The following is a 72089-nucleotide window of genomic DNA, read 5'->3' on the forward strand; positions in this document are numbered from 1 at the left end:
AAGTCTCTGAGAATGCTAACTCACTGATATCACAAATTCACTATGGTGACAGGGTGACAGAGGAGTCTGCATTGCATTGGCTTCTTAAATAATCAGCTGAAGTGAGCGCTGATGAGTACGATGGGGTAGTGCTGAGCTCCTGCCTAGCCAGATCACTTATTTTTGATGTAAACTAAATGTAACTTGCCTCCAAGTATGAGCAGCATGCTAGTCAGAAAAAATGTTAGCATTGTAGAACACAAACGCAATAATATAGTTAATACTCACTGAGCCCCGGACTCTCTAAGTCTAGCAGGTTGAGCAGGTCCTGCTTACAGTCGATCCTATCCACCCAGTGGTGCATCAGCTGCTGGGTGGTGTGCTGTACCTGGCTGGAGCTCTGTACATATTGGCGCTCCCTTCCCCAATGCAGTGGACGCTCCCTCAGGGGGTACCCACTGCCAGGCTAGCCGCCTGCTGCCATCATGGAGGGGAGGTGTCACTGCACATAAAAAACAAGTGCTGCTACCTCCACCTCGCAAAAGATGTGCTGGGGCTGCACCCCTTGGCAGTGCCACCACCCAGAATGTCAGCAGCTGCAGCTGTCGGCTGCTTGGGAGGGACTGGTGGCGCCACTCCCCTGCTCATCGACTTGCTCTGCCGAGGCACAGCCATGGGTGTGGTAAAGAAAACAAAAACAAAGAGGGGTAGGAAGGAAGGAAGGAAGGAAGGAAGGAAGGAAGGAAGGAAGGAAGGAAGGAAGGAAGGAAGGAAGGAAGGAAGGAAATGAAATAAGGAAGTAAAGGGCATAATAAGAAACAAAAATAAAAAGTCATGAAAACACTATTTAAAAAAAAAAATAAGATACACAGACACAAAAACACACACTGATTCAATAAATACAATTAAGGTGTAGATTAATTAAGAGATGGATGATTGAAAAGATAACAGAAGAATTCATACTAGGCCCACCACCATGAACAGAGTATGAATAACAAGATGTCTGCGCCTATGTGAACCACGTAGTGCCATTCGCGCATGATTTTGAATGCAAGAATGTACTCCACATTGTGTTTGATGGAAAAAGCAAATTGAATAGGCTCGATGGGGGAACTCTGCCTGTCAGCAGAACTCCGCTTTACATGGCAGAATTTTTGGGTGACTTCACAACTTTGTAATGTATGACATGTATGTCCAGCAGTATGGGATCTGTACTGAAAATGGATGGCATACATGCTCTTTATTTTTTAGTATGACTGGCACAGTACTACACATACAGACATACTGACCTGTGTGACACACTCACTATTTGGAACACTCTTTCTTGCCAATAGCATGAACATAGTGATTCTTTACTGATATGGAGAGTGAGTACGCCATTAAGGATACACTTCTTTCAGACTTCTGCATGGGTTTAGATTGGGATTACTCTTGGAATTTCTGGACTATTACATGAATTGACTTAAGACTCACTAAGTGCAGATGATGTGATCCCTTTCATCCACGCAGATTTGATGTGACAGTAGTAGTCAATGTTGTTCAGTAGGTACTGCATGAATGTATTGGAGCGTGCATGGCAATGTGTGAGGTGATTGTTTACACATGGCAGTACATTGTGTCCCCTATGTTGCCAGGATACATGGGCACAGACATATAGGAATCTTGCACTGTACAGTGCAACTAGTAAGTTGAAAGCACTGCCTAACTAAAAAGAGGACCTACATTAAGCCACACAGCGCACAGAGCTGCAGGCTGCACTGGTATAAAATATCTGCAAGACAGGCACAACTGCAACATGGTGAATGTGTGGCTGTATTTCTGATGAGAGTAGTTTGTGCATGAGGGGCTTCCTTCCTGAACAGTCTGTACCTTTGAAGGCCTGATAGTGTATGTCTGTGTGCACCAGAAAGAACACACATAGGTGGCATGAGTGTTTGGGATAACAGAGGTCAAATGTTCATGGTACAGGGCAATTTGTGTGAGACATTTCACAGTTTAGCTGGTGTTGGATACATGATATGCCTCATGGCCATGGGAGTTGCTTGTGGACCAACAGTCAACTGAAATGGAAGCACTTCCCTGAACACAGTGTTTCAGCACAGCATTTTTCAAAACATTGCATTGCTCAGGATCTTCCCACCATTGCAAGGGCACACAGTGGATTAGTGAATCTTAACATGTGTGACATGCGTGGTTGCATTGGACATGTGCCATGGTGGATGCTTTAATTATGAGGCACACCCGTCCTACATGTGCACTGTCTCATTCACCACACACAGAGGAGAATATATTATCATAATTTATTTACTGTTTTTGCATCTGTCATTTACTTCAGGTGTACTTGCCAACCAGTAGCCCATTCCCACATATCCCATTCTGGAAGCACTCCTTGATGATGGAGTTGCTGAAAATGTAAGCATCATGGGCACTCCCAGGGCACTTTGCCAGCACATTGATGAACATCGCCAGATGGTCCACTGTTCCCTGTATGCTGATGGAATATGTGTGCTTTCTATTGCGGTACAGATGCAATGTAGCAGCAGGAGGCATCAGTTGCACATGGGAACAGTCCATTGCCCCCAACACATGAGGGCATCCAGCAATGCAATAGAAGCTCTGCTTGGTGTCCAGTCGTTGCTGCTGTTTGTTGGGGAACATGATGTACTGGGGTGTCAAGCTGATGCTGGCATCCAGGACAGAGTGTAGGAATGCCAAAAGGATGGTTGTGATATTCCTGCCACTCTGGCTGTGGTGGTCTGAAATGACCCAGATGCCAGCGTGTGGAGGACTGCCATAAGCTTGACCTGCGGAGGGATGTTGGTCCACCGGTGTGATTTAGTCCACAGCCTTGGTGCAATCAGCTTCAGGAGCTTTAAGATGGAATCCCCCCTGAGCCTGGAGTAGGTGATGACCTCCTCCTACCTGAGGCCAATTAGTGTAGGTCTTTCACATTACACACGCATCCTTCTCCTGCCCTGTCTCTTTGGTGGTGGTGGTATTCTCACTGCTCCTAGATGCAGTATAACACCTCTATGGCATTGTTGAGCTTGGCAAAGTGCTTGGTTATTCTCTGCTTATATCCTGGTGTCAATGTATAATATCTTACACCTGGGTTGCAGATGCAAACAAATTATGATGCCTTTTCTTCTATGCAAGTTGCTTGTCAACAATGTGTCACTTTCCCTTTTGCTTCAAAATTTCAATGTATTGGTTCAGCATTGGATTTTACAAGGGAACACCTGTCTTGCATATGTTTAACGTTACATGACGCAACCAGTTAATGCACAGGAAAAAACAAAAAGAGGCCAGCAGAAATTGGCACATCGTGCCTAATGCATCAATTTGTAAATATATAGTACAAATTGCGCTACTGCTGCGTTAAAAAAAAATGATGCAGTGCTGGCGAAGCTCCTTGTAAATATGCCCCTTAGTGTTTTCAAAAAAAGTTCACAAGCACTGCCAGCACATTGGTGAACATCTGCAGATCATCCGCCATTCCCTGTTCGCTGATGGAACATCTGTGCTTCATGTTCCGGTACAGGTGGGATGTAGCAGCAGGAGGCATCAGTTGCACATGGGTACAATCCATTAACCCCAAGTAATTAGGACATCCATCAATGGAATAGAAGTCCTGCTTGTTGATCAGTTGTTGCTGCTGTGTGTTGGAGAACATGATGTACTTGGGTGGCAAGCTGATGATGGCATCCAGGATGGAGGGTATGGACCCCAAAAATGATGGTTGCGATATTCCTGCCACTTTGGCTGTGGTGGTCTGAATGACCCAGATGCCAGCATGTGAATGGATGTTGGTTCACTGCTGTGATTGTGTCTGCAGTCTTGGTGCAATCAGGTTCAGGAGCTGTAAGAAGGACTCCCTCCTGTGCCTGAAGTAGGTGATAACCTCTTCCTCTTTGAGGCCAATGAGGATAGTTCTCTGGCTGTACACACGCTCCTTTATCCTGTGCTGCCTCAGTGGTGGTGGTGGTAATGGTTGTGGTGATCTTCTCGCTGCTCGTAGCTGCAGTATAAACACCTCCCTGGAATTGTTGAGCTTGCAAAAGTGCTTGGTTATGCCCTCCTTATATCTCAGTGCCAATGTCTCATTTGTTATGCCTGGGTTGCCGATGCAAAGGAATTATGGTGCTATGCACACTGCTTCCCAACAATGTGACACTTTCCCTTTGAATGTCAATGCATCGGTTCAGCACAGGATGTTACGAGGTAACACCTCCTTTGCATATTTTTAATGTTACATGACACAGCCGGTTCAGGAGCAGAACAAAACAAAGCAGGACAGCGGAAAGTGACAAATTGTGCCTGATGCTTGAATTTGTAAATATAGAGCACAGAATGCATTGCTGCTGCAGCAATAAAAATGATGCAGCACTGGCGCAAGCTCCTTGTGAATATGTCCCTTAGGCCCATATTTATACTTTTTAGTGCCGCATTTGTGTCATTTTTTGACACAAAAGCAGCACAAACTTACAAAATACATGTAGGAAAGTCCTCCTTTTTGCCCGGGTCACGCCCACTCTTTTTGGACTGGTACTGGTGGTTACTGACTCTTGGCTGTGCCCTGGGTACTGCTTACCAGTCCCAGGGCCAGTGCTCTGTGTAAAATGGATATGCAAATTAGGCTAATTATAATTGGCTAAATTAACCTACCTATAAGTCCCTAGTATATGGTAGGGCATGTAGGTTTAGGGACCACAGCATAGGTAGTGCACCCATAGCACTGATGAGGTGCCCAGTGTCATTTTAAAGGCAGGCCTGCCTTGCTGGCTGCTTTTAAATTAAAGTTATATGCAAATTCAACTTTGGAATTAAAAGTAGTTCCAAAGTCTTAAACTACCTTATTTTTACATATAAGTCACCCCTAAGGTGTGCCCTATGTGCCCCTAGGGCTGGGTGTCATGTAACTATAAGCAGGGACCTTATAAAAATTGTTTTATAAGCCCTGGTGAGGTAAAAACAGCCAAATTAATTTTTCCCTCATTGTAGTAAATGGCCTTCATAGGCTAGAATGGGGAGACTTTATTTTAATTTTTAAAGTCTCCTTAAATTATGGATAGCAAGAGTTTGGTATCAAATTAATTGTTGTAAGAAATCCCACAACTTCCAGTTGTTGGATTTAATATAACTTGTTCAGGTAAAGAGTTTTAAACTTTACCTGAAAAGTTGCCAATTTCAGCCCTGCATTGTTTTTGCTGCTGTGCTCTGATTGGCCAGCCTCTAGCAGCCTGGCCAGGCTGACTTGATGAGGTGTGAAGTGGCCTGGCTTCACACAAAGGAATGTGCCTGTGGGAGGGAATATCCCCTCAGCAGATGGTGAGGCAGGAAGGGGGAGGGCTGCCAAACTGGTCTTCAAAGGCAGAGAAGGACGTTTGGAGCAACCAGCAACACCCCCACATCCTGCAACCCCAAACAACTAGGTGCCCCCTTTATTAGATTAGGAGAGGGCAGGAGAGGGGTGTGTTTATGATTTTTAGCCACACCAGTGGGTGGGCTCAGCCAGGTGTAACCTCCAAAAATCAGATTCAGCCATGATGGATTTTTGGAGAATGTTGCCTCCTGGGATTGATATTTACCACACTTCCCAGGAAGTGGTCATCACAGGGGGAAGGACCCTGCACCTGATTGGAGAACCAGGACCCCACTGCTTTTCACCCAGGAGCAAGGATAAAACTGGCAGACCTGCACCCACACCTCAGATCCCCATCTGATTCCAACAAGTAAGAACCAAAGGAGAAGAAGGACTGCCCTGCTGGACCCCTGGCCTGCACCTGGAACCTGCACTCAGAAGGACTGCACCAGCTGCACACTTGGGCTTCACCACAAGAAGGACTTTGCCTGGCTTCAAATGGTTCAAGGAGGGACTCCCTGTTTGCTACAGGTGAAAAATTGCTAACCAGAGTCCCCTGCACCAACTCCTGAAGAAATCAACCAGCTGACCACTGCCCAGTGGCCAAAAAAGAGTTTTCACCAGGTGCATTCTGGGAATTGTAGTTCGCAGCCCCAAGGACCATCTCGGAACTTCTGGACCCTTGAGGTGAGCTGTGGACCTCAAAAGAACCTTAAAAGGACATCTGGGAGAAGTTCCAGAAGTTTGGAGAATTTTTGAAAAAAAGCTCCATAGAGGGACCGACCCGCCGCGGCAACTCTAGCCGGCTTGCCTCAACCGCGACCCGGCCTGATTTGCTGGTTCGTCCCAGTAAAGAAAATCTCCAAAAAAGAGACTAAGTCCGAAGGTAAAAAGTTGACCGGGACCTCCCAGCCAGCGTATCCGAGGAGGGCTCCAGGGACGTTGGATCAAGATCCAGGTTTACCCCGGTCGAAGGATTTTCACCTCGAAAAAACGACTACGTCCGAAGGTAAAAATCTCCACCGAGGATTCCCACATCGCGTATCTGGAGAAGGGCTCCAGGAGGTCGGATAGGACTGGCAGGTTCGTCCCGCTGAAGAAAATCTTTGAAAAAGAGACAAAGGGGGTCATTCTGACCCTGGCGGTCCATGACCGCCATGGCAGAGGGCGGCGGAAGCACCGCCAACAGGCTGGCAGTGCTTCCTGGGCTATTCTGACCGCGGCAGTAAAGCCGCGGTCAGAAAAGGGGAACCAGTGGTTTCCCGTCGGTTTTCTCCTGGCCCAGGGAATCCGCCATGGCGGCGCTGCTTCCTAACAGGGCCCCACAAATATTTTCACTGTCTGCTTTGCAGACAGTGAGAATCGTGATGGGTGCCACTGCACCCGTCGCACCCCTGCATCTCCGCCGGCTCCATTCGGAGCCGGCTTCCTATTTGCAGGGGCTTTTCTGCTGGGCCGGCGGGCAGCCTTTTGGCGGTCGCCCGCCGGCCCAGCGGGAAAGTTGGAATGACCGCCGCGGTCATTTGACCGCAGTGCGGTCTTTCGGCGGTAACCGCATGGCGGGCGGCGACCACCGCCCGCCGCGGTCAGAATGACCGCCTAAGTGTGAAGGTAAACTTTTAACCGAGGCCTCCCGCGGCCTGTAGCCGAGCAGGGCTCCATCGTGGTCGGCCTTAAACTTTGACTTTGCCCCGGTCGAGGTGCAACCAGATGACCCGATTTGTGCTTTTTGTTTCTAGGCGCTAAAAAACAATAATTCTTTAAAAAATCATATCTCCGGTTCCCCTTATCCAATTTTCATCGTTTTTGTGTCATTTTAAAGATAAAAATATAGTAAATTTTTATGAATTGGTTTTGGATTTTTAAACTGTTTCCTGTGTTTTATTTAATTACTGTTTTGTGATATTTGAATGCTTTACACTCTGTCTCCTAAGTTAAGCCTTGACGCTCGTTGTCAAGCTACCAAGGGTTGAGCTGGGGTTAATTTACTGAGACTTAACTGGACCTTAGTGGAGGTTAGTGGCCTACTGCTAAGTGTAGGTACCTACCTGCCCTTACCAATAACCCATTTTCCAACATTTTTGGTGAGCAGTGGTGGGATCCTGTACTTGTGTTCAGTATCACGTTACAGTTTTAAGTAAAACAAATTACAAATCCTTTAAATTGTCCTAGTGCAAAAAAAATATATATATTTTAATTTGGATTAATTTCAATTAATGAATTTTTGTGATTTTTCTAAATTCTTGTTTCCAATTTTTGCAAAAAGTTTTTGTTGACACAAAACTAGGGAACCATGGAGCTTGATCTGGCTAGCCTACCCACACTGACAGTAGTCCAGCTTAGGGGGTTGTGTACTGAAAGAGGGTTGCCTGCAACCACTGACCTCAGGAAGCATGTCCTGATCAAATCCCTGACAGCATGGGCTGAGGCCCAAGAGGTAGACTCAGAAGAAGCTCAAGAGGAGGGAGAAGTAGGGGAGGATGCTAGCTCCAACCACTCAGAGGAGGGAGGGCATCTGAGCCTAAGTGAGGATGAGGAAGACCGGTCCTCATTACATACAGTCACTAGGGGCAGACCCAAAGCTAGTTGGGGGAAGGGGGTCCCTTCAGGAGGAGAGAACCTGTCCCTCAGGGAAAGAGAGCTGGAGGCCCAGTTAGCATTCATAGCTTTGGAGGCAGAGAAGCTGGCCCTAGAAAAGAAAAAGTGGGCAAGGGAAGATAAAAGAGATGGTGGCAGCGACAAAGAAGCTGAGGTGTCCATGGGTGGAGGGTTTTGCCCCAGATTACCCAAGGGGGTGGTTCCTGCCTATGTAGAGGGGGGTGATATAGATAAGTGGCTGGGGGCCTTTGAGAGGGCCCTCCAGATGAGGAGAGTCAAGCCTCAGAACTGGGGTTCACTTATTTGGGAGTTGGTTCCCAACTCTGGGAGGGATAGGCCCCTAACCTTGAGGGGGGAGGAGGCAGACTCATACCCCAGTATGAAGAGATGCTTGACTAAAAAGTTTGGTCTGACCCCAGAGCAGTATAGGCTCAAGTTTAGGGACACCCAAAAGACAAGCACCCAGTCCTGGGTGGACTTTGTGGACATTTCAGTAAAAGCACTAGAGGGCTGGATACAGGGCAACAAGGTAAATACCTTTGAGGGGCTGTACAATTTGATTATGAGGGAGAACCTTCTAACCAATTGTGTCCAAGAGAAGCTCCGCCAGTATCTAGTTGACTCTAAGTTGACCAACCCCAGAGAGCTGGGGGAGGCAGCAGATGACTGGTTAAGAACTAGGGTTAACCAGAAACCCCCAGGGGGTGATCAGAAAAAGGGAGGACATGGTTCTTCTCAGGGGAAGAACCAAGGGGAAGATGATAAAAAGCCCAAGGAGCCCTCACAAGAGTCCCCAAAAACGTATCAGGGTGGGGGAGCCCCGAGCCATTCCCCTTCTGAGGGGAAAGGGTATCAGGGAAAGAATTATGATCCTGCTAAAGCAGGAAAGTTTCAGGAGCTTGCTAAGGCCGGCAAGTGTTTTGAGTGTCACCAACCTGGACACAAAAGAGGAGATGCTATCTGCTCCAAGAAGCCCCCCACTGGTGGGCAATCCCAGGGGATTGCTAGTGTAGGGTTGGGGGTGGAAGTTGGCCCAGGGCTGGGATCAGGGTACACAGAGGTCACCTTAGTATCCGTGGGTGGGGTGGACATTGCAACTATGGCCACGTTACCTCCCAGCATGTAGAGGTATAGGCAGAGGCCTAAAGTCAATGGGACTGAGGTGGAAGCTCTGAGAGGTACAGGAGCCAGTGTGACAATGGTCACAGAGAAGCTGGTTTCTCCAGAACATGTCTTACCTGGTGTCTTCCACCAAGTGGCTTATGCAGATAGCAGAACCAAACTCCATCCCATGGCTATGGTGAGTCTGGAATGAGGAGGTGTGACTGGCCCTAAGAAGATAGCTGTAGCTCCTGCCCTCCCAGTAGAGTGTCTGCTGGGAAATTACCTTGAATCATCTGAATGGTCAGAGGTGGAGAGAAGGGTCCATGCACAGATGCTGGACCTCCCTGAATGGGTGTGTGCTGTGACCAGGTCACAGGCAGCACAACAGGGAAGTGCTGGACACTTGGACCCTGGAACAATGGGCCAAGCCTCCTAGAAGAAGAGAAAGGGCACTGGGTCTGGCTTGCCAGCCCCTACAAGTACAGAGGGTCAGGAGGAATCCAACCCTGAGGGGGAGGATCTGACCTCTGAGGGAGGGACACTTCCCCTGCAAGCTCTGCCTGACTTGTCAGAACTGTAAGGGGCAGGTGGGCCCACCAGAGAAGAGTTGTTCCAGGGACAAAGAGAGTGTCCCACTCTTGAGGACCTGAGGCAGACTGCTGCCAGGCAAGAACAAGGGGATACCAGTGGGACCCACAAGGTTTACTGGGAGGAAGGAGTTCTCTACACTGAGGCAAGGGCCCTCAGACCAGGGGCCACCAGGAGAGTAGTGGTCCCCCAGAAGTATAGAGAATTCCACCTTACCTTAAGCCATGATATCCCCTTAGCTGGACATTTGGGACAGACCAAGACCTGGAACAGGCTGGTCAACCATTTTTATTGGCCCCAAATGTCTGAAAAAGTCAAAGAGTTTTGCAGCTCCTGTGTCACGTGCCAAGCCAGTGGCAAGACAGGGGGCAAGCCAAAGGCTCCCTTGATACCACGGCCAGTAGTGGGGACTCCCTTTCAGCGGGTGGGGATTGACATTGTTGGTCCCCTAGACCCACCAACTGCCTCCGGTAACAGGTACATTTTGGTGGTTGTGGACCATGCCACCAGGTATCCTGAGGCAATACCCCTCCAGACAGTCACTGCTCCCACAGTGGCTAGGGCCCTACTCTGGTGTTCACCAGAGTGGGGTTCCCAAAGGAGGTGGTCTCAGATAGGGGCACAAACTTTATGTCAGCCTATCTGAAAGCCATGTGGGATGAGTGTGGTGTTACTTATAAGTTCACCACCCCCTATCATCCACAGACCAATGGTCTAGTGGAAAGATTTAATAAGACCCTGAAGGGCATGATCATGGGTTTGTCTGACAAACTCAGGAGGAGATGGGATGTTCTCCTCCCATGCCTGCTGGTTGCCTACAGAGAGGTGCCACAGAAGGGGGTTGGATTCAGCCCCTTTGAGTTACTGTTTGGGCACCCTGTAAGAGGCCCATTGTGCTTGGTGAGAGAGTCTTGGGAAAAGCCTCTCAGAGAGTCCAAGGAGAATGTGCTAGATTATGTGCTGGGCCTGCGGTCACGCATGGCTGAGTACATGAAGAAGGCAATCAGAAACCCGGAGGCCAGCCAGGAGCTCATGAAGCTCTGGCATAATCAGAAGGCTACCATGCCTGAGTATCACCCAGGACAGCCGGTGTGGGTTTTGGAGCCCATGGCTCCTAGGGCACTTCAGTCCAAATGGACTGGGCCCTATCTAATTCTGGAGAAAAAGGGTGAGGTCACCTACTTGGTGAACCTTGGCACCCCCAGGAATCCTCATAGGATCCTGCATGGTAACAGGCGGAAACCCCACCAGGACAGGGCAGACATGAACATGCTGATGGTCACTGATGAAGGGAAGGAGGAGGAGAGTGAACCTCTGCCAGACCTCCTGTTCTCAAATGCACAAGATGGGTCAGTGGAGGAAGTGGTGCTCTCTCCCAAGTTGACAGACCAGCAACAAAAAGACTGCAAACAGGTTTTGGAACAGTTTGCTAGTCTGTTCTCCCTGACCCCTGGACTCACCAATTTGTGTGTTCATGACGCTGACACTGGTGACAGCTTGCCTGGCAAAAACAAGCTGTACAGGCTGTCTGACCAGTTCAAGGCCGATATCAAAGCTGAAGTGGCTAAGATGTTGGAGCTCAAGGTAATTGAGCCCTCTGACTGTCCTTAGTCCAGTCCAGTGGTACTGGTGCCCAAACCTAATCCCCAAGGTGGAAAGAAGGAATTGAGATTTGTGTGGACTACAGAGGGCTAAACGCAGTCACTAGGACTGATGCTCACCCCATACCTAGAGCTGATGAGCTCATTAATAGGTTGGGGGCTGCCAAATTCAAGAGCACATTTGATACCTGACCTCAGGATACTGGCAGATTGCCTTAAGTCCAGGAGCTAAGGAGAGGTCAGCATTTTCCACACCAGAGGGCCACTTTCAGTTCAAGGTGATGCCCTTTGGCCTGAAAAATGCTCCTGCCACCTTCCAATGGTTGGTGAATAGAGTCCTGTCTGAGTTGGAATCTTTCAGTGCAGCTTATCTGGATGATATAGCTGTATTTAGTTCCACCTGGGAGGACCACCTGGTCCACATGAAGGAAGTGCTTCAGGCCCTGGTTCAAGCAGGCCTGACTATCAAGGCAAGCAAGTGCCAGATAGGGCAAAGCTCAGTTGTGTACCTGGGCCACCTTGTTGGTGGAGGCCATGTACAACCTCTTCAGCCCAAGATCCAGACTATTCTGGATTGGGAGGCTCCTAACACCCAGACTCAGGTCAGGGCCTTTCTTGGCCTGACTGGGTACTACAGGAGGTTTGTTCAGAATTATGGGACCATAGTGGCCCCTCTGACTGAGCTTACCTCCAAGAAACAACCCAAGAAGGTCAGTTGGACCCCAGAGTGTCAGAAAGATTTTGACACCCTAAAACAAGCTATGTGTTCAGCACCAGTGTTAATGGCCCCTGACTATAGCAAGGAGTTTATAGTGCAAACAGATTCTTCAGAGGAAGGGATTGGGGCAGTGTTAGCACAAGTTAATGAAGAGGCCCAAGATCAACCAGCTGCCTTCATCAGCAGGCGACTATTCCCCAGAGAGAAAAGATGGAGTGCCATTGAGAGGGAGGCCTTTGCTGTGGTCTGGTCCCTGAAGAAGTTGAGGCCGTACTTGTTTGGCACTCACTTCTGTGTACAAACTGATCACAGACCTCTCAGATGGTTGATGCAGATGAGGGGGGAGAACCCAAAACTGTTAAGGTGGTCCATTTCCCTACAGGGGATGGACTTCACAGTGGAGCACAGACCTGGGACTGCCCATGCCAATGCAGATGGCCTTTCCAGGTTTTTCCACTTAGCTGATGAGGACTACCAGGGTGTAGGTTAGTACCCATCACCTTTTATCTGGGGGGGGGGGCAGTGTAGGAAAGTCCTCCTTTTTGCCCGGGTCACTCCCATACTTTTTGGACAGGTACTGGTCGTTACTGACTCTTGGCTGTGCCCTAGGTACTACTTACCAGTCCCAGGGCCAGTGCTCTGTGTAAAATGGATATGCAAATTAGGCTAATTATAATTGGCCAAGTTAGACTACCTATAAGTCCCTAGTATATGGTAGGGCATGTAGGTTTAGGGACCACAGCATAGGTAGTGCACCCATCGGTGCACTGCTGAGGTGCCCAATGCCATTTTAAAGGCAGTCCTGCCTTGCTGGCTGCTTTTAAATTAAAGTTATATGCAAATTCGTCTTTGGAATTAAAAGTAGTTCCAAAGTCTTAAACTACCTTATTTTTACATATAAGTCATCCCTAAGGTGTGCCCTTTGTGCCCTAGGGCTGGGTGTCATGTAACTATGAGCAGGGACCTTATAAAAATTGTTTTATAAGCCCTGGTGAGGTAAAAACAGCCAAATTCATTTTTCCCTCATTGTAGTAAATGGTCTTCATAGGCTTGAATGGGGAGACTTTATTTAAATTTTTAAAGTCTCCTTAAATAATGGATAGCAAGAGTTTGGTATCAAATTAATTGTTGTAAGAAATCCCACAACTTCCAGTTGTTGGATTTAATATAACTTGTTCAGGTAAAGAGTTTTAAACTTTACCTGAAAAGTTGCCAATTTCAGCCCTGCATTGTTTTTGCTGCTGTGCTCTGATTGGCCAGCCTCTAGCAGCCTGGCCAGGCTGCCTTGATGAGGTGTGAAGTGGCCTTGCTTCACACAAAGGAATGTGCCTGTGGGAGGGAATCTCCCCTCAGCAGATGGTGAGGCAGGAAGGGGGAGGGCTGCCAAACTGGTCTTCAAAGGCAGAGAAGGACATTTGGAGCAACCAGCAACACCCCCACATCCTGCAACCCCAAACAACTAGGTGCTCGTTTGATTAGATTAGGAGAGGGCAGGAGAGGGATGTGTTTATGATTTTTAGCCACACCAGTGGTTGGGCTCAGACAGATGTAAACTCCAAAAATCAGAGTCAGCCAGGATGGATTTTTGGAGAATGCTGCCTCCTGGGATTGATTTTTGCCACACTTCCCAGGAAGTGGTCATAACAGGGGGAAGGACCCTGCACCTGATTGGAGAACCAGGACCCCCCTGCTTTTCACCCAGGAGCAAGGATAAAACTGGCAGACCTGCACCCACACCTCAGATCCCCATCAGATTCCAACAAGGAAGAACCAAAGGAGAAGAAGGACTGCTCTGCTGGACCCCTGGCCTGCACCTGGAACCTGCACTCAGAAGGACTGCACCAGCTGCACACTTGGGCTTCACCACAAGAAGGACTTTGCCTGGCTTCAACTGGTTCAAGCAGGGACTCCCTGTTTGCTACAGGTGAAAAATTGCTAACCAGAGTCCCCTGCACCAAATCCTGAAGAAATCAACCAGCTGGCCACTGCCCAGTGGCCTAAAAGGATTTTTCGCCGGGTGCATTCTGGGAGTTGTAGTTCGCACCCCCACGGACCATCTCAGAACTTCTGGACCCTTGGGGTGAGCTGTGGACCTCAAAAGAACCTTAAAAGGACATCTGGGAGAAGTCCCAGAAGTTTGGAGAACTTTTGAAAAAAAGCTCCATAGAGGGATGTCCCGCCGTGGCAACTCTAGCCGGCTTGCCTCAACCGCGACCCGGCCTGATTTGCTGGTTCGTCCCGGTAAAGAAAATCTCTGAAAAAGAGTCTAAGACCCTCATTACAACATTGGCGGTAAAAGCTGGAGGAATGGACTCTGGTAAGACAAATATTCATTATTACATCCCCCCCTACCTGCATGCCAAATACATACCCCAACCCCAACCCTCACCCCCAGCACCCCAACTCCTCTCATATGTCCCAACATCACAAACCACCCATCCCAGCACCAAGCCCTGCATGCAACAACAGAGCATGGACACCCATCACTAAAGCATGCACACTGCACATACCCATACAACCCCCTAAACCACCATCACACAAGCTCCCACACAGGAATGCAAGCACTGGAGTACACGCTCACCCACCCATTGCACACCATGACACATACAGATGTAATAACCATCCTTTTATACCCCTGCAGGACCCCTACCAAATGACACCGGACAAGAGGGTCCACACATGTCCACACCACCAACAGAAGAGGCCCACAGTGATGACAGCACCTCTGTCCAACTGGATTTAGATGACCAGCCCGGCCTGTCGGGGACCTCTGGACAGTCGGTTCCCCTCACACTGGCATAGGCCATCACAGACCTTCCCCCCTCGGGCCCAAAGTCCGTCCTCAGGACACGTCAATCAGCTGTGTGTCCACCACTACAGGGAACCCAGGCTAACCCACCACCCCAACAACAACAGGGACCTGGGGACAGTGGTAGTGGGCACACGGTCCAGGGGACGGAGGCCCAGGAACACAAGGGAACTGGGAGGGCTGCTGTGCGACAGGGGGCGGACAGGCCAAGGGAACCCACTCTCCACAAGGCCCTCTCCTACATCATGGGAGCCTACCACCACTCCCAGGAGATGATGGCAATGGTACTGGCCAAGTTTCAGGAGACCCAGCGCCTGCAGGAGGAACACTATATGTGCTTCAGGGAGGAACAGTATATGGGATTCCGGGAGGAACTCAGAACCATCAGCACCACCCTGGGCACTATCGTAGGGGTGCTGAAGGAACTTCTGAACACCAGGAGGGACACTGTGGCACTACAAGGGGCCCCTGACACTAGCATGGACGATGAACTGCCCACCACCTCCGCCGGTGCTAGTGGACAGGACGCCCCACCACAGGACCACCACACCAGCACCCCACCTCCTGCAGAGGGAGAAGCACCCCGCATACGGTCCCTGAGATCCAGGACAAAGACAGAGCACGATGCCAAGACCCCCACTAAGAAATTAGACCACCCTGATTGTCATCCTACTGTCCCACTTTGTCACCCTGTTCATACTTAAACTGCCCAACCTCCACTTCCTATGCCCATTTGGGCAATGCATCTGTGAGACTAATAGACTGGACTCTGCCATGGACATTCCTCCGCCATCACCCCTCACCATTTCACTACCCCCTCCAATATTGAGCACTTAAATAAATACACTTAAAACACAAAAAATCTGCAGTCTGTCTGTTATTTCGAAATAGTGTATTAGCAATTACAGTGAAAAAATGCTCTTTCAATTGTAATGTCAACATACCTATGTCACACAGCTCAAGTCCATGAGAAATCAAAGCAGATGTCACACAGTGGGACCCACATCTGTGAAATCGTAAGGGAAAGTGACAACTCAGTGACCATACACTGGGTGAAAACAACAGACAGTAGAGAGGTAGTAGTGTTTAAGTACATGTGGTAGGCGGGTCTGTACTCTTACCTGTGTCTCACTGGAAATAATGAAGGATCACTGAATCCCTGTTGTTCATGTCTTCTTTCTCTGCTTCCTCATCTTCACTATCCACAGGCTCCACAGCTGCAACAACACCGCCATCTGGACCATCCTCCTGCAGAAAAGGCCCCTGTCGTCGCAATGCCAAGTTATGAAGCATACCGCAGGCAACGATGATCTGGCACACCTTCTTTGGTGAGTAGAATAGGGATCCACCTGTCATATGGAGGCACCGGAACCTGGCCTTCAGGAGCCCGAAGGTCCGCTTGATCACCCTCCTAGTTCGCCCATGGGCCTCATTGTAGCGTTCCTCTGCCCTTGTCCTGGGATTCCTCACTGGGGTCAGTAGCCATGACAAGTTGGGGTAACCAGAGTTACCTGCAAATGGCGAGGGAAAAGTATTAGACACACACTAACCTGTATGGTAACCCCAGACAACCATTTCCACTGCCTTGCTTCCAGGTGCTCACCTAATAGCCACACACGGTGCCTCTGGAGTTGACCTATCACATAAGGGATGCTGCTATTCCGCAGGATGTAGGCGTCATGCACTGAGCCAGGGAACTTGGCATTCACATGGGAGATGTACTGGTCTGCCAAACATACCATCTGTACATTCATAGAATGATAACTCTTCCGGTTTCTGTACACCTGTTCACTCCTCTGGGGGGGGACCAAAGCCACATGGGGCCCATCAATGGCACCTATAATGTTCGGGATATGTCCCAGGGCATAGAAATCACCTTTCACTGTAGGCAAATCCTCCACCTGAGGGAACACGATGTAGCTCCGCATGTGTTTCAGAAGGGCAGACAACACTCTGGACAATACGTTGGAAAATATAGACTGGGACATCCCTGAGGCTATGGCCACTGTTGTTTGAAATGACCCACTTGCTAGGAAATGGAGCACTGACAGCACCTGCACTTGAAGGGGGATTCCTGTGGGATGGCGGATTGCTGACATCAGGTCAGGCTCCAACTGGGTACACAGTTCCTAGATTGTGGCACGGTCAAGCCTGTATGTGATTATGACATGTCGCTCCTCCATTGTCGACAGGTCCACCAACGGTCGGTACACCGGAGGATGCAGCCATCTCCTCACATGTCCCAGCGGACGGTGCCTATGAAGGACAACAGCGAGCACAGAGTCAAACAACTCAGAGGTACGTAAACACAGTTTACACAGAACACCAATCATACACAAAATATGTTTACACAGTTTACACAGAACACCAATCATACACAAAAGGTGGCCTGTATGTGTGTTAAGTCTAGGCCTAGGTATGTGTGACGCAGTTGGAAATGAAGCCATGTGGGCCCCTGAAATGGCAGCTGCCTGACCTCTAAAGTGGGACAATGGGATGTGAGGTAACTGCGCTGGCGTTGTACACCGTCGCGGTGTTGCATTGGTTAACATTGGCCCCTATGGGTCCCAGGAGCCAATGACGATGTGCGCCGGCGGTGACAGTACGCACCGCCGCGGACGTGACCGACATTTTCTATCTGTTCAATCACTCGATACCTGATCTTTGACAGGAGAGGACCTACACTGCAAGTTCTGCTGTAACCTCGGTCTGGAAGAGACAATGGCTCGAGTGTCTGGGGAAAGGGCCCCTGCCTTCACATCAGAGGAGTTGGAGAAGCTGGTGGATGGGGTCCTCCCCCAGTACATGCTACTCTACGGTCCTCCAGACAAACAGGTAAATACACTGTGAGCATGCTGTACGGGCTATGACTGTGTGGAGGGGGGTGGATGAAAGATGGGGGAAGATTGAGGCATGCATGAAACGACAGTGAGTGCATGTGCATCATGGCAAAGGTAGGAATGGGGGCCAATCACTTTGACTGTGCAGTTGGTAATAACTACTTTTTTTCCCATGTACATTTCATGTGGGTCAGCGCCCACCAGAAAAAAGATATTTGGCGTGCCATCGCCATGGACGTCCGGACCCTGGGGGTCTACCACAGATGGAGCACCCACTGCCGTAAAAGGTGGAAGGACATTCTCCGCTGGAGCAATAAGACGGCGGAGGCTCAGCTGGGGATGGCCTCCCAACGTGGGAGGGGTGCTCGTCGCACCATGACCCCCCTGATGTTCCGGATCCTGGCGGTGGCGTACCCGGAGTTGGATGGGCGCTTGAGGGCATCACAGCAGACACAAGGGGGTGAGTACACTCTCATTCGTCTGACTTTGCACGCAGTGGAGTTGTCTGGGTGGGGGAGGTGGGCTGTGGGTTTCCCTAGGCCAGGGCGAGTTCCGTAGGCAAGCCCCTCCATAAGGCAGGCCATGTGGCACCCCAGCCCACCTCTGTAGAGTGCCAAGTACAGCTATTCATGCACCTGTGTCATCTATGTGTGCAGATGTCGTCCATAGCCTTGTAGGCCATTTCCCATGAATTGAACAGTGGAGCCCAAGAGTGCGGCGTAGTGCAGGGGGCTTCTGTGTCTGTTGTGTCCGCCAACGGTAGGGGTAATGCATGCACTCAACATGTCTCTCTTCTGTCTTCCCCCCCTTTTTGTGGTCTCCCTGTTCTTGTGTGCATTAGCATCATCAGGTGGAGGAGCAGTGGCACCGGAGCAGGAGGGAGCTGCATCCCACATGGCCCTGGAGGGCGACCCTACGGAGTCTGAATTCACCAGTGGGACGGAGGGCGAGGGGAGCTCCACGGCGGGGACAGGAGCTGACACCAGCAACACGGACTCGTCCTCTGATGGGAACTCTCTTGTGGTGGTGGCAACATCTGTGCCCCCCGCACCTAAAGGTACAGCCGCCACCCCCCCTACCAGCACCGCCCTCCCAGCAGCCCCTCAGCCTTTGCCCCGTGCCCGCTCAGCCAGGAGGGTGGGCATCACCTTCGCCCCAGGAACCTCAGGCCCTGCCCCAGTCACCCCTGCTGCCCTCAGTGAGGAGGCCATTGACCTCGTCAGGTCCCTCACTGTTGGGCAGTCTACCATTTTGAATTCCATCAACGGTGTAGAAAGGCAGTTGCAACAAACCAATGCATTCCTGGAGGGCATTTATTCTGGTCAGGCGGCCCTTCAGTGAGCTTTTCAGACTCTGGCCTCAGCACTGATGGCAGCCATTGTCCCTGTGTCTAGCCTCCTCCCTCCAACATCCTCCACCCAGACCCAATCCCCTGTACCCCAGTCTATCCCAAGCACACCTTCAGACCAGCATGCACACATGTCAACACACAAGGGAAGCTAAGGCAGACATAAGCACCACACATCCCACAGGGACTTACGCAAGCATCACACACATGCAGACACACCAACATCCACTGCCTCCACTTTGACCCCCTCCTCCTCGTCTCCCTCCTCCCTCCCAGTCTCGTCTCCACTCACACCTGCATGCACTACATCTGCAGCCACTACTGCCATCACCAGCACACACACCACCACACCCCACTCATGTGCAGTCACCACCCCCACTACCATTCACACGTCCCGTGTCCTCTCCCAGTGTGTCTGTGACATCCCCTCCCAAGATACACAAACGCAGGCACACACCCACCTCACGACAGCCTCCAGCGCATGCATCTTCACCCAAAGTCACCAAACGTACACTTCCTACAACCACCACCTCTTCCTCCACTCCCAAACCCCCTCCAGCTACCCATTCCAGTGTGTCCCAAAAACTTTTCCTGTCCACCCTTGACCTCTTTCCCACACCTCCCCCACCCCGTCCATCTCATAGGTCCAAAACTAGCACCTCAGCCACAACATCTCAAGGACCAGTGGTGCCTGTAGTCACCGGAATCTGGAGTGCACTGGCCACGGAGCCACAGCACAGACAGTCCCCCACCTGTGAAGCATCAGAAGTTGGCCAGTGCCCGGCGGGAGAGGGGGAAGACTCCAGCCACCAAAGCCGCTCCCACGGGTCCCGGTGGGAGTGTGGAGTCAGCTGTGAAACCTTCCAAGGTGGGGAAGGGCCACAGGAAACCTGGCAAGTCTGGGAAGAGCAGCACGGCGGAGAAGACCGCCATCATCCCCGCTGCCCAGGAGGCCACCCACAGCACCAGCCCAGCTGCCCAGGAGGCCACCACTAGCACCAGCCTTGCTGCCCAGGAGGCCACCGGCAGCACCAGCCCAGCTGCCCAGGAGGCCACCGGCAGCACCAGCCCAGCTGCCCAGGAGGCCACCGCCAGCACCAGCCCAGCTGCTCAGGAGGCCACCGCCAGCACCAGCCCAGCTGCCCAGGAGGCCACCGCCAGCACCAGCCCTGCTGCCCAGGAGGCCACGGCCAGCACCAGTCCAGATGCCCAGGAAGCCACCGCCAGCACCAGCCCTGCTGCCCAGGACGCCACCGCCAGCACCAAGTCCAGCTGCCCAGGAGGCCACCGCCAGCACCAGCCCAGCTGCCCAGGAGGCCACTGCCAGCAAAAGCCCCATTGGGCCATGAAGGACCGCCAGCAAAAGCCCCGTTGGGCCATGAAGGACCGCCAGCAGCTGAGACCCTGCAATGGAGACCGCCACCTCAGGCACCACTGAACAGGGGACCACCATCTCAAGCACCGCTGCACAGGGCACCGCCATCTCAAGCACCGCTGAACAGGGCACCACCGTCTCAAGCACCGCTGAACAGGTCACCGCCATCTCAAGCACCGCTGAACTGGGCACCGCCGTCTCAAGCACCGCTGGCCCATGAGCGGCAAGGGCACTGATGCAACTGAGTCCATCACGGGGTGAATGATGCACTCTGGGCACCATGCCCCCTCCAGAACCAGTGGAGAGATCCATCCATGACCTCTGTCCTTAGCAGGATGAAGCACTCTGGGCACCATGCCCCCTCCAGAACCAGTGGAGAGATACATACACGACCTCTGTCCTTGGCAGGATGAAGCACTCTGGGCACCATGCCCCCTCCAGAACCAGTGGAGACATCCATCCACGACCTCTGTCCTTAGCAGGATGAAGCACTCTAGGCACCATGTCCCCTCTGGAACCAGTGGAGACTGTTATCCACTTGAGAGACTGTGGCTCTGCACTCCCCAGGATTGAACAGTGGGCAGCCCACCCACTGTAGAGACTTGCGAGACTGTGGCTTTGCACTCCCCAGGATTGAACAGTGGGCAGCCCACCCACTGTATAGACTTGTGAGACTGTGGCTTTGCACTCCCCAGGATTGAACAGTGGGCAGCCCACCCACTGTAGAGACTTGAGAGACTGTGGCTTTGCACTCCCCAGGATTGAACAGTGGGCAAGCCACCCACTGTAGAGACTTGAGAGACTGTAGCTTTGCACTCCCCAGGACTGAACAGCGGGCAGCCCACCCACTGAGGAGACTTGAGAGACTGTGGCTTTGCACTCCCCAGGATTGAACAGTGGGCAAGCCACCCACTGTAGAGACTTGAGAGACTGTGGCTTTGCACTCCCCAGGATTGAACAGTGGGCATGTGGCCCCCTCGTGGATTTGGCGTTGTGCACTCAAGCGGCTGAGGTGCCCCCCTGTCCCTCCCCCTGAGGTGCCTGTTTAGTTGCTGTCTGATGCCCCTGCAGTGTTCTCTCCGTCATGGTCGGGGATCTTGTGTGGGCCTTGCCCATACCGTGTGGTCCCGGTGTTCCACAGACTTTCTTAGAACACTACCTGGACTACTATGCCTGGTATATATTATGTACATGGTGTACATATCTATTTCTGCCTACTTGCTTTTAATATATTACAATGGTGACACTCATTTTCTATTGTCTTTGCATTCTTCCGGGGGGTTTGGAGGGTGTAACTGTGATGTATTGATACGCATTAGTGTGTGTGTTGTAGTGGGTGATGGTGTGGGTGGGGGTGTGTGTGTCCCTGTTTTTTCCCTCCCCCTCCCCTGTGTCATAGGTGCAATACTCACCGTGGTCTTCGCCGCCGGCGTTCGTGCTCCTGGTAGAGGAGCAAGAAGATGAGGGCTGGAAAAATGTGAAGCTCTGGTTCCATGGCGTCCTCATTCCTCGTGGCGTGTTTAGAGGTGAGCGTTTTTCCTTCGGGATTCCTGTTTCCGCCATGTTTTTATCCGTGGTAAATCCGCCCCGGAAAAGGTGGCGGATTGGCCTGTCATAATAGTGTGGGCGGTACATTGTCTCCCGTCTGTCTGTTGGGGATGACCGCTGCGCTGTTTGTTTGTACCGCCATGGCGGTCGGGGTGTTAAAGTGGCTGTCTTTGTTGGCGGTTTCCGCCACGGTCGTGATTCCAAATTTTTTACCGCCGGCCGGTTGGCGGTCTTACTGCTGCTTTAACACCGACTACCAGGGCTGTAATGACCACCTAAGTCCGAAGGTAAAAAGTTGACCGGGACCTCCCAGCCAGCGTATCCACTCCAGGGACGTCGGATCAAGATCCAGGTTTACCCGGTCGAAGGATTTTCACCTCAAAAAAACGACTAAGTCCGAAGGTAAAATTCGCCACCGAGGATTCCCGCATCGCTTATCCGGAGAAGGGCTCCAGGAGGTCGGATTGGACTGGCAGGTTCGTCCCGCTGAAGAAAATCTTCGAAAAAGAGACTAAGGCCCTCATTATGACCTTGGCGGGCGGCTACAGCCGCCCGCTAAGATCTGACCGCCGGGCGGCCGCCAATGCATCCCGCACCCACACCGCCGTCATTATGAGATCCCCGCTGGGCCGGCGGGGATCTCGGCCGCAACATAGGAGACGGCTGTGTTGCGGACGTGCGACGGGTGCAGTTGCACCCGTCGCGCTTTTCACTGTCTGCATAGCAGACAGTGAAAAGCTGCATGGGGCCCTGTCAGGGGGCCCCTGCACTGCCCATGACAGTGGCATGGGCAGTGCAGGGGCCCCCAGGGGCCCCGCAACTCCCCATACCGCCAGCTGGCTGGCGGTAGGGGGACTCGTAATCCCCTGGGCAGCGCTGCTAGCAGCGCTGCCCTGGCGGATTACTACCGCCGGGGCTATTGTGGAGGGAAACCGCCAGCCCCGGCGGTGCGACCGCGGTGCTTCCGCCGCAGTCGTAATGACCAGGGAAGCACCGCCAGCCTGTTGGCGGTGCTTCCGTCATTTCAGCCCTGGCGGTCCTGTACCGCCAGGGTTGTAATGACCCCCTAAGTGTGAAGGTAAACTTTTAACTGAGGCCTCCCGTGGCCTGTAGCCGAGCAGGGCTCCATCGCGGTCGGCCTTAAACTTTGACTTTGCCCCGGTCGAGGTGCAACCAAATGACCTGATTGGCGCTTTTTGTTTCTAGGAGCTAAAACACTATAATTCTTTAAAAATGTGGTTCCCATTTTCCAATTTTATTTGTTTTTGTTTCATTTTAAATATAAAAATATAATCTATTGTTATAAATTGGTTCTGGATTTTTAAACTGTTTCCTGTGTTTTATTTAATTACTGTTTTGTGATATTTTAATGCTTTACACTCTGTCTCCTAAGTTAAGCCTTGACGCTCGTTGCCAAGCTACCAAGGGTTGAGCTGGAGGTTAGTAGCCTATTGCTAAGTGTAGGTACCGACCTGCCCTTACCAATAACCCATTTTCCAACAATACTATTGTATTTTGTAAGTTTGCGCTGATTTTGCATCCAAAAATGACGCAAATGCGGCGCCAAAAAAGTATAAATATGGGCCTTATTGTTTTCAAAAACAGTTCACATGCGGCGACTAAAGGAGGCAGTGTTGCCAATAAAGTTAGTCTGTAACCTCACCAACCACCTGTCTCACAGTAATCTTCCCACACACCTGAAGTACATGTGCCAGATATATCACCCCCCAATCTTAATGCAAATATATTGCTGTTGAAAATGTATCTCTTGAAGTACCCTTTCAAAACGTACTTTTGGAAGTGCATCACCTTTTCATTGTGTGACAATTTCTGCAGCGAAGAGAGTGATCCAAACAGCAATCATCTACTCCAACACATGTTAATTTAGGTGTGGTAGGTGTACTACTCTCGGTCAGTACCACTACCACCTTTTCTTTAACATTAGATCACACTAGTGTCCACCATCTAAAGTTTCCTCAAGATACATTTGCCATCATTATATTGTTTCTCGTTTTAAAAATCTAGGCAAGGCCTCATGTCAACATCCTCAGGGCAATATTTCAGCAAAAATGTGTGAACTAGTTATGAACTTTCCCGTGACAAGTAACTACATTTATTTCAGTTTAACAACTTCTTAATTTTGCCTGTTTACGATTGTTAATTTAGCAATTTTATGCTCTCTCGAATTTCCATCAATACTTGACACATAGTTTCTCTCAACAGGTTTGGGAGGCTCTGTATACGTTTGAATTAAAGGCTGCTATTGTACCGAAATTAATAACCTACTCACATTCAATCCCCAACTGGCTTTGGCCACCAAATTTAACACAATCTCCCATCCATTCACATTTATCCATCAAGTTACTCAATCATCGATTTAGTCACACACAGAAACACACACACCTTGCTTCGCAAATGCTTGTTTTCAAAGTGGCACTAGGAGCCCCCACCGTAGATTATCAGTGGTTCACCTTCGTTGTCAAGGGTTCGTCTTAATGTGTGAAACTAGGGTTATTTCTATCTACCTCACTTGCAATCTGCTTCCAACTTACCATTAAATATTGAAGTGAGACTTATGTTCTAGTTCAGGGAATAATACTACAGAAATGTGCTACTTGGTTAGGAATAAGTGATTGAAAACTAAATATGGCTAACAGGGTTCATTGTCCTAAAACAAAACACATATGCTCATCTCGTTTACTATGTTCTGCCTGGTTAGCTTTGTGCCTCAAGTTCGAGTCAAAGGCAGTTTTTATAAAACTGGACATGAAACACAAACTAAATTTATATTGTGTCGCTTAGTAATGTGAATTCATGTCATGGCAACTCTGTGAAGTTCTCTGCTTCTTCCCTATGCACTTTCATAAAGTAGAAGCAAAGGCCCTCATTCAGTCCAGAGTAGGTTATCAAAATTGCTTGACTGCAAATAATTCAAAATAGAGAGCTGGTTTAATTTTTGACCTGCCCGAGTAGGACCAGGTCTCACATGATTTGAAGAGGACCATGTACCCTTTGTTGTCCTAACTGAAAACAGGTGTCTTCTGTGTTCATTACTGTTCCAATGACTGACACAGTAGAGTTTCTTACTACCAATAAAAGGACGGCCTAAGAAATGCACAATTTACATAAATATATATCGGAATCTTTAAATGTTAAAGTGGCATAAATGTAAGTGGCCAAAAACACGAGGGTTGTTCACAAAAGCATTTAGAGTGTGGGAAGTAGAACTAGAGGAGTTTTGTGAATCAGCCCTGAAATGTTAAACCTCCTCTTACTGAAGGGTCTCTGTCCTTTCCATTTATACTAACTGTGAATGAATATTCCCTGAATACATCAAACACACAAAAGTCAATGGGATAGAATTATTCTCAGAGTGATTTCCAGTAGCTTAGACCATTTGCAAGGACTCGTCCTGTTTTAAATGGGTCTCAAGTTGGCAGAGATATGCACCCTCTCCGAGTGAGAACCACAATTCAAGTCAGGGTAAGTCAGATACACACCCTAAGGAACCTGTTATCACCCTCTGGTAGCTCGACACAGAGCAGTCAGGCTAAGAAGCAATGCATGAAGTATTTGTGCAACACTTAATTGCATTAACACAGTGAAATACACCATGAAAAGACTCCACATCAGTTTGGAAAAATAGAGATTTTTTATCTGAGTAAAGCAAGACCAAAATGACAAAAATCCATAGGAATTTTTAGAGATTTAGGGCCTGATTTAGAGTTTGGCGGGAGCGTTACTCCGTCACAAATGTGAGGGATATCCCATCTGCCATATTATGATGTTCATAGGATATAATGGAATCGTAGTGTGGCGGACAAGATATCCGTCACGTTTGTGATGGAGTAACCTCATTCGCCAAACTCTAAATCAGGCCCTGAATGTAAAAACAGTGCTTAGAAGTCACTAGAGACCACAGGTTACTTGAGGGACCAGTACAAATCCAAACTTGAGATTGACCTCAAAGGAGGGTAGGCCAGCTACAGAACCCATGGGTGGCCCAACTAAATAGTAAGTTTGATGGGCCAAAAGCATTGATGTTGAGGACATGATGCATCATTTGCCATAAATCAGTTGCAGACCCACTTCTGAGGCCTGGGCTGGAGGGGCACCTCAGACAAGGGTAGGACTCACAGATGGCAGAGTCCAGCAGCACTAGGAAAGTCGCAGGCAATCTTTGATTTCTCTGACATTGTGAGAGAACAAGGGGCAAGCAAACAAACCCTTGGGGAATCTTGGGTTCAAGGATGTAGAGAACAGGTCCAGTCCTTCTCACTCCAGGTAAGGAACAGTAGGCAGCGGCCAACACAGCAAAGGAAGTAGCAAAGTGGCAGTCCTTTCTATAAACCAGCACAGAACAAGCAGTACGTGATAACAGCAATGCAGTGTAGAGTGGTAGTGCCTCCTGTAAAACAGCAGTCCTTCTTCCTGGCAGACTGTCCTTGTTTACAGTAGAGGTCTGAAGTGGTGGTGTCTGAGGTCTTGTATTTATACCCAAATGTACCTTTGAAATGGGGGAGACTTCAAAATAGGCCTTTGAAGATTGCAAAGTCCCTGCCCTTGATCTCTTGGCTCCAAGCACTCTACAGGGGTTATGCATCCCTTTGTGTGGGGAGAGGCTCAGCCCTATTCAGGTGTAAGTGAGGCAGTGCTAAGCTCCACCCCCATCAAGCCAGGTAATGGCCCATTAAGGCCCATAAAGTAACACCTAAGCTCCCATAGTGTGTGCCTGTCTTGCAGCAGTATACAATGCCCTGCTGCCACCAACCCCAGACGTGTATTCAGAGACAGAGGCACAAAATGGTTAAAGTAAGAAAATGGCAACTTTCTAAAAGTGGAAATTTCAGATTTACAATCTAAAAATCCAAATTTACCATAGGTTGTGATTTTAAATTGTGATTCCAGAGACACCAAACTCCAAATTGCTACCTTTTCCCAATTGGAAGTTACACTTAGAGGTTGCTTTCAGGTAACCCCCAATGTTAAATTATGGGAGAGAAGTAGTGAAAAATATATTTAATAATGTTTCACTGCCAGAACATGTTAAACTTAAAAGTACATGTCTGATTTTTTTCAATACACTGCACTCTGCCCTTGGGGCTAACTAGGGTCTACCTTTGGGGTTATTTATATGTATTAAAAAAGAAGGTTTGAGCCTAGCAAATGGGCACACGTGCCAGGTCGAAATGGCAGTTTAAAACTGCACACACAGGCTCTGCTGTGGCAGGCCTGAGACATGTTTGAAAGGCTACTGTAGTTGGTGACACAATCAGTACTGCAGGCCCACTTGTAACATTTAACTTACAGGCCCTTGGCACATATAGTGCACTTTACTAGAGACTTACAAATAAATTAAATATGCCAATTGTGAATAAGCCAATGTTACCAAGTTTAGAGTTCAGAGAACCTGCATGTTAGCAATAGTTGGCAGTAGTGAAATACCCAGATTCCTAAATCCAACAAAACCATATTCAGCAAAAAGTGGAGGGAAAAGGCAAAAAGTATGGAAATGAACTTGCAGAAAAGGCCAGGTTCAACACCTACCATAACCTTTTGTGTGTTTTTGTAATGTCCTAAGTGGTCAAATGTATGCCCAGTCATGGGTCCCTACCTTGCCATGCCACAGGATCCAAGCTATACCTCACTGATGAGGCCTACTTAGATCTGGGGTTTACTTGTGTTCTGTTCTGGGGGTAATACCAGGAGGTTTGGGACTGACTCCTACAGATGAGTAGGCATGTGCTGATTTGCATAAGACAGGCCTGTGTCTGAGTGGCAGTGTTTGTGAAAAAACTATGGGTTTGCATCCTACCCAGAATGACTGCCTGTCATAATATATTTTCTAACATTCCACTAATCACCTTTTCCGTTCACCTTTTGTGTGCTTGAAGTATACTCGAATATTCCTATTTTACTCTCATTTTAGATTTCTTGAGGCCAATTAAGCAAGGCATGCAAGAACACAAAAAAGAGGACTACAGGAGTGGTACTTTATATTCCCCAAAAGAGGCTCCTCGATGTACACATTGGTGGGTCTCTGTTTCTGTTTGTGTTGTGGCATCAAATCCACAAACGTAACAATCACTGGTTACACAAAGACTATTTATCCACTCAATATAGATTCTATCGTGCAACAGAAAGGCTGATTGCTGCGAGTCCTGGCATACCACTTTGTGAGACAACTGCACGTTTCTTTCATGTTTGATGGGATTGTACTCGAGGTCATAGCTTTCGCTACCGTAAACCAATAGGAAAAGCGAGTGTTTATCCTTTGTAGAGTTTTTATAACTAATGGCTATAAGAAATGCATTTACAGTCAGAAAATATTGAAATTGCTTTATTGTTTTAACTCAATTTTCAATTTTCGAAAGCTGACCTTTTATCTGATGAGTTCGACAGTTTTTTTTTTAATCTATAGTAACCCAATTTTGCTTCAAATTGAACTGGAAAGGAATCTTCGCACGGAGGCTTTTATTAATCAGAACCTACGCCCTGGAAATATAATTTAGGCGGATTTAAAACGTCAGGAGACAAAACTGAAACAGTGATGTCTGGAAAGAAGAAATTGTGTTTACAACCAATATTTCCAAGTTGAAAAATGAAATGTTAAAGTTACAAGAGATGGGTTAAAATTCTGCCTCCTGCATCTCTTGTTTGTCTGACATTCGTGCAGTTTCCTTTCTCTTGCTCTGCTCAGCTGATGTTTTATGCATTAATGCAGGGAGGTCATGGGAGAATAAACACATGATTAATCTAGAGGTTATCAGGTATCATCCTTATCCTCACATTTCCTGATACTCAAAGAAAAAATCAATTTAGCGAGCTGTTTCTTGGCAGTCTGGCAAAGTGATTTGTTTGTATTGTCTCTTCTGCCTGTATGGTTCATTTAAGATGCCTCATCAACATGTTCGTGTAGGTTTCCTATTTAAATCAATGTTATTATGTGTTTTCTTTCACAAGTTTGAACCGGCAGAAGAATGCAGATGATAAAAATATTCCTTTGAATTATACCCCCAAGTGCTTTTCCAGACTTGGTGTCCAATATGTGGGTTACAGATGGAAGTGGCATGATTAATGACTACGTGCAACGCAAGACAGAGGGAAGAATATATAATAGGGTCTACACGTTCCGAGTATCATTAGTAATATAAACTATGCACGTGATTGAAAAGCTACTGGTATTTTTTATATACTTTCATATTCCTTATTAACTCCTTCTGTTTACATTGTTTCATTCATAACTGTTTTCCTGCAAAAATCATACAGCGGACTTGTTTACTTTCTAAATATAAAATATCATGAACGTGCCATGCTGCTAATAAAGGTAAAAAGACTCCATAGTGACACACATATTTATTAGACGGGCATATAGTTATCCATGTACTGTCAGCCCTTAATACATCGTGGAGTCTTAAATGGATGATACATAAGAAATGGAATACCCCTATGGGTGTGAAATGCCAAAGATGTTTTTTGTATGACATGAAAAGTCATTGGAGTTGTCCAACTAATGTCTTTGTTTTGAATTGTATATCCAGTTAGTGCTACAATTCTTGCACTGCACTGAACGGTCCAGTATGGAGCAGCCTCATTCTCAAAGGCTGCCAACCTGAGGTGAGGCGCACTGCCAAGGCACAAAGAAAGCATGAGTTGCGCAAGTCCAGAGTTGCCTGCAAATCAATGACATTGTCATCTCATGTCTCATGATCACTGCGAGGAAGAGCTGAGCACAGTAGGTGGACTAAGAGGAACATACTTGGGTGGATTTGTTACCAGCGGCTGGAAGTGTTAGAGTGCAGAGTCCTTCCTTTATGTCGCTGGTGTTGTTGGCGTGCGTCGGCGTTTCGGCATTCAACGTTCGTGGTAAGAAGCAGCCTGCCCTCGGCTCAAGCCCTGGGAGTGTACCCCAGCTGTATGGGCACTGCATCAGTGGACAGATGAAGGCAGCTGGGAGCGGTCGGGCACTAGAATATAACCGAATCCCTGAAAACCCGCACCAGCACCTGAACGCGCACCGGGGGCAAAAAGGGTCGGACGGAGGCCGTGGGGTTCCCGCTGTGTTGCAGTGCAACCAGGAGGCGGCTGGAGCCGGCGGACACGCCACTGAGGAGCGGGAAAAAAAGGTACGACACTAGCAAGCAAGCTGGGCACAGGGACTCCTGAGGGTTTTAAAAAAAACTTCTATTAAAATTGTCTAGTGGTTCATGCTCGAGGTGAACCACCTGGGCAATTTAAATTGATAAAGCACCAGTGCTGCTTCCTCCACTCCTGCTACCGGCTACCTGTACCTGTACCTCACGGCCAATCTTGGTATGAGCAACCAATGCACTGTCAATAACTGACATTCTACGCTGCCACTTAGGAATTGCTATTGGCATTTAAGCCCCAGATCCAACAGTAGTCGTCCCCTGAATGAAATCGGTGCTGCTCCGGTCCTTTGTTCTTGACCTTTGCCAAAATCCTGAAACATCGCCACACCATCCACCATACAGCCACACCATCATACTGCCACACTACGTATGCGGCAGGGTAGTGTAGGCAAGGTCGGGTGAGTCCAGGCCATCATAGAAGCGGCCCACCCAGGTTTGAGTGCGGCTTGTGGTGGCAAAACTGTCCCACTCACCACACTCGACATACTATGAACAAGAAAAAAGCTGCCAAAACACCAAAACCTCAAACTATAAACCAACACAAATCCTCATAATCTACCAAGTGCCCAAGGGCCACTCAGATTGATATCAGTTTCTCCATTGGGCCTAGCAGGATCTAGGAACAGATCGAGGAACTCTGCGTGTGCTCGTGCCCCTCAACAGCTGAGGTGAGGCGGCGCACCCACAAATCCAAGGGTTTCTGGAAGTCCCGAAGGAAACCCCAGCTGGTCTCAGTTGGACCCCTCGGCTGTCACAGCAGGCCCAGACCTCCAGCGACCTTAGCAAGAGCCTGCAGTAAAATTAGGCAGCATTCAAGGAGAACCACGCATTTGCGTGCCCCTCAAACCCTGAGGTGTGGCGGCGCATCTATTGGGCAAGAAAAAAGCAAAAAAAAAAAATCTTAAGGAAAACTTTACAGACGGCGAACATGCGATCAGGAAAAGAAAGGGCCTTTCAGCCGCAAGCAAAAAAAAAAGAAGCTCAATAAACCCTCCTTTCCGTGTTCAATGTCAAAATGGGAACCAAAAATGAAGTCCTAACATCAACCCTTGATTTCTCCTACAACCCCTGTCTTTCAAAGATTTAAAAAATCGGTGAACACCCCCCAAAATTGACTTCCTGAAGGACCCCATGGATGCAATTTTTTCCTTACCTAACGGCTCTGTGGTTCTACCCCATCCAATTTACCCTATAAAAAGTGAAAGCAGCTTGCTATTTGAGCAAGATGATAAAAGCGAGCTCAAGGAGGAGGGGATGTCTGAAAAAACTTCCCTCTGTAACACTAAAAAATCAATGGACGACAATCCTAGAATTACTGACCCTCCGGTCATCATCGCCGTCCCCCAATACTTCCAACCTTCCATCTCTGGAAAATCAAACTGACTTTCCACCAATAGGTATTCAGTCTCCCTTTGAAGTAAACGTAATTATTAAAGGAGCCAAGGACTCCACACTAAGGGGGTCATTACAACCCTGGCGGTCGGTGTTAAAGCAGCGGTAAGACCGCCAACAGGCCGGCGGTATCAAATTTGCAATTACGACCATGGCGGAAACTGCCAACAAAGACAGACACTTTAACACTCCGACCGCCACGGCGGTACAAACAAACAGCTTGGGGGTCACCGCCAACAGACAGGCGGAAGACAAAGAACCGCCCACAGTATCACAACAGGCCAATCCGCCACCTTTTCCAGGGCAGATTCACCGCGGATAAAAACACGGCGGAAACAGGACTTCGAAGGGACAACGCTCACCTCTACACACCCCACGGAGAACTAGGACTCCATGGAGCCGGAACTCCAAATTCTCCCAGCGATAGTCTTCCTGCTCCTCTACCAGGAGCACGAACGCCGGCTGCGAAGACCATGGTGAGTACTTGTGAGAAAACAGGGCTGATTGCAGAGGCCCCCTAACTTTTTGCCCCCATTTTCCACTTTATGCTGGTGTTTTCCTGACTCTGATGGTGCCCTGGGTACTGCTAACCAGTCCCAGGGCCTGTGCTCTGTGTAAAATGGATATGCAAATTAGGCTAATTATAATTGGCTAAGTTAACCTACCTATATGTCCCTAGTATATGGTAGGGCATGTAGGTTTAGGGACCACAGCATAGGTGGTGCACCCATAGGTGCACTGCTGAGGTGCCCAGTGTCATTTTAAAGGCAGGCCTGCCTTACTGGCTGCTTTTAAATTAAAGTTATATGCAAATTCGACTTTGGAATTAAAAGTAGTTCCAAAGTCTTAAACTACCTTATTTTTACATATAAGTCACCCCTAAGGTGTGCCCTATGTGCCCCTAGGGCTGGGTGCCATGTAACTATAAGCAGGGACTTTATAAAAATAGTTTTATAAGCCCTGGTGAGGTAAAAACAGCCAAATTCCTTTTTCCCTCATTGTAGTAAATGGCCTTCATAGGCTAGAATGGGGAGACTTTGTTTTAAATTTTAAAGTCTCCTTAAATGATGCATACCAAGAATTTGGTATCAAATTAATTGTTGTAATAAATCCCACAACCTCCAGTTGTTGGATTTAATATAACTTGTCCAGGTAAAGAGTTTTAGACTTTACCTAAAAAGTTGCCAATTTCAGCCCTGCATTGTTTTTGCTGCTGTGCTCTGATTGGCCAGCCTGTAGCAGCTTAGCCAAGCTGCCTTGATGAGGTGTGAAGTGGCCTGGCTTCACACAAAGGAATGTGCCTGTGGGAGAGAATCTCCCCTCAGCAGATGGTGAGGCAGGAAGGGGGAGGGCTGCCAAACTGGTCTTCAAAGGCAGAGAAGGACATTTGGAGCAACCAGCAACACCCCCACATCCTGCAACCCCAGACAACTAGGTGCCCCCTTGATTAGATTAGGAGAGGGGTGTGTTTATGATTTTTAGCCACACCAGTGGGTGGGCTCAGCCAGATGTAACCTCCAAAAATCAGATTCAGCCATGTTGGATTTTTAGAGAATGTTGCCCTCTGGGATGGATTTTTGCCACACTTCCCAGGAAGTGGTCATCGCAGGGGGAAGGACCCTGCACCTGATTGGAGAACCAGGACCCCCCTGCTTTTCACCCAGGAGCAAGGATAAAACTGGCAGACCTGCACCCACAGATGAGATCCCCATCAGATTCCAACAAGGAAGAACTAAAGGAGAAGAAGGACTGCCCTGCTGGACCCCTGGCCTGCATCTGGAACCTGCACTCAGAAGGACTACACCAGCTGCACACTTGGGCTTCACCACAAGAAGGACTTTGCCTGGCTTCAACTGGTTCAAGGAGGGACTCCCTGTTTGCTACAGGTGAAAAATTGCTAACCAGAGTCCCCTGCACCAACTCCTGAAGAAAGCGACCAGCTGACCACTGCCCAGTGGCCAAAAAGGAGTTTGCGCCAGGTGCATTCTGGGAGTTGTAGTCCGCACCCCCAAGGACCATCTCAGAACTTCTGGACCCTTGGAGTGAGCTGTGGACCCCAAAAGAACCTTAAAAGGACATCTGGGTGAAGCCCCAGAAGTTTGGAGAAGTTTGGAGAATTTTTGTAAAAAAGCTCCATAGAGGGACCGACCCGCCGCGGCAACTCTAGCCGGCTTGCCTCAACCGCGACCCGGCCTGATTTGCTGGTTCGTCCCGGTAAAGAAAAATCTCCGAAAAAGAGACTAAGTCCGAAGGTAAAAAGTTGACCGGGACCTCCCAGCCATCGTATCCGAGAAGGGCTCCATGGACATCGGATCAAGATCCAGGTTTACCCCGGTCGAAGGATTTTCACCTCGAAAAAACGACTAAGTCCGAAGGTAAAAATCTCCACTGAGGATTCCAGCATCGCGTATCCGGAGAAGGGCTCCAGGAGGTCGGATAGGACTGACAGGTTCGTCCCGCTGAAGAAAATCTTCAAAATAAAGACTGAGTGTGAAGGTAAACTTTTAACCGAGGCCTCCCGCGACCTGTAGCCGAGCAGGGCTCCATCGCGGTCGGCCTGAAACTTTGACTTTGCCCCGGTCGAGGTGCAACCAGATGACCCGATTGGCGCTTTTTGTTTCTAAGCGATAGAAAAATAATAATTCTTTAAAAATTCATATCTCCAGTTCCCTTTATCCGATTTTATTCGTTTTTGTGTCATTTTAAAGATAAAAATATAAACTATTTTTTTAAATTGGTTTTGGATTTTTAAACTGTTTCCTGTGTTTTATTTAATTACTGTTTTGTGATATTTGAATGCTTTACACACTGTCTCCTAAGTTAAGCCTTGACACTCGTTGCCAAGCTACCAAGGGTTGAGCTGGGGTTAATTTACTGAGACCTAACTGGACCTAAGTGGAGGTTAGTGGCTTGTTGCTAGGTGTAGGTACCTACCTGCCCTTACCAGCAACCCATTTTCCAACATTTTTGGTGGCAGCGGTGGGATCCTGTACTTGTGTTCAGTATCACGTTACAGTTTTAAGTAAAACAAATAAAAAATCCTTTAAATTGTCTTAGTGCAAAAACACATTTTTTTATTTTTATTTTTATTTTTTATTAATTTGGATTAATTTCAATTATTGAATTTTTGTAATTTTTCTAAATTCTTGTTTCCAATTTTTGCAAAAAGTTTTTGTTGACACAAAACTAGGGAACCATGGAGCTTGATCTGGCTAGCCTACCCACACTGACAGTAGTCCAGCTTAGGGGGTTGTGTACTGGAAGAGGGTTGCCTGCAACCACTGACCTCAGGAAGCAAGTCCTGATCAAATCCCTGACAGCATGGGCTGAGGCCCAAGAGGTAAACCCAGGGGAAGCTCCAGAGGAGGGAGAAACAGGGGAGGATGCTTGCTCTAACCACTCAGGGGAGGGAGGGCATCTGAGCCTAAGTGAGGATGAGGAAGACCGGTCCTCAGTACATACAGTCACTGGGGGCAGACCCAAAGCTAGTGGTGGGAAGGGGGTCCCTTCAGGAGGAGAGAACCCATCCATCAGAGAAAGAGAGCTGGAGGCCCAGCTAGCATACATAGCTTTGGAAGCAGACAAGCTGGCCCTAGAAAAGAAAAAGTAGGCAAAGAAAGAGAAAAGAGATGGTGGCAGCGACAGAGAAGTTGAGGTGTCCATGGGTGGGGGAGTTTGCCCCAGATTACCCAAGGGGGTGGTTCCTGCTTATGTAGAGGGGGATGATATAGACAAATGGTTGGAGGCCTTTGAGAAGGCACTCCAAATGAGAAGGGTTAGGCCTCAATACTGGGGTTCCCTTTTGTGGGAGTTGGTCCCCTTTTGTGGGAGTTGGTCCCCAACTCAGGGAGGGATAGGCTTCTGACCTTAAGGGGGGAGGAGGCAGATTCGTACCCTAGTATGAAGAGGTGCTTAACCAAGAAGTTTGGTCTGACCCCAGAACAGTATAGAATGAAGTTCAGGGACACCCAGAAGGTCAGTACCCAGTCTTGGGTTGACTTTGTAGACACCTCACTAAAGGCACTAGAGGGCTGGATTATTGGTAACAAAGTAAATACTTATGAGGGGTTATACAATCTGATCATGAGAGAGCACATCTTGACCAATTGTACCCAAGAAAGGTTACGCCAGCAACTAGTGGACTCTAAGCAGACCAACCCTAGAGAGGTAGGGGAGGCAACTGATGAGTGGTTGAGAACCAGGGTGGTTGTCAAGTCCCAGGTGGGAGACTCCAAAAAGGGGGGTCAGGTCCCCAAAAACCTAAGGAGGGAGGTGGAAAGCCCACCACAGAGACTCCCTCTGTACCCCAGAACCCTAAGAAGGAGGAGAGTAAATCCCACTCCCACTCTGACAAGCAGAGACAGGGAGACCCAGGGTTAAAAAAGCTCTTGGACAGTAGGGCTTGCTTTGACTGTCAGCAGACAGGTCACTTCAGAGGAGATGCAGCATGTCCAAAGAAGGTGGTTAGCACTGGGCTGTCCAGTGTAGCCATGGAGGAGGACTCCTCAGATGATGAAGTCCTCCTAGCATTGAGCTGGGAAACAGGACCAGATGGTAAGCTGGTGATCCCTGAGGGTGGAAGTAGGCACTTCCACCCCATTCAGGTGAATGGGATCCCTAACACTGGCCTGAGAGACACCTGTGCCAGTCACACTATATTGAGTGACCGTTTAGTGACCCCAGACATGTATGTCCCAGGAGAGACAAGGAAAGTCAGGATAGCCACAGGGGAGGTCACCTCCAAATCTGTAGCCATAGTGCCCCTAGAGAGGGAGGGTATCCTTGACTGGTTTAGGGTGGTAGTCAGTGCTGACCTCCCCCTAGATTGTATCCTGGGCAATGACCTCCCAGAGGTGGGTCTGGTCCCAGATGGGGCGGTCGCCCAGGGCGCCCCCCCAAACCAAAGTCCTGGGGAGTCAGTCCCTACAGTTAGGAGACAGGGGTCCCCAAGAAAAGGAAAGAAGAAAAGGAAGGGTAGGCCACTCTTAAAGAGAGTTCCAGGGAGCCAAAGGCCTTCTGCCCCAGTAGGGGGGAGCCCAGAATTGGCACTGGTGAGGCCTCACCTGACCCCAAGGAGGTCCTGAGTAGTCAGGCAGCTGTCCAGATGCAGGGTGTTGCCCCTGCACTGACAGAAGGGAGAGTGGAAGGAGGGTGTCTGCCACAGGAGGTGGTAGCCCCCCACTCTAGACAGCAAGAGGGGTGCCAGGGCCCCACAGTTGCCCCTAAAGCAGCTCAGCCACCTGTCAGTGGAGAGCTTAGGGTGTGGTTCTGGGTACTGACAGCTGTCAGTAGCCTCTGCTGGGTGCTAGCCTTCCTGGCAGCACTGTACCTGGCCTGGGAGGCAGACCCCAGGGCCAATAGCAAAGTAGGCCCCCTGACCCTATTGGTCATGGTGGGGTTGCTCAAGTGTTGGGTGACCTCTTTGGGTAAGCTAGGTGTTGCCCTAGCAAAGTTAGGAGTAGGGGAGGTGGGAACCTCACTACCCAAGTTGGCAGAGAGAGAGGAGGAAGACCCCCCTAGAGGGAAGTTTCAGTTTGAGATGGGTCCTTTCACTGTTGGGATGGCTTCACTACCCAGAGGGAGTGACCATGACAGGGGGATGTAAGGCAGAGTAGGCCCTGCAAAGGGACAGCCAGTTGTCTTCACTATCTTCCTCGCCTAACAAGCCAGGAAGACTCCCCAGGGTTGGGCTGAGCCTCCTGGGCGTGTGGGCTGGGGGGGGGGGGGGGTTGTGTGCGAAAACAGGGCTGATGGCAGAGGACCCCTAACTTTTTGCCCCCATTTTCCACTTTATGCTGGTGTTTTCCTGACTCTGATGGTGCCCTGGGTACTTCTAACCAGTCCCAGGGCCTGTGCTCTGTGTAAAATGGATATGCAAATTAGGCTAATTATAATTGGCTAAGTTAACCTACCTATATGTCCCTAGTATATGGTAGGGCATGTAGGTTTAGGGACCACAGCATAGGTGGTGCACCCATAGGTGCACTGCTGAGGTGCCCAGTGTCATTTTAAAGGCAGGCCTGCCTTACTGGCTGCTTTTAAATTAAAGTTATATGCAAATTCGACTTTGGAATTAAAAGTAGTTCCAAAGTCTTAAACTACCTTATTTTTACATATAAGTCACCCCTAAGGTGTGCCCTATGTGCCCCTAGGGCTGGGTGCCATGTAACTATAAGCAGGGACTTTATAAAAATAGTTTTATAAGCCCTGGTGAGGTAAAAACAGCCAAATTCCTTTTTCCCTCATTGTAGTAAATGGCCTTCATAGGCTAGAATGGGGAGACTTTGTTTTAAATTTTAAAGTCTCCTTAAATGATGCATACCAAGAATTTGGTATCAAATTAATTGTTGTAATAAATCCCACAACCTCCAGTTGTTGGATTTAATATAACTTGTCCAGGTAAAGAGTTTTAGACTTTACCTAAAAAGTTGCCAATTTCAGCCCTGCATTGTTTTTGCTGCTGTGCTCTGATTGGCCAGCCTGTAGCAGCTTAGCCAAGCTGCCTTGATGAGGTGTGAAGTGGCCTGGCTTCACACAAAGGAATGTGCCTGTGGGAGAGAATCTCCCCTCAGCAGATGGTGAGGCAGGAAGGGGGAGGGCTGCCAAACTGGTCTTCAAAGGCAGAGAAGGACATTTGGAGCAACCAGCAACACCCCCACATCCTGCAACCCCAGACAACTAGGTGCCCCCTTGATTAGATTAGGAGAGGGGTGTGTTTATGATTTTTAGCCACACCAGTGGGTGGGCTCAGCCAGATGTAACCTCCAAAAATCAGATTCAGCCATGTTGGATTTTTAGAGAATGTTGCCCTCTGGGATGGATTTTTGCCACACTTCCCAGGAAGTGGTCATCGCAGGGGGAAGGACCCTGCACCTGATTGGAGAACCAGGACCCCCCTGCTTTTCACCCAGGAGCAAGGATAAAACTGGCAGACCTGCACCCACAGATGAGATCCCCATCAGATTCCAACAAGGAAGAACTAAAGGAGAAGAAGGACTGCCCTGCTGGACCCCTGGCCTGCACCTGGAACCTGCACTCAGAAGGACTACACCAGCTGCACACTTGGGCTTCACCACAAGAAGGACTTTGCCTGGCTTCAACTGGTTCAAGGAGGGACTCCCTGTTTGCTACAGGTGAAAAATTGCTAACCAGAGTCCCCTGCACCAACTCCTGAAGAAAGCGACCAGCTGACCACTGCCCAGTGGCCAAAAAGGAGTTTGCGCCAGGTGCATTCTGGGAGTTGTAGTCCGCACCCCCAAGGACCATCTCAGAACTTCTGGACCCTTGGAGTGAGCTGTGGACCCCAAAAGAACCTTAAAAGGACATCTGGGTGAAGCCCCAGAAGTTTGGAGAAGTTTGGAGAATTTTTGTAAAAAAGCTCCATAGAGGGACCGACCCGCCGCGGCAACTCTAGCCGGCTTGCCTCAACCGCGACCCGGCCTGATTTGCTGGTTCGTCCCGGTAAAGAAAAATCTCCGAAAAAGAGACTAAGTCCGAAGGTAAAAAGTTGACCGGGACCTCCCAGCCATCGTATCCGAGAAGGGCTCCATGGACATCGGATCAAGATCCAGGTTTACCCCGGTCGAAGGATTTTCACCTCGAAAAAACGACTAAGTCCGAAGGTAAAAATCTCCACCGAGGATTCCAGCATCGCGTATCCGGAGAAGGGCTCCAGGAGGTCAGATAGGACTGACAGGTTCGTCCCGCTGAAGAAAATCTTCAAAATAAAGACTGAGTGTGAAGGTAAACTTTTAACCGAGGCCTCCCGCGACCTGTAGCCGAGCAGGGCTCCATCGCGGTCGGCCTGAAACTTTGACTTTGCCCCGGTCGAGGTGCAACCAGATGACCCGATTGGCGCTTTTTGTTTCTAAGCGATAGAAAAATAATAATTCTTTAAAAATTCATATCTCCAGTTCCCTTTATCCGATTTTATTCGTTTTTGTGTCATTTTAAAGATAAAAATATAAACTATTTTTTTAAATTGGTTTTGGATTTTTAAACTGTTTCCTGTGTTTTATTTAATTACTGTTTTGTGATATTTGAATGCTTTACACACTGTCTCCTAAGTTAAGCCTTGACACTCGTTGCCAAGCTACCAAGGGTTGAGCTGGGGTTAATTTACTGAGACCTAACTGGACCTAAGTGGAGGTTAGTGGCTTGTTGCTAGGTGTAGGTACCTACCTGCCCTTACCAGCAACCCATTTTCCAACATTTTTGGTGGCAGCGGTGGGATCCTGTACTTGTGTTCAGTATCACGTTACAGTTTTAAGTAAAACAAATTAAAAATCCTTTAAATTGTCTTAGTGCAAAAACACATTTTTTTATTTTTATTTTTATTTTTTATTAATTTGGATTAATTTCAATTATTGAATTTTTGTAATTTTTCTAAATTCTTGTTTCCAATTTTTGCAAAAAGTTTTTGTTGACACAAAACTAGGGAACCATGGAGCTTGATCTGGCTAGCCTACCCACACTGACAGTAGTCCAGCTTAGGGGGTTGTGTACTGGAAGAGGGTTGCCTGCAACCACTGACCTCAGGAAGCAAGTCCTGATCAAATCCCTGACAGCATGGGCTGAGGCCCAAGAGGTAAACCCAGGGGAAGCTCCAGAGGAGGGAGAAACAGGGGAGGATGCTTGCTCTAACCACTCAGGGGAGGGAGGGCATCTGAGCCTAAGTGAGGATGAGGAAGACCGGTCCTCAGTACATACAGTCACTGGGGGCAGACCCAAAGCTAGTGGTGGGAAGGGGGTCCCTTCAGGAGGAGAGAACCCATCCATCAGAGAAAGAGAGCTGGAGGCCCAGCTAGCATACATAGCTTTGGAAGCAGACAAGCTGGCCCTAGAAAAGAAAAAGTAGGCAAAGAAAGAGAAAAGAGATGGTGGCAGCGACAGAGAAGTTGAGGTGTCCATGGGTGGGGGAGTTTGCCCCAGATTACCCAAGGGGGTGGTTCCTGCTTATGTAGAGGGGGATGATATAGACAAATGGTTGGAGGCCTTTGAGAAGGCACTCCAAATGAGAAGGGTTAGGCCTCAATACTGGGGTTCCCTTTTGTGGGAGTTGGTCCCCTTTTGTGGGAGTTGGTCCCCAACTCAGGGAGGGATAGGCTTCTGACCTTAAGGGGGGAGGAGGCAGATTCGTACCCTAGTATGAAGAGGTGCTTAACCAAGAAGTTTGGTCTGACCCCAGAACAGTATAGAATGAAGTTCAGGGACACCCAGAAGGTCAGTACCCAGTCTTGGGTTGACTTTGTAGACACCTCACTAAAGGCACTAGAGGGCTGGATTATTGGTAACAAAGTAAATACTTATGAGGGGTTATACAATCTGATCATGAGAGAGCACATCTTGACCAATTGTACCCAAGAAAGGTTACGCCAGCAACTAGTGGACTCTAAGCAGACCAACCCTAGAGAGGTAGGGGAGGCAACTGATGAGTGGTTGAGAACCAGGGTGGTTGTCAAGTCCCAGGTGGGAGACTCCAAAAAGGGGGGTCAGGTCCCCAAAAACCTAAGGAGGGAGGTGGAAAGCCCACCACAGAGACTCCCTCTGTACCCCAGAACCCTAAGAAGGAGGAGAGTAAATCCCACTCCCACTCTGACAAGCAGAGACAGGGAGACCCAGGGTTAAAAAAGCTCTTGGACAGTAGGGCTTGCTTTGACTGTCAGCAGACAGGTCACTTCAGAGGAGATGCAGCATGTCCAAAGAAGGTGGTTAGCACTGGGCTGTCCAGTGTAGCCATGGAGGAGGACTCCTCAGATGATGAAGTCCTCCTAGCATTGAGCTGGGAAACAGGACCAGATGGTAAGCTGGTGATCCCTGAGGGTGGAAGTAGGCACTTCCACCCCATTCAGGTGAATGGGATCCCTAACACTGGCCTGAGAGACACCTGTGCCAGTCACACTATATTGAGTGACCGTTTAGTGACCCCAGACATGTATGTCCCAGGAGAGACAAGGAAAGTCAGGATAGCCACAGGGGAGGTCACCTCCAAATCTGTAGCCATAGTGCCCCTAGAGAGGGAGGGTATCCTTGACTGGTTTAGGGTGGTAGTCAGTGCTGACCTCCCCCTAGATTGTATCCTGGGCAATGACCTCCCAGAGGTGGGTCTGGTCCCAGATGGGGCGGTCGCCCAGGGCGCCCCCCCAAACCAAAGTCCTGGGGAGTCAGTCCCTACAGTTAGGAGACAGGGGTCCCCAAGAAAAGGAAAGAAGAAAAGGAAGGGTAGGCCACTCTTAAAGAGAGTTCCAGGGAGCCAAAGGCCTTCTGCCCCAGTAGGGGGGAGCCCAGAATTGGCACTGGTGAGGCCTCACCTGACCCCAAGGAGGTCCTGAGTAGTCAGGCAGCTGTCCAGATGCAGGGTGTTGCCCCTGCACTGACAGAAGGGAGAGTGGAAGGAGGGTGTCTGCCACAGGAGGTGGTAGCCCCCCACTCTAGACAGCAAGAGGGGTGCCAGGGCCCCACAGTTGCCCCTAAAGCAGCTCAGCCACCTGTCAGTGGAGAGCTTAGGGTGTGGTTCTGGGTACTGACAGCTGTCAGTAGCCTCTGCTGGGTGCTAGCCTTCCTGGCAGCACTGTACCTGGCCTGGGAGGCAGACCCCAGGGCCAATAGCAAAGTAGGCCCCCTGACCCTATTGGTCATGGTGGGGTTGCTCAAGTGTTGGGTGACCTCTTTGGGTAAGCTAGGTGTTGCCCTAGCAAAGTTAGGAGTAGGGGAGGTGGGAACCTCACTACCCAAGTTGGCAGAGAGAGAGGAGGAAGACCCCCCTAGAGGGAAGTTTCAGTTTGAGATGGGTCCTTTCACTGTTGGGATGGCTTCACTACCCAGAGGGAGTGACCATGACAGGGGGATGTAAGGCAGAGTAGGCCCTGCAAAGGGACAGCCAGTTGTCTTCACTATCTTCCTCGCCTAACAAGCCAGGAAGACTCCCCAGGGTTGGGCTGAGCCTCCTGGGCGTGTGGGCTGGGGGGGGGGGGGGGTTGTGTGCGAAAACAGGGCTGATGGCAGAGGACCCCTAACTTTTTGCCCCCATTTTCCACTTTATGCTGGTGTTTTCCTGACTCTGATGGTGCCCTGGGTACTTCTAACCAGTCCCAGGGCCTGTGCTCTGTGTAAAATGGATATGCAAATTAGGCTAATTATAATTGGCTAAGTTAACCTACCTATATGTCCCTAGTATATGGTAGGGCATGTAGGTTTAGGGACCACAGCATAGGTGGTGCACCCATAGGTGCACTGCTGAGGTGCCCAGTGTCATTTTAAAGGCAGGCCTGCCTTACTGGCTGCTTTTAAATTAAAGTTATATGCAAATTCGACTTTGGAATTAAAAGTAGTTCCAAAGTCTTAAACTACCTTATTTTTACATATAAGTCACCCCTAAGGTGTGCCCTATGTGCCCCTAGGGCTGGGTGCCATGTAACTATAAGCAGGGACTTTATAAAAATAGTTTTATAAGCCCTGGTGAGGTAAAAACAGCCAAATTCCTTTTTCCCTCATTGTAGTAAATGGCCTTCATAGGCTAGAATGGGGAGACTTTGTTTTAAATTTTAAAGTCTCCTTAAATGATGCATACCAAGAATTTGGTATCAAATTAATTGTTGTAATAAATCCCACAACCTCCAGTTGTTGGATTTAATATAACTTGTCCAGGTAAAGAGTTTTAGACTTTACCTAAAAAGTTGCCAATTTCAGCCCTGCATTGTTTTTGCTGCTGTGCTCTGATTGGCCAGCCTGTAGCAGCTTAGCCAAGCTGCCTTGATGAGGTGTGAAGTGGCCTGGCTTCACACAAAGGAATGTGCCTGTGGGAGAGAATCTCCCCTCAGCAGATGGTGAGGCAGGAAGGGGGAGGGCTGCCAAACTGGTCTTCAAAGGCAGAGAAGGACATTTGGAGCAACCAGCAACACCCCCACATCCTGCAACCCCAGACAACTAGGTGCCCCCTTGATTAGATTAGGAGAGGGGTGTGTTTATGATTTTTAGCCACACCAGTGGGTGGGCTCAGCCAGATGTAACCTCCAAAAATCAGATTCAGCCATGTTGGATTTTTAGAGAATGTTGCCCTCTGGGATGGATTTTTGCCACACTTCCCAGGAAGTGGTCATCGCAGGGGGAAGGACCCTGCACCTGATTGGAGAACCAGGACCCCCCTGCTTTTCACCCAGGAGCAAGGATAAAACTGGCAGACCTGCACCCACAGATGAGATCCCCATCAGATTCCAACAAGGAAGAACTAAAGGAGAAGAAGGACTGCCCTGCTGGACCCCTGGCCTGCACCTGGAACCTGCACTCAGAAGGACTACACCAGCTGCACACTTGGGCTTCACCACAAGAAGGACTTTGCCTGGCTTCAACTGGTTCAAGGAGGGACTCCCTGTTTGCTACAGGTGAAAAATTGCTAACCAGAGTCCCCTGCACCAACTCCTGAAGAAAGCGACCAGCTGACCACTGCCCAGTGGCCAAAAAGGAGTTTGCGCCAGGTGCATTCTGGGAGTTGTAGTCCGCACCCCCAAGGACCATCTCAGAACTTCTGGACCCTTGGAGTGAGCTGTGGACCCCAAAAGAACCTTAAAAGGACATCTGGGTGAAGCCCCAGAAGTTTGGAGAAGTTTGGAGAATTTTTGTAAAAAAGCTCCATAGAGGGACCGACCCGCCGCGGCAACTCTAGCCGGCTTGCCTCAACCGCGACCCGGCCTGATTTGCTGGTTCGTCCCGGTAAAGAAAAATCTCCGAAAAAGAGACTAAGTCCGAAGGTAAAAAGTTGACCGGGACCTCCCAGCCATCGTATCCGAGAAGGGCTCCATGGACATCGGATCAAGATCCAGGTTTACCCCGGTCGAAGGATTTTCACCTCGAAAAAACGACTAAGTCCGAAGGTAAAAATCTCCACCGAGGATTCCAGCATCGCGTATCCGGAGAAGGGCTCCAGGAGGTCGGATAGGACTGACAGGTTCGTCCCGCTGAAGAAAATCTTCAAAATAAAGACTGAGTGTGAAGGTAAACTTTTAACCGAGGCCTCCCGCGACCTGTAGCCGAGCAGGGCTCCATCGCGGTCGGCCTGAAACTTTGACTTTGCCCCGGTCGAGGTGCAACCAGATGACCCGATTGGCGCTTTTTGTTTCTAAGCGATAGAAAAATAATAATTCTTTAAAAATTCATATCTCCAGTTCCCTTTATCCGATTTTATTCGTTTTTGTGTCATTTTAAAGATAAAAATATAAACTATTTTTTTAAATTGGTTTTGGATTTTTAAACTGTTTCCTGTGTTTTATTTAATTACTGTTTTGTGATATTTGAATGCTTTACACACTGTCTCCTAAGTTAAGCCTTGACACTCGTTGCCAAGCTACCAAGGGTTGAGCTGGGGTTAATTTACTGAGACCTAACTGGACCTAAGTGGAGGTTAGTGGCTTGTTGCTAGGTGTAGGTACCTACCTGCCCTTACCAGCAACCCATTTTCCAACATTTTTGGTGGCAGCGGTGGGATCCTGTACTTGTGTTCAGTATCACGTTACAGTTTTAAGTAAAACAAATTAAAAATCCTTTAAATTGTCTTAGTGCAAAAACACATTTTTTTATTTTTATTTTTATTTTTTATTAATTTGGATTAATTTCAATTATTGAATTTTTGTAATTTTTCTAAATTCTTGTTTCCAATTTTTGCAAAAAGTTTTTGTTGACACAAAACTAGGGAACCATGGAGCTTGATCTGGCTAGCCTACCCACACTGACAGTAGTCCAGCTTAGGGGGTTGTGTACTGGAAGAGGGTTGCCTGCAACCACTGACCTCAGGAAGCAAGTCCTGATCAAATCCCTGACAGCATGGGCTGAGGCCCAAGAGGTAAACCCAGGGGAAGCTCCAGAGGAGGGAGAAACAGGGGAGGATGCTTGCTCTAACCACTCAGGGGAGGGAGGGCATCTGAGCCTAAGTGAGGATGAGGAAGACCGGTCCTCAGTACATACAGTCACTGGGGGCAGACCCAAAGCTAGTGGTGGGAAGGGGGTCCCTTCAGGAGGAGAGAACCCATCCATCAGAGAAAGAGAGCTGGAGGCCCAGCTAGCATACATAGCTTTGGAAGCAGACAAGCTGGCCCTAGAAAAGAAAAAGTAGGCAAAGAAAGAGAAAAGAGATGGTGGCAGCGACAGAGAAGTTGAGGTGTCCATGGGTGGGGGAGTTTGCCCCAGATTACCCAAGGGGGTGGTTCCTGCTTATGTAGAGGGGGATGATATAGACAAATGGTTGGAGGCCTTTGAGAAGGCACTCCAAATGAGAAGGGTTAGGCCTCAATACTGGGGTTCCCTTTTGTGGGAGTTGGTCCCCTTTTGTGGGAGTTGGTCCCCAACTCAGGGAGGGATAGGCTTCTGACCTTAAGGGGGGAGGAGGCAGATTCGTACCCTAGTATGAAGAGGTGCTTAACCAAGAAGTTTGGTCTGACCCCAGAACAGTATAGAATGAAGTTCAGGGACACCCAGAAGGTCAGTACCCAGTCTTGGGTTGACTTTGTAGACACCTCACTAAAGGCACTAGAGGGCTGGATTATTGGTAACAAAGTAAATACTTATGAGGGGTTATACAATCTGATCATGAGAGAGCACATCTTGACCAATTGTACCCAAGAAAGGTTACGCCAGCAACTAGTGGACTCTAAGCAGACCAACCCTAGAGAGGTAGGGGAGGCAACTGATGAGTGGTTGAGAACCAGGGTGGTTGTCAAGTCCCAGGTGGGAGACTCCAAAAAGGGGGGTCAGGTCCCCAAAAACCTAAGGAGGGAGGTGGAAAGCCCACCACAGAGACTCCCTCTGTACCCCAGAACCCTAAGAAGGAGGAGAGTAAATCCCACTCCCACTCTGACAAGCAGAGACAGGGAGACCCAGGGTTAAAAAAGCTCTTGGACAGTAGGGCTTGCTTTGACTGTCAGCAGACAGGTCACTTCAGAGGAGATGCAGCATGTCCAAAGAAGGTGGTTAGCACTGGGCTGTCCAGTGTAGCCATGGAGGAGGACTCCTCAGATGATGAAGTCCTCCTAGCATTGAGCTGGGAAACAGGACCAGATGGTAAGCTGGTGATCCCTGAGGGTGGAAGTAGGCACTTCCACCCCATTCAGGTGAATGGGATCCCTAACACTGGCCTGAGAGACACCTGTGCCAGTCACACTATATTGAGTGACCGTTTAGTGACCCCAGACATGTATGTCCCAGGAGAGACAAGGAAAGTCAGGATAGCCACAGGGGAGGTCACCTCCAAATCTGTAGCCATAGTGCCCCTAGAGAGGGAGGGTATCCTTGACTGGTTTAGGGTGGTAGTCAGTGCTGACCTCCCCCTAGATTGTTTCCTGGGCAATGACCTCCCAGAGGTGGGTCTGGTCCCAGATGGGGCGGTCGCCCAGGGCGCCCCCCCAAACCAAAGTCCTGGGGAGTCAGTCCCTACAGTTAGGAGACAGGGGTCCCCAAGAAAAGGAAAGAAGAAAAGGAAGGGTAGGCCACTCTTAAAGAGAGTTCCAGGGAGCCAAAGGCCTTCTGCCCCAGTAGGGGGGAGCCCAGAATTGGCACTGGTGAGGCCTCACCTGACCCCAAGGAGGTCCTGAGTAGTCAGGCAGCTGTCCAGATGCAGGGTGTTGCCCCTGCACTGACAGAAGGGAGAGTGGAAGGAGGGTGTCTGCCACAGGAGGTGGTAGCCCCCCACTCTAGACAGCAAGAGGGGTGCCAGGGCCCCACAGTTGCCCCTAAAGCAGCTCAGCCACCTGTCAGTGGAGAGCTTAGGGTGTGGTTCTGGGTACTGACAGCTGTCAGTAGCCTCTGCTGGGTGCTAGCCTTCCTGGCAGCACTGTACCTGGCCTGGGAGGCAGACCCCAGGGCCAATAGCAAAGTAGGCCCCCTGACCCTATTGGTCATGGTGGGGTTGCTCAAGTGTTGGGTGACCTCTTTGGGTAAGCTAGGTGTTGCCCTAGCAAAGTTAGGAGTAGGGGAGGTGGGAACCTCACTACCCAAGTTGGCAGAGAGAGAGGAGGAAGACCCCCCTAGAGGGAAGTTTCAGTTTGAGATGGGTCCTTTCACTGTTGGGATGGCTTCACTACCCAGAGGGAGTGACCATGACAGGGGGATGTAAGGCAGAGTAGGCCCTGCAAAGGGACAGCCAGTTGTCTTCACTATCTTCCTCGCCTAACAAGCCAGGAAGACTCCCCAGGGTTGGGCTGAGCCTCCTGGGCGTGTGGGCTGGGGGGGGGGGGGGGTTGTGTGCGAAAACAGGGCTGATGGCAGAGGACCCCTAACTTTTTGCCCCCATTTTCCACTTTATGCTGGTGTTTTCCTGACTCTGATGGTGCCCTGGGTACTTCTAACCAGTCCCAGGGCCTGTGCTCTGTGTAAAATGGATATGCAAATTAGGCTAATTATAATTGGCTAAGTTAACCTACCTATATGTCCCTAGTATATGGTAGGGCATGTAGGTTTAGGGACCACAGCATAGGTGGTGCACCCATAGGTGCACTGCTCAGGTGCCCAGTGTCATTTTAAAGGCAGGCCTGCATTGCTGGCTGCTTTTAAATTAAAATTATATGCAAATTCGATTTTGGAATTAAAAGTAGTTCCAAAGTCTTAAACTACCTTATTTTTACATATAAGTCACCCCTAAGGTGTGCCCTATGTGCCCCTAGGGCTGGGTGCCATGTAACTATAAGCAGGGACTTTATAAAAATAGTTTTATAAGCCCTGGTGAGGTAAAAACAGCCAAATTCATTTTTCCCTCATTGTAGTAAGTGACCTTCATAGGCTAGAATGGGGAGACTTTGTTTTAAATTTTAAAGTCTCCTTAAATGATGCATACCAGGAATTTGGTATCAAATTAATTGTTGTAATAAATCCCACAACTTCCAGTTGTTGGATTTAATATAACTTGTTCAGGTAAAGAGTTTTAGACTTTATCTAAAAAGTTGCCAATTTCAGCCCTGCATTCTTTTTGCTGCTGTGCTCTGATTGGCCAGCCTGTAGCAGCTTAGCCAAGCTGCCTTGATGAGGTGTGAAGTGGCCTTGCTTCACACAAAGGAATGTGCCTGTGGGAGAGAATCTCCCCTCAGCAGATGGTGAGGCAGGAAGGGGGAGGGCTGCCAAACTGGTCTTCAAAGGCAGAGAAGGACATTTGGAGCAACCAGCAACACCCCCACATCCTGCAACCCCAGACAACTAGGTGCCCCCTTGATAAGATTAGGAGAGGGCAGGAGAGGGGTGTGTTTATGATTTTTAGCCACACCAGTGGGTGGGCTCAGCCAGATGTAACCTCCAAAAATCAGATTCAGCCATGTTGGATTTTTAGAGAATGTTGCCCTCTGGGATGGATTTTTTCCACACTTCCCAGGAAGTGGTCATCGCAGGGGGAAGGACCCTGCACCTGATTGGAGAACCAGGACCCCCCTGCTTTTCACCCAGGAGCAAGGATAAAACTGGCAGACCTGCACCCACAGATGAGATCCCCATCAGATTCCAACAAGGAAGAACTAAAGGAGAAGAAGGACTGCCCTGCTGGACCCCTGGCCTGCACCTGGAACCTGCACTCAGAAGGACTGCACCAGCTGCACACTTGGGCTTCACCACAAGAAGGACTTTGCCTGGCTTCAACTGGTTCAAGGAGGGACTCCCTGTTTGCTACAGGTGAAAAATTGCTAACCAAAGTCCCCTGCACCAACTCCTGAAGAAAGCGACCAGCTGACCACTGCCCAGTGGCCAAAAAGGAGTTTGCGCCAGGTGCATTCTGGGAGTTGTAGTCCGCACCCCCCAAGGACCATCTCAGAACTTCTGGACCCTTGGGGTGAGCTGTGGACCCCAAAAGAACCTTAAAAGGACATCTGGGTGAAGCCCCAGAAGTTTGGAGAAGTTTGGAGAATTTTTGTAAAAAAGCTCCATAGAGGGACCGACCCGCCGCAGCAACTCTAGCCGGCTTGCCTCAACCGCGACACGGCCTGATTTGCTGGTTCGTACTGGTAAAGAAAAATCTCCGAAAAAGAGACTAAGTCCGAAGGTAAAAAGTTGACCGGGACCTCCCAGCCATCGTATCCGAGAAGGGCTCCATGGACGTCGGATCAAGATCCAGGTTTACCCCGGTCGAAGGATTTTCACCTCGAAAAAACGACTAAGTCCGAAGGTAAAAATCTCCACCGAGGATTCCAGCATCGCGTATCTGGAGAAGGGCTCCAGGAGGTCGGATAGGACTGGCAGGTTCGTCCCGCTGAAGAAAATCTTCAAAATAAAGACTAAGGGGGTCATTCCTACCCTGGCGGTCCGAGACTGCCAGGGTAGGGGCCGGAGGAAGCACCGCCAACAGGCTGGCGGTGCTTCTGGGGCTACTCTGACCGCGGCGGTAAAGACGCTGTCAGAAAAGGGAAGCCGGCGGTTTCCCGCCGCACCAGGGAATCCTCCACGGCGGCGCTGCAAGCAGCGCTGCCATGGGGATTCCGACCCCCTTCCCGACAGCCTGGTTCTGGCGGTTTTCACCGCCAGAACCTGGCTGGCGGGAACGGGTGTCGTGGGGCCCCCTAACAGGGCCCCACTTTGATTTTCAGTGTCTGCTTAGCAGACACTGAAAATCGCGACGGGTGCAACTGCACCCGTCGCACACCAGCAACTCCGCTGGCTCCATTTGGAGCCGGCATCCTTGTTGCTGGTGCTTTCCCGCTGGGTGGGCGGGCGGCCTTTTGGCGGTCGCCCGCCAGCCCAGCGGGAAAGCCAGAATGACCGCCGTGGTCTTGTGACCGCGGTGCGGTCTTCTGGCGGGGGTACTTTGGCGGGCGGCCTCCGCCGCCCGCCAAAGTAGGAATGACCCCCTAAGTGTGAAGGTAAACTTTTAACCGAGGCCTCCCGCGACCTGTAGCTGAGCAGGGCTCCATCGCGGTCGGCCTGAAACTTTGACTTTGCCCCGGTCGAGGTGCAACCAGATGACCCGATTGGCGCTTTTTGTTTCTAAGCGCTAGAAAAATAATAATTCTTTAAAAATTCATATCTCCAGTTCCCTTTATCCGATTTTATTCGTTTTTGTGTAATTTTAAAGATAAAAATATAAACTATTTTTATAAATTGGTTTTGGATTTTTAAACTGTTTCCTGTGTTTTATTTAATTACTGTTTTGTGATATTTGAATGCTTTACACACTGTCTCCTAAGTTAAGCCTTGACGCTCGTTGCCAAGCTACCAAGGGTTGAGCTGGGGTTAATTTACTGAGACCTAACTGGACCTAAGTGGAGGTTAGTGGCTTGTTGCTAGGTGTAGGTACCTACCTGCCCTTACCAGCAACCCATTTTCCAACAGTACTGTACCTACGACACAGGGGAGGGGGGAGGGAAAAAACAGGGACACACACACACGCAACACCCCCACCCTCACCCACTACAACACACACACTAATACATGATAGTCACATCCCACCAACCCCCCCGGAAGAATCCAAATACAAAAGGAAATTAGTGTAACCATTGTAATATATTAAAATCAAGTAGGCAAAAATATATATTTACACCATAAACAAAATATGCACCAAGCATAGTAGTCCAGGTAGTGCTCCAATTAAGTCCGTGGAACACTGGGCCCTCACGGTATGGGCGAGGCCCACACAAGATCCCCGACCATGACGGAGAGAACACTGCAGGGGGCACCTCAGCCGGTTGAGTGCACAACGCCAAATCCACGAGAGGGCCACATGCCCACTGTTCAATCCTGGGGAGTGCAAAGCCACAGTCTCTCAAGTCTATACAGTGGGAGGCCTGCCCACTGTTCCATCCAGGGGAGTGCAAAGCCACAGTCTCTCAAGTCTCTTCAGTGGGTGGCTTGGCCACTGTTAAATCCCGGGGAGTACAAAGCCACAGTCTCTCAAGTCTCTACAGTGGGTGGCTTGCCCACTGTTCCATCCCGGGGAGTGCAAAGCCATAGTCTCTCAAGTCTCTACAGTGGGTGGCTTGCCCACTGTTCCATCCTGGGGAATGCAAAGCCACAGTCTCTCAAGTCTCTACAGTGGGTGGCTTGCCCACTGTTCAATCCTGGGGAATGGAAAGCCACAGTCTCTCAAGTGGATAACAGTCTCCACTGGTTCTGGAGGAGGCATTGTGCCCAGAGTGCTTCATCCTGCTAAGGACAGAGGTAGTGGATAGATCTCTCCACTGGTTCTGGAGGGGGCTTTGTGCCCAGGGTGCTTCATCCTGCTAAGGACAGAGGTAGTGGATGTATCTTTCCACTGGTTCTGGAGGGGGCTTTTGCCCAGAGTGCGTCATCCTGCTAAGGACAGAGGTAGTGGATGTATCTCTCCACTGGTTCTGGAGGGCGCTTTGTGCCCAGAGTGCTTCATCCTGCCCGTGACGGACTCAGTAGCGTCAGTGCCCTTGGCGCTCATGGGCCAGCGGTGCTTGAGGCGGCGGTGCCCTGTTCAGCAGTGCTTGGAGTGGTGGTGCCCTGTTCAGCGGTGCTTGAGGCGGCGTTGCCCTGTTCAGCGGTGCTTGAGGCGGCGGTGCCCTGTTCAGCGATGCTTGGAGTGGCGGTGCCCTGTTCAGCGGTGCTTGAGGCAGCGGTGCCCTGTTCAGCGGTGCTTGAGGTGGCGGTGCCCTGTTCAGCAGTGCTTGGAGCGGCTGTGCCCTGTTCAGCAGTGCTTGGAGTGGCGGTGCCCTGTTCAGCAGTGCTTGAGGCGACGGTGCCCTGTTCAGCGGTGCTTGGAGCAGTGGTGCCCTATTCAGCGGTGCTTGGAGCGGCAAGCTCCTTTGCAGTGACTCAGCTGCTGGCGGTCCTCTCTGTCCCAGCGGGGCTTGTGCTGGCGGTCCTCTCTAGCCCAGGGGGCTTGTGCTGGCAGTCCTTTCTGTTCCAGCGGGGCTTGTGCTGGCGGTCCTCTCTGGCCCAGCGGGGCTTGTGCTGGCGGTCCTCTCTGGCCCAGCGGGGCTTGTGCTGGCGGTCCTCTCTGGCCCAGCGGGGCTTGTGCTGGCGGTCCTCTCTGGCCCAGTGGGGCTTGTGCTGTCGGTCCTCTCTGGCCCAGCAGGGCTTGTGCTGGCGGTCCTCTCTGGCCCAGCGCGGATGATGGCTGTGGCCTCCTGGGCAACAGGGATAATGGCTGTGGCCTCCTGGGCAGCAGGGATGATGGCTGTGGCCTCGTGGGCAGCGGGGAAGATGGCTGTGGCCTCCTGGGCAGCGGGGATGATGGCTGTGGCCTCCTGGCCAGCAGGGATGACTGCTGTGGCCTCCTGGCCAGCGAGGATGATGGCGGTCTCCTCCGCTGTGCTGCTCTTCCCAGACTTTCCTGGTTTCTTGTGTCCCTTCCCCACCTTGGAAGGTGTCGCAGCTGACTCCACACTCCCACCGTGACCCCTGGAAGCGGCTTTGGTGGCTGAAGTCTTCCCCCTCTCCCGCCGGGCAATGGCCAACCTTTGATGCTTCACAGGTGGTGGACTGTCTGTGCTGTGGCTCCGTGCCACATTGGCTGACCTGGTGGCCGGTGCACTTCAGATTCCGGTGACTACAGGCACCACTGGTCCCGGAGATGTTGTGGCTGAGGTGCTAGTTCGGGACATGGGAGATGGACGGGGTGGGGGAGGTGTGGGAAAGAGGTCAAGGTTGGACAGGAAAAGTTTTTTGGAGACACTGGGACGGGTAGCTGGAGGGGGTTTGGGAGTGGAGGAAGAGGTGGTGGTTGTAGGAGGTGAATAGCTGTTGGCTGGGTGTGTGCCTGCGTTTATGTATCTTGGGAGGGGGCGTCACAGACACACTGTGAGAGGACACAGGGACGTGTGAATGGTAGTGTGGGTGGTGACTGCACGTGAGTGGGGTGTGGTGGTGTGTGTGCTGGTGATGGCAGTAGTGGCTGCTGATGTAGTGCATGCAGGTGTGAGTGGAGACGAGACTGGGAGGGAGGAGGGAGACGAGGAGGAGGGGGACACAGTGGAGGCAGTGGATGTTGGTGTGTCTGCATGTGTGTGATGCTTGCGTGAGTCCCTGTGGGATGTGTGGTGCTTATGTCTGCCTGAGCTTCCCTTGTGTGTTGACGTGTGTGCATGCTGGTCCGAAGGTGTGCTTGGGATAGACTGGGGTACAGGGGATTGGGTCTGGGTGGAGGATGTTGGAGGGGGGAGGCTAGACACAGGGACAATGGCTGCCATCAGTGCTGAGGCCAGAGTCTGAAAAGCTCACTGCAGGCCACCTGACCAGAATGAATGCCCTCCAGGAATGAATTGGTTTGTTGCAACTACCTTTCTACACCGTGGATGGCAGTCAAAATGGTAGACTGCCCAACAGTGAGAGACCTGAGGAGGTCAATGGCCTCCTTACTGAGGGCAGCAGGGGTGACTAGGGCAGGGCCTGATGTGCCTGGGGCGAAGGTGATGCCCACCCTCCTGGCTGAGCAGGCACAGGGCAAAGGCTGAGGGGCTGCTGGGAGGGTGGTGCTGGTAGGGGGGGTGGCGGCTGTACCTGTAGATGCGGGGGGCACAGATGTTGCTGCCACCACAAGAGAGCTCCCATCAGAGGACGAGTCTGTGTCGCTGGTGTCAGCTCCTGTCCCCGCCGTGGAGCTCCCCTCGCCCTCCGTCCCACTGGTGAACTCCAAGTCTGTAGTTCCGCCCTCCAGGGCCTTGTGGGATGCAGCTCCCTCGTGCTCCGGTGCTACTGCTCCTCCGCCTGATGATGCTAATGCACACAAGAACAGGGAGACCACAAAAAGGGGGGGGACGACAGAAGAAAGACATGTTGAGTGCATGCATTACCGCTACCGTTGGCAGACTCGACAGACACAGAAGCTCCCTACACTACGCCGCGCTCTTGGGCTCCACTGTTCAATTTCAGAGAAATGGCCTACTAGGCTATGGACGACATCTGCACACATGGATGACACAGATGCATGACTAGGTGTACTTGGCACTCTACAGAGGTGGGGTGCCATATGGCCTGCCTTACGGAGGGACCTTGCCTACTAAACTCGCCCTGGCCTAGGGACACCCACAGCCCACCTCCCCCACCCAGACCCCTCCACTGCGCGCTAAATCAGCAGGATGAGAGTGTACTCGCCCCCTTGTGGCTGCTGTGATGCCCTAAAGCGCCCATCCAACTCCGAGTACGCCACTGCCAGGATCCTGAACATCAGGGGGGTCATGGTGCGACGGGCACCCCTCCCACGTTGGGAGGCCTTCCCCAGCTGAGCCTCCGCCGTCTTCTTGCTCCAGCAGCGAATGTCCTCCCATCTTTTCCAGCAGTGGGTGCTCCGTCTGTGGTAGACCCCCAGGGTCCGGACGTCCTTGGCGATGGCACGCCAAATATCTTTTTTCTGGTGGGGGCTGAACTACATGATTTGTACAGGGGAAAGAGAAACTTATTACCAACTGCACCGTCACAGTTATTGGCCCACATCCCTACCCTTGGCATGTGGCACATGCACTCACCGTTGTTTCATGCACGCTGCACTCTACCCCCTTCCTTCTTACATCCACCCCTCTCCACACAGGCATAGCCCATACAGCATGCTCCCAGAGTACTTACCTGTTTTTCTGGAGGACCATAGAGTAGCGTGTACTGGGGGAGGACCCCATCCACGAGTTTCTCCAACTCCTCCAATGTGAAGGCAGGGGCCCTTTCCCCAGACACTCAAGCCATTGTCTCTTCCAGACTGAGGTCACAGCAGCACTTGCAGTGTAGGTCCTCTCCTGTCGAAGATCAGGTATCGAGTGATTGAACAGATAGAAAATGGCGGTCTCGTCCGTGGCTGTGCGTACTGTCACCACCGGCGTACATCGTCATTGGCTCCTGGGACCCATAGGGCCCAATGTTAACCAATGCAGCACCGTGACGGTGGACAAAGTGGGACAGAAGGATGACGTTCAGGGTGGGCTCATTTCTTGGCGGGGGTCTTGGCATCGTTCTCTGTCTTTGTCCTGGATCTCAGGGACCGTTTGCGAGGTGGTTCTCCCTCTGCAGGGGGTGGGGTGCTGGTGTGGTGGTCCTGTGGCGGTGCCTCCTGTCCACTAGCACCGGCGGAGGTGGTTGTTAGTTCATCGTCCAAGCTAGTGTCAGGGGCCCCTTGTAGTGCCACATTGTCCCTCCTGGTGTTGAGTACTTCCTTCAGCACCCCTACGATGGTGCCCAGGGTGGAATTGATGGCTCTGAGTTCCTCCCTGAAGCCCAAATACTGTTCCTCCTGCAGGCGCTGGGTCTCCTGAAACTTCGCCAGTACCGCTGCCATCGTCTCCTGGGAGTGGTGGTAGGCTCCCATGATGTTGGAGAGGGCCTTGTGGAGAGTGGGTTCCCTTGGCCTGTCCTCTCCCTGCCCGCACAGCAGCCCTCCAAGCTCCCATGTGTTCCTGGCCTCCGTCCCCTGGACCGTGTGCCCACTACCACTGCCCCCAGGTCCCTGTTGTTGTTGGGGTGGTGGGTTAGCCTGGGTTCCCTGTAGTGGTGTACACACTGCTGATTGACGTGTCCTGGGTGGGTGCTGTGCTGGTGTTTCCAGAGGGGGGAAGCTCTGTGGTGGCCTATGCCAGTGTGAGGTGAACCGACTGGCTCGAGGCCCCAGATGGGCTGGGCTGGTCATCTAGATCCAGTTGGACAGAGGTGCTCTCATCACTGTGGGCCTCTTCTGTTGGTGGTGTGGACATGTGTGGACCCTCCTGTCCGGTGTCGTTGGGTAGGGGTCCTGCAAGGGTATAAAGGATGTTTATTACATCTGTGTGTTGGATGGTGTGCAATGGGTGGTTGACCGTATGCCCCAGTGCTTGCATTCCTGTGTGGGGCCTTGTGTGATGATGGTTTAGAGAGGTGTATGGGTATGTACAGTGGCCATGCTTTAGTGATGGGTATCCATGCTTTGTTGTTGCCTGCAGGGCTTGGTGTTAGGATGTGTGGTTTGTGATGTTGGGACATTTGTGAGGAATTGGAGTGATGGGGTGAGGGCGAGGCTGGGGGTATTTGATAGCATGCAGGTAGGGTGGGGGATGTAATAGTTAAGATTTGACTTACCAGAGTCCATTCCTCCACCTACTCCTGCGAGGCCCTCAGGATGCAGAATCGCCAAGACTTGCTCCTCCCATGTTGTTAGTTGTGGGGGAGGAGGTGGGAGTCCGCCGCCAGTCCGCTGAACCGCAAGGTGGTGTCTTGAGACCACAGAACGCACCTTCCCCCGCAGGTCGTTCCACCTCTTCCTGATGTCCTCCAGATTTCTTGGGTGCTGTCCCACTGCATTGACCCTGTCCACTATTCTTCGCCATAGATCCATCTTCCTTGCAATGGAGGTGTGCTGCACCTGTGCTCCGAATAGCTGTGGCTCTACCCGGACGATTTACTCCACCATGACCCTGAGTTCCTCCTCCGAGAACCTGGGGTGTCTTTGCCGTGCCATGGGGTGGTGTAGGTGATGTGTGGGGTGGTGTGTGGGGTGCTAAGTGTGCTGATATATAGTGGTGTGTAGTGTGAGGTGCGTGGAAGTTATGTGGGTGATGGTGTTGTGTGCCTGTGGATGCTAGTATTGTTGATGGTGGTGTCTCTCTCTGGCCTTCTCTCAGTAATTGTGGTTGCAGGGGTTTGTGGGTGATGTGGGTGTGTGTTTTATATTGTATTGGGTGTGTGGGAGTGGTGTGTGTATGTGTATCAGCTGTGTGTATTTCGATTTGTCCAATGTAGCTATGTTTTGTAAGTGTGTGTGTATTTTGAGCGCAGCGGTGTGTACCGCCAATGGAATACCGCTGTTGAAAGACCGCTGCGTGGATTCGTGGGTCGTGATAGTGTGGGCGTATTTCTGTTGCCGTGACGGTGGAGGTTTTGTTTTCGCCAGTTTATCACTGACCTTTGGTGTGGTAGACTTGTGTGGGTGTCTAAATATTGGCAGATTCCGTGTTGTGGGTCATATCGTATTTCTGTTGCTGCGGCGGTGTGTTGGTGGTCTTCTGCACGGTGGTAAGCGGCTTTTACCGCCAATGTTGTAACGACCGCCTAAGACTACCTGCCTTGAGGCCATAAGAGGCTGGCAAAGTGTGGAAAGGGAATCACCCTCTAGAAACTATTCATGCCTTGGAGGATTTTAATAATCCAGAATTACCAGAATTAAATCTTTCTCGTTTACAAGTGGATCTGAGTTCCACCACACACACCTCTAAGGGGCCATTCCTCCAAGATATGGGGGGAAATCCAAATAAAGAGCAAGCTGCAATCTCAGAAACTCAACTGGATACTTCTGCCATTGAATATAGATCCTCAAGTGCCTCTGCCACATAAAAAAATAATAACTGAACTCGGAACTAAGGAGGAAAAATATGAGAACGCATTGCCTTCACAAAATACACAAAATCAATTGGATCGAAACGCTGTTTGGGACATCTTTTTTTTTAAAACCTCGCAACTAACACTGGATTCCCTGTCCTATCAGTCCTCTAAAATGGACATCCAGGTGGACCTCCTGAATGCTAGGGCCAAATCAGTATCAGGGATTGATCAGAAACTGGCAAACCTAAACAATCTGATAAAGCGAGCTCAGAACCTTGCATAAATGACAAACTGATTGCACTTGTGAGCCCATAATCAACAAGCTAGTCACACTCCCAGAAGCACTAAATTCAATGATAACTAACCTCAAAGAAAACCTTAATATGAAAAGAGGGGGTGAAATTTCAGCTGAAGTCTCACCTAGGCAAAGGGAGGAGGATGGTTACAACAAAAATATGGGCAACAGAGCCTATTGCTGCCCTGTGGAAATGACTGTCAAGGAAATAGAATCCCCTGAAGAACCAGGATTTGGTCAGGAAGGAGCACCAAAGGAAAATGCACACCCATTAAAATCTCCAGAGATGGACAGATGTCAGCCTGAGATTCAAATAAATACACCTCCTTCCCCCACCCCTCAAATCTGTGGGGCATCTGCTATGCTTAGAAAAGCCACCTACAAAAAGACAAAAGAAAAAACAGCAAAAAGCAAGGAACAAAATAGGGGTTGTCTCTATGGGCCCTGCCGCTACAAAGTCAAGCCCCTCTTCAAATCTGGATAGAAGTAATGGCATTTCAATGCCCTACGACCCCACTAGAAACAAAAGGTATCCCAACATCAAATAAACTATTCACATTATTTAACTCTCAAATGAGGGGACCTGCTCTCCAAAACCATAAGGGGCAAAACAAACTCCAATGTGAAGTCAATGCAATGCAAGGACCAACAAGTTTTGCCAGTTCCAAACGTTATAGGCCAAACCAAGCAGGAATCACAGAACATCAATCTACATCAACGGGATGTCTTAGTCCCGTAATTAACAGGAGGTCATTTGATGAAGAGGGCACAACAATTACAGTTGCAAACCCTGAGTATGCTGGTCAAGGAGCTCAAACAGGGGCACAAAAAAAAAAAAGAGTGCCAAGACCACTCTCGGAGAGAAAGTTCCCAAATAGATCAGATACAAGGCAAATTGTTGCAAATTCAAGATGGTCCGATAGAGACTCTCCATCACAGACAGAGGTAACAGAACACAAAGAGAAAGCCAAAATGGAAGAACCGGAGGACTCTATAAGAAGTCGCAACTATGTCCCGTCTACAGAATGCATACAATTAATTCTGGAACCACAATATCAATCCAGGGGCTCATATGATATTTTAAATAGAGGAAATATATTAACATTTTTATAAGCTATTCCGGTTCTAAAAGACATAAAGTATACTGATATTGTTTCTATAGAATTTCTATTGGTGGTCAAAAATAATGAAGGAAGATCATACGAATCAACCCTGGTAACTTGGAAGACATCACATGTGGTTAGAAAAGTTGTCAAAGAAAAAAATCTCCTTCTTAAAATGGGGAATTGAATTCAGTGTACCCAAACAAACAGGTAATCCTGACCCTCTAGCTGATCAAGTCAATACGCTGAACAAATTCAAAAGGGTTAAATAAACCTTTTTCAGTTCTCAGACCTGCAATTGGAAAAAATGATGATCACTCTAAAGGGTTCAAAGCATCTAACACGCACCCTTCATCACAGCTAGATTTGGGTTGGATGTCGGAAATAATCCCTTTAGAAAATTGTCAGTGACTTTTGAACAGCCAGGCTCACTATGGGTGGGTAACTCCACTTGATAAACCCCTCCAAGTTTGCTCCTGGAACATAAATGGGGTTAGATCAAATACCCAACAAAAAGATCTGACAAGCTTATTAAAAAAAATCAAATTATCTTTCTGCAGGAGACTTGGGCTATAAATCCATTCACAATTGACAGATTTCTGTTTTTTTTTCCCCCAGCAATCTGGGAGAAAACGTTTGGCCATCCAAAGGGGCGATTAGCAATCTTTATTTCAGCAGGGTTAAATATATCATGCACACGATTATATGAGGAAAACAATGAGTCCTGATAATAAAGCTATATGCATGGAATAAAGAACACTTAAGCACTCTCTCACTAATAAATGTTTATATCCATCCAGATGCACGATCTAAGAAACATATATCCTCCACACTGAAAGATACAATATTAACTGCCCATCAGGATTTAGGATCCCTGGAGTTTCTAATAGCTGTGGACTTCAACTTGAAACTACTAAATCCTTTGAAAGGGATGCCCAAACCATCTTGCAAGATCAACTGTGGGCAGTACCCCAATAGTCCCTAGGGTCAATAGAGCAAGGTAAACCCGGCACAATGGCACTTTCCTTAGTAAAAGATCTTGAGGCCCTTGGGCTCAGACTCCTAAATGGGAGGTTTCCCCAAGATACTAGGCCGGCAACCACCTGCCATGTCACTGGAACTCAAGCAACATTTGATTACACTGTGACCTCCTGATTTCTACTTACTCTAATTACTAAGGATCACATTGTAAAATCAGATAAGAGTGACCATGGTCAAACATGCTGGGAAATTGGATGTGGCTTTCCTGTATTTAATCCTGCACCAACTGCACCAAGGGATGTCACTACAACAAACTACAAAAAGCTTTGATGGACTGAACAATTAATGGAATCTATTGGTGAACGGTCAATGGTGATAATTGACCACTGCACCGACACAACTAGGGACTCAATAAATATCTGGTCGACATTTCTGGACAGATTTGCAGCTGGTCTCCTCACAGATAGATCACAAAAGAATGACCAAAATCAAGAGCAGGTGAAAAAAAACAAGAAGATAAATATTTCAGCACAAACTATGAAATTAAGAAGACAATGAAACAGACTCCTAAGATTATACAAGACAAATCCAACTGGCTGCCATATTAAGGCTGACCTAAACAAATTAAACAATATCTATCGGAAACAAATATGCAATCATAACAAACAACGGGAAATTCATGACTTTTGGGCAAAGGCTATATTTCTAAGCAAAAAATCAAATGCAAAGGGATTTTGGAAAATGGTAAATGAATTGAACAAAGCTCAAATGACCCTGACTAGCTCCAATATTTCAGAATCCGTATGGTCTGATTATTTAATTCACCACTTTTTCGGAAATAAGGGAATTATCAAAAACCCAGATGAGACAACAGATGAGTCAAGCCCAAAAGGAGTTACATTAAAGCCCCCTACTCTCCAAAAGGAAACTGAAAAATTAACATTCAAAACGTCCAAAGTTGTAAACTTAATAAAGAATAGCAAAAGAGGAGGTGCCCCAGGCCCAAATGGGATCCCAAATGCATTGTTTAAAATGAACCCAGCCTTATGGGGAGAAAAACTGGTCTTGACTTACAACCTCTGCAAAGAACTAGGAAGTATTCCAAAATCATGGAGGGGGCCATAATCCACCCAATATTTAAAGGAGGTAGTAAATCCCATCCCTAGAATTATCATCTGATTATCTTAATGGATGTAGAGGCCACATATTATGCTGGGCTACTACTGGAGCATCTTCGCCGGTGAGCAACCTAGAACAGTATTATTTCTCCCAATCAGAAAGGCTCTGCACAGGGCCTGGAATGGCCACAAACATTCTAACTCTCTCCATTGTCATTGACAAATGCAAACAAAAGAACCAGCCTTTGTATTTGTGCTCTGTAGAATTCAAATCAGCTTTTGATTTGGTACAGTAACACCTTCTATGGGAGAAATTAGCCTCCTGGGGAATACCGGAGTATCTGCTAAAAGCTATTCAGCAGTTATACACAGATACATGGATACATTGAGACAAAACAAGGTATGAAACAGGGTTGCATGCTGGCACTGTTTCTTTTTAATCTTTTTCTATCAGATCTGACCGTGAAGCTAAATAAGGTGAGTGCGGACTCCCCTAAGATTGGTGACATGCTTATTTCCAATTTGCTATACGCCAACAATGTAGTACTTCTGAGTCAAATCAAAGTAGGACTTCATCGACTGATCATCAAGTTATCGGAATATGCTGAGCAGAATAGAATGAAAATTAATCGGAAAAAAAAAACAAAGTGATGGAAGTTAATAATAAAATCTCCAGAGCTAAAAAATGGCACACACAAAGGGGAGAATTGGAACAAGTAAATCAATATAGATACCTAGGAGTACTATTTGACTAATGGGGGTTATTTTCTCCCTCAGAAGCAGGAGCAATATAGAAAAGGAAATGTTCTACTGCTTGCTTTTCGCACCTTGAGGAAGCTGCTTAACGGCCCTAGCTACCATCTCTTGCTGCAAGTCATTGCAGCTAAACTAAATTTGACTTTAGGATACAGTAGTGAAGCGCTGCGTGGACAAGATGCCACCATCCTAAATAGAATCACTGGAAAAGTATTTAGGTCTCTATTCAAGTCACCAGGGTATACCTCCCTAGCACAAATTAGGCTCGAGTTTGGATATTTAAACCAGTGCCTAGCTAGGCAATCCAGTTATATCAAAACCTACAAACGTGTAGAGTTAACAAAAGGAAATCAGCTTTGCCAAGCACTCTGGAAGGAGATCAGTTCAAATCTTAAAGCCAAGTCAAGACAGTACTTAGATCAAGCATTAGAAGTCTTGGAAGTATCGGAATTATGGGACTCAAATCTCTCCTATTTTGCGTTAAAAAAAATCTTAAACCGAACAGTGAAGAAAAGATCGGTAATTATGGATAAGAGCCTTTTAGCTACCAGATCGCACTCTTGAATGGTAATAAATGAGTACAAACTCCTGAAATATCAGCCATTTTGGAGGCTGGATGGTCAAAAGCAGACAAGGATCTTTTCATTAGACATCGATTTGGCATTATTCCTGGTGGTGCCCTTCTATCCCCATGGGACCGCACCGTAACAATTCCTCAGTGTAGACTGTGTGGATGTGGGCTGGAAGATATAACTCACCTGATCTGTATGTGTAACAACGTACGAGATGCACAAATAATTTTATTACCCCCTTCGCTACCAGGGCTTTTCACCTCCTGTGCAGAGCCTTTTTTTGGCTATTTGGGGCAGTTTGTGCTTAGGCCCTCATAACCTTTTCTACACATAAGCTACCCATGCCAAATTTGCATCCTTTTTTTCCAACATCCTAGGGATTCTAGGGGTAACCAGACTTTGTGGGTTCCCCTGAAGGAGACCAAGAAATTAGCCAAAATACAGCAACAAATGTGTTTTTTTTTAAAATGGGCAAAAGGGCTACAGAAGAAGGCTCATGTTTTTTCCCCTGAAAATGGCATCAACAAAGGGTGTGTGGTGGTAAAATCACCATCTTCCCAGTTTTCAGAAACAGGCAGACTTGAATTGGAAAACCCCATTTTCAACACAATTTTGACATTTTACTGGGACATACCACATTTTTACTATTTTTTGTGCTTTCAGCCTCCTTCCAATTAGTGACAGAAATGGGTGAAAAACTAATGCTGGATCCCAAGAAAGCTAAACATTTTTAAAAAGTAGACAAAATTCTGAATTCAGCAAGGGGTTATTTGTGTAGATCCTACGAGTGTTTCCTACAGAAAATAGCAGCTGAAATAAAAGAATATTGAAATTGAGGTGAAAACAACAGCCATTTTTCGCCACGTTTTACTTTTTCCTGCGATGTCAGATTTTTGAAAGCAATATACTGTTAAGTCTGCTGCACTCTTCTGGTTGCGGGAATATATACGGCGTGTAGGTTCATCAAAAACTCTAAGTACCCAGAGCCAATAAAGGAGCTGCACCTTGCAATGCTTTTTCATTCTATACCGGGTATACAGCAATTCATTTGCTGAAATATAAAAAGTGAAAAATAGGTATCAAGAAAACCTTTGTATTTCCAAAATGGCCACAAGATAAGGTGTTGAGAGGCAGAGGTTATTTGCACATCTCTGAATTCAGGGGTGCCCATATTAGCATGGGAATTACATGGCATTTCTCAAATAGATGTCTTTTTTTATACACTGTCTTACATTTGAAAGGAGAAAATGTAGATCAAGTCAAGGGGCAATAACACTAGTTTTGCTATTCTGTGTTCCTCCAAGTCTCCTGATAAAAATGATACCTCACTGGCGTGGGTAGGCCTAGCGCCTGCAACAGTAAATGCCCCAAAACACAACGCGGACACATCACATTTTCACAAAGAAAACAGAGCTGTTTTTTGCAAAGTGCCTAGCTGTAGATTTTGGCCTCTATCTCTGCAGGCACCTCAGGAAACCTAGCAAACCTGGGCAATTTTGAAAACTGGACACCTAGGGGAATCCAAGATGGGGTGACTTGTGGGGCTCTGACCAGGTTCTGTTACCCAGAATCCTTTGCAAACCTCAAAATTCGGCCCAAAAACACTTTTTCCTCTCATTTCGGTGACAAGAAGTTCTGGAATCGGCAAGGAGACACAAATTTCCTTACACCCAGCGTTCCCCCAAGTCTCCCGATAAAAATGGTACCTCACTTTTGCGGGTAGGCTTACTGCCCGCGAAAGGAAATGCCCCAAAACACTATCTGGACACATCACAATTATCAAATACAAAACTACATGTTTTTGCGGGGGCACCTGCGTTTTTGGTCCTGGGCTCAGCAGCCATCTAGGGAAACCTACCAAGTCCAGTCATTTCCGAAAATTAGACACCCGAGGGAGTCTAGGGAGGTGTGACTTGCGTGGATCCCCCAATGTTTTCTTAACCAGAATCCTCACAAACCTCAAATTTAGTTAACAAATAAAAAATTTCCCACATTTCTGTGTGGGATCACCGCACTGGGACAATTTTCATACCACCCAACGTTGCCCTTAGTCTTCCAGTAAAAATGATAACTCATTTGTGTAGGTGGACCAAGTGCTTGTTAAAGGGAAGAGCCAAAAACATGTTGATATTGAGGGGGAAACAAAGGGGGTCCAAAAGGGCAGTTTGCAAAAAAAACAATTTTAGGCTGACACGTGCAGCAGAATTTTTATCGGTATAGATGAGACAATACTGGATTCCTGCAGATTCTGGAAGGTCCATCACAAAAACGTAGGATAAGTGCATGATTTCCAGTAAAGTTGGAGGTTTGCAGGGCATTGTGGGTACGAAAATGGTGCAGGGTGCATGTGAAACGTAACACCCTGGAATCACCCAGATGTTTAGTTTTCAGATGTGTCTAGGTCTTGTGGATTTTTCTACATGGCAACGTCCCAAAGTCCATAAAGAGCAGCCCTCACCATTCCAAGTGGGACGATTTTGAGAGTTAGCCAAGCTCTCATGGCCCAAATGTAAAACCAAAACCCAAAATAATCAAATGTCTTCTTGCTTTAGAGTGCGGGTGAGAGCTGAAAGACTGTTACCCCCTTCAGTTGGGGTTGGGGCATAACCAGGCCCATACTGGTTGGTAGCCGCCACCCCAATAGATATATTTGTTTTTAATTCCCTGGCATCTAGTAGACTTTCTGCCCCCCCAGGGTGTGGATCAGGGGTAATTTCCCCATCTGCACACTGGTGGGCAGAACAACTTTGACTCAATTTATTTGGGGTGAGGGTATGGCCATACACCCATCCTCTTGTTTTGGAACAAAAAAACTTCCCTGTTCTCTGGTGGACTTTCTGCCCCTCCTTGGGTGCAGATGGGCCTTCCAAAAATAGGCCAATCTGCCCCTGAGGGGGGCAGATATAGCCAACAGTAATGTTCCCCTATGAGGAGCAACCCTTACCCAAGGGGCAGCCCCCCCTAAAAAAAACACACACATACACACCAGTCCCTGGTGCCTAAGTGTTTTCTGTCCCTCCCGGGGGCAGATCAGCCTAATAGAAGGGGAGCAGAAATGGCCAGAAATTAATTGTTCCCTCCCTGGGGCGGCGACCCTTACCTAAGAGGTCGCTCCTAACCTCTAAAAAACAAAAATAATAATTAGCCCTGGCGCATAGAGGTTTCTGCCCCCCCTAGGGGCAGATCGGCCTAGCAACAATAGGTCGATCTGCCCCCGGGGGGCAGAAAAGGCCTTGGAAAAATATTGCCCCCCTGGGGAGCGACCTTTGCTCAAGGGATCACTCCCTTTATGCCAGTTTCACTTTTTATAATGAATCCCTGGTGCCTAGTTGGGAATTTTTGAACTGGAAAATGATGTATTTTTAGAACAAATATTGTATGACAATAACATACTCACATCTAAATAGGAGGTTACTACCAGCAATAAATATTTAACAACATTATCTTTCTTGGTAATATACACTAGGAAAGTCATGGTTAGATATTCTGGATTGCACATTAACACCAGAAATACATTTTAGACTAGAAAGGAAAGCTTTTGATCCTTTTTTAAAGTGTAAGGGAGGGGATGTATTTAAAAAAAGAAAACAAAATATGTATGTATGATGCATTGGTTTTTATTAACTATGCATTTTAATAAACCTGAACCTGAATTATGTCTGCCCGATGAGTGACAGTACATTCAATGCCCAAATTAGACTACTCAGTCATCTTCGGATGCACAGAGGCCTGGTCAACCAATCCATAAGATGGTGAGGTCTTCATCGATAGACCTAGTTAGTGTTGATCCAAGATGGCGGCCAGCTGATTCAGTTGACTCGGACTAGCTTCCACTCCGGCTCGCTGCCCAATAATAGAGGGCTACCACGGCAGCTCCCACTTTTCGATTAACGTGCACCTGGGGATGACGGAAGGCGGCTCTGTAATTGCGCCCTCCTGGTTTTTCACGGCACGACGCTCTGGAAGGTATAGCAGCAGGGTTACAGGCAGGGGTGCCTCTCACAGCCCAGACTGGTTCGCGGTCGCTGGGAGCACGCTGCGGTGGTTGTTGTTTTTTCTCGGCGTCATCGCCCACACTGGGTTCGTGGAAGTGCTCAGTTGGTTTCTAATGGCACCTAAAATGCTGAAGACACCCCGAGTGGCGCAGGGGAAGCCTAACCCGGAGATAAATGTGGGTAGGAGAGACCAGAAGCATTCTGTTAGCCCCTCCAAAGACCGAGCCAGTGTACAACTAAAAGCACAGCAGAGTGCCCCTATGACGGAGAAACTACAGGATAATGCTAAACATGTGCCCACAGTGGAAACAGGGCCACAGATCCCCAAGATGTTGAAACAGCCGCTGAGGATAAAGCAGATGCCCCCCAAAAAACCTGTTATGATGGGACGCAAGGAGCCTGGCCTTCAATACACAACGGCGATTCAGACGGTTGCACAAGGATTGTGGCTGGGGCAGTGCACAGCTAGGATGGAACAGGTATGATTTTATCACATGGGGGCCTGCAAGTTAGCGAATTAGACCCCCCGCAGGGTGCCAAAGTAACAGACCCCTTACAGGCGGTGGAGGAGAGAGCTGACTCAGGGGGGTTGCTAGTGGAACAGGGATTTGCGTCTCAAACCAACATGAAGCACTGCAAGAGACTATTGATGGGGGGGAAGATCCCCCAACATCTAATGTAGAATCACTTAGAAGCAACCAAGGGGGGAAGGAGGATAAATTACTAGGGGCTACAGAAAGCACTGGTATTTCCTTAGCTGGGGCAAGAATGATAAGAGGGGTTGAGATCGGACAAGTGGATACTGCAGAGAGTTTCTTCTCTCTTTGTGACCAGTCAAAGGAATCGGATGAAGAAACCTCATCAATAGACATTGACTCAGTATGCAGCTCTGCTGCTAGTATCTGGGGGTCGAATAAGCTGACCTGTAGAAGGAAACCGATTGATTTACAGTTTAGCAGTGGTGGCAACCAGGGGGCAACTTACAGAGAAAAGCAGTTGGACGATCGAGAAGGAGCAGGGGAGCTTCAGTGGGACTATATGGCAACTCAGCACGCATTCTCAAAAATTGCTGATGATCTCCCTGCAAGCCCAACGATTGGGCCTTCAGATCAGGCTGGGCCCCCTTTGCTGGAGGTTATTTATTGCACTATGGTACATAACCATGAGCAAGCACAAAAAGATAGCAGGAAGGCTAAGATCTTCTATTAAAAGAGTGGTGAAGTGTTGTCATGATATAAGCATGCGCATCACTACAATGGAGACCCGCACAGGTGGTCTGGAAATAGAAGTTAAGGCTGTAAGTAAACAGTCAGATGTACAGGAGCTGCTGATCTCGGACATTCAATGGAAATTAGAAGATGCAGAGAATCGTCAACGACGCAAAAATCTCTGGATTTTGGGCATAGTGGAGGGTCTGGAAGGGCAAGACAAAAGGGCCTATATAGTGTCATTGTTTAAGAGGGCCTTCCCAGATCTTGTTGGCTGGAACTAGGAAACAGAGACTCAGAGAGCACACCGATTTCCACTTTCTAAGAAAATGCAGGGGTTGACACCAATGGTGGCCAGAGCTACCAAAGGGCCGTCATTATATATTTCAGCAACTTCTTGCTTCAGCAAGCAGTATTTGTAAAGGCTCACCCCAATTCAATGATAAATGTGGATGGGGTATCTTTATTTTCAAGATCAGACTTTGCACATGCTACTGTAGAGAGACAATGGCGGCTGAGGCAAATGATTGTGTCTTTTCAGGAGGTAGGGGCAGAGGCGTATCTCCTAAGCTCCACTCGCATAAAGGTTATATATAAGGCTGAAACATGGACTTTTACATCTGAAATCAATGCTGGGGAATATTTGCGACAACTGAGAGACAGCAAACACAGCGGAGAACCAAACTGAGCTGTGGACTTCTGACACCAGAAAGGGGAGAGATGAAGGGCTAGACGTAGCTTGGTGTTTTTCCTTCTGGTCTTCTACGGGTTTCCCCTTTTTTTTTTTTTCTTTTTGCTTGTGGAAGCTTGCGGTGGCACTGGTGGTGGCTCTGAGCATGGGCTAGTTTGTTTTATAGGCTTCCATCTTATGGGCCAAGTGGTCTGGTAATCTCGATTGCTAGAGTAGGGTTTTCTTTTGTGGGGGGGGTTGGGTATGACCAAGGTGGGGGGGAGAGGGTGCAAGGGGACACAGTGGGGGGGCAGCAGTAATGGTAGATTTTTGCATGTACAGAACATGAAAAAATCAGGTGGCTGATACAGCTAGGGTGCAGAGCAAAATTGATAACATGGGCCAGAAAGGTAAAATGCGCATAGCAACAGTGAATGTCTGCGGGCTCAATGACGGTAAGGGAAGGTCTTAAGGCCTTTAAGGCTGATATTGTTTGCATGCAAGAGACACATATTGCTGGTGTGCAGAAACATTTAATGAAATTTCCTGGATGGAGGTTGGTGGCGCTTACATGTCAAAATACAACTACTAGAGGGGTAGCTATACTCACACGCATCAGACCTTTGGTGGTTTGAAAAAGATTCAGGGATAAAACTGGTCAAGTGGTGCTGTTCAAGTGTTTAGCCACAGGGTCAAAATTCACAATCTGCTCAATTTATGGGTCAAATGTAGATGATCCGGAGGTACTGGATTTAGTTAAGAGGGAGCTCGCGACCCGGGCGACTCCGGTCGTAATATGTGGTGATTTCAATATACATTTGGTCAATGAAAACCCCATTCAAGAGCAAACAACATACCAGGGGAGGAAACCCAAAGTCTTTGCGGCACTACAGACATTAATACTAAACTATGGTATGATTGATGCCTGGCAGAGTTGTAGGCCTTTAGAATTAGGCCATATGTTGTTCTCTTTCCAACACAAGAAATCAGCGAGATCAGACAATTTTTTGTGTCAGTGTCTCTGAAAGAGGGTCTAAGGATTGAGAGATATCCTAGAATAATATTGGACCACAACCCTCTGGTTTTAGAAATGTGTTTGGGGAAGGAAGGCTTCCAGGCTAGATCTTGGTCATTTGATAGAGGACTGCTAGCCAACCCAGTGTATGTGCAACAAATGCGGGTGTGGATCCCAGAGTTTTTAGAGATAAACCGGAGCACTGCCCCCAGCCATGCAGTGTGGGACACGTTTAAAGCTGCTATTAGAGGAGAGACACTTAGGTATGTGGTGAGAAAAGAGAGATTGCGTACTAAACAGCTAGAGTTAATACAGAGAAAGCTGACCATAGCCGAGCGACGGCTGGGGGAGGCGGTAATGAATAAGGCAGAGATGCCGACTATTTTAAATGAAATACCTGTGACAATAGCCGAGATTGTAAAAATATATATGGTAACGGCTGCGGGCAAGTTTCTGTCACATCGCCAGGAATGCTATGAATATAGTGAAAAAGTTGGCAAGCAGCTGGCTTTAAAAATTAGGTAGAAGATAACTCAGCAATATTAGCATACTTGAGGATGAAGACGGGCAATTAGTTAGCGGCAACTCTGAAATCTTAAAAGTGTTTAGAGGTTTTTATCAAAATCTCTAATTACAAGAAGTATATCCCCAGGAGGGTGAAGTATCCCAGTATAGGGCTAATATCTCGGCGGGGCAGCTGCATGATGGGGATAAAAAAGAGCTGGAAGCCCCTTTGTTGGATAAGGAAATTTGGCACAGCGGTCTGCGCTCTCGCAAGTGGGAAAGCAGCAGACGCAGATCAGATCCCCCTTGACTTCTATAAAATCTTTTTTTTGGACCTAAGGAAGGAACTTCTCATTTTATTTTTGGAGGTACAGGCAGTGTCCCAGCCACCAGCTTCATGGGCAGAGGCAAAAAAAAAAACAAGGATCCGCACTTACCCGGCTCATACCACCCGATTTCTTTAATTAACAGCGATGATAAAATTTATGCTAAGGTGCTAGATAGTCGACTAAGCTTAGTGATTACTAATTTAGTTTCTCCCTGGCAGCACGGGTTTATTCCCGGGAAAGGTACGACCGATCATATTAGACGTGTAATTACATTATTGGATGCTATGGAAGTGGTAAAGCTCCCGATGGCAGTGATACTGCTTGACGCAGAGAAAGCCTTTGACCGGGTGCAGTGGTCTCTTTTATGGTCAATTTTGCATTAAAATAACATTGGCCCCGGGTTCATTAAGGCTGTTCAGCAGTTATATCACAACCCTACTGCCACTATGCAAGTGGCGGGGTTAAAATCTGATCCTATTATCATCCAGAGAGGTGCAAGACAGGGATGTCCGTGCTCGCTGCTGCTGTTTGCCCTATACATTGATCCACTGATTAGAAAATTATTAAGCAACAGATTAATCAAGCCACTGGAATTGATGGGGGGAAGCACTAAAATATTGGCTTATGCTGATGACATCGCAGTTGTTACATCTGACCCTGTGGATGCTCTAAAGGAGATAGAACAAGAGGCGGTACAATTTGGAAGGGTGTCTGGATATCTGCTGAATGAGACCAAATGTCAAATTTTAGCCAATGCCTGGATAACTATTGAGGATAAGCGTAAGGTGACTTAAGCTCAGTATTTAGGGGTCAGGCTGTCATCCTGTTTGGATGAGATAGTGGAAATTAACCTGGCTCCGGTTTTAGCGAACGCTAAGAAGGAATTGCGGCACATCAATAACTTGCAACTTTCATTGATGGGGCGCTGCAATGTGATTAAAATGACTTTCCTACCCAAGGTGCTGTATTTTTTTAGGACTATACCGCTAGAAATAGGACAGGACTGGTTTAAGCAGATGGAGAGATTGACCTGTAGTTTTATGTGGTCTTATACTAAATCACGCCGGGCCTTTCGCTATTTAATATTCCCAAGGGAGAGAGGGGGATTGGCGCTCCCTAGCTTCAAACAATACTACCTGGCGACGGTATTACAATATGCACAGACACTATGGGGGTCATTATGACCCTGGCGGAAGGCGGAGAAGCGGCGGTAAGACCGCCAACAGGCTGGCGGTCTATTTTTGTAGCATTATGACCATGGCGGTTACCGCCAAGGTCATCCGCCGGTTTTCCGTTACGCCTGCCGGGCTGGAGACCTGGGTCTCCAGCCCGGCGGCCGTCACTATACCACCGGTGGTGTTTAGACCCGGCTTACCGCCGTGGATTTCCTGCAGTTTGAACCGCCATGAAATCCATGGCGGTAAGCACTATCAGTGCCAGGGAATTCCTTCCCTGGCACTGATAGGGGTCTCCCCCACCCCGACTCCCTCCCCTACACCCCCACCACCCCTGCCACCCCCCAAAGGTGGCAGGGCCCCCTCCCCACCCTGACCCCCAACATCACATCACCCATACCCACACGACACGCATGCAAGCACCACCTACACACTTACACGCACACACACCAACATACATGCCTACATCCACACACACAGTCAGACACGCACACCCACATACAAACAAACACACACACATCCATACAGACATACCCACAGACATACACGCACTCAGTCCCAAAACACGCAACACCCCCGCAAGCATACACGCACTCACACACCCCCTCTACATACACAGACCCATACCCCCATGCACCCACACAACACACAACGCCTCCCACCCCTAACGGACGATCGACTTACCTGTTCCGTCGATCCTCTGAGAGGGGACGGGAGCCTTGGGGGCAGCTCTGCCGACACCACACCGCCAACAGAACAC

This window comes from Pleurodeles waltl, chromosome 9, assembly GCF_031143425.1.
Source record: "Pleurodeles waltl isolate 20211129_DDA chromosome 9, aPleWal1.hap1.20221129, whole genome shotgun sequence".
NCBI classification, from domain to species: Eukaryota; Metazoa; Chordata; class Amphibia; order Caudata; family Salamandridae; genus Pleurodeles; species Pleurodeles waltl.